The 72,089-nt window shown below is 40.2% G+C and overlaps 2 protein-coding genes across 2 annotated transcripts in view; both read left to right on the top strand.

The window, feature by feature from the left end:
• The window catches only part of LOC145634782 (ABC transporter G family member 11-like), a 4,330-nt gene extending 3,744 nt beyond the window's left edge, over nucleotides 1–586 (top strand). Inside the window, exon 10 of the mRNA XM_081686169.1 lies at nucleotides 1–586. This exon is cut by the window's left edge and continues 7 nt beyond it. Within this exon, the coding sequence (XP_081542295.1) occupies nucleotides 1–371 (371 nt within the window). The 3' untranslated portion in view covers nucleotides 372–586.
• A 47,206-nt stretch (nucleotides 587–47,792) lies between these two features.
• On the top strand, nucleotides 47,793–48,293 carry LOC145636843 (uncharacterized). Its single transcript, XM_081688385.1, has one exon. It carries the CDS (start codon nucleotides 47,793–47,795, stop codon nucleotides 48,291–48,293), a length of 501 nt encoding a protein of 166 aa, XP_081544511.1.
• Nucleotides 48,294–72,089: the final 23,796 nt, after the last annotated feature.

Here is a 72,089-nt window from a genome sequence, read left to right as displayed (position 1 = left end):
ACCAAAATGATCTGAAGGGGGTGGTATTCGACAACCGGACACCGGATCTTCCAAAGATTTCTGGGGAGTACGTTCTCGAATACGTATTTCAGATTGATACAACACGTTCAAAATGGTTGGACCTTAGCGTGATCTTCAGCATGATCATAGTTTATCGAATAATCTTCTTCATCGTGATCAAAATCAACGAGGATGTCACCCCGTGGATCGGAGGCTACATAGCTAGGAGAAGAATTCAACACAAGAACCGTAACCAGAATTTTACCACGGTTGCACCAGATCGCCTTTCGCAATCCCCTTCTCTTAGAGCTTATGTCGCTCGTCGTTCTGGTTCTGCGAATGCTACTACTAATATCCTTAGAAGGGTGTGATGACCATAAAATATGCTCAACAATATGAATATTCATAAATATTATATATATATATATATATATATATATATATATATATATATATATATATATATATATATATGCTGAAGTTGTGAATGTATGATTTAATTATTTATCTGTAGCATTAGTCCTCTTTCCAACTTCAATATTGAGGCAATTTTTTTATAATATGGTAATTTGATTATTGAATCTAATTATATTGTGAGTGTTATGAAATATATATTTGTGGATGCCCATTATACCTTTGTATCATTTTAGAAATTTCTAGATTTTAGGGTTTATTATACTCCAAGCAAACCATATCACTTGTACAGTTGTACTATATATATATATATATATATATATATATATATATATATATATATATATATATATATATATATATATACCTCCATTATATGAATACAAGTAGATTACACAGATTAATTTTCTCTCCATCTCTCATATTTTCACCCTATTTAACAACACGTTATCAGCACCAGTCTTTATCCAGTTGAGCACAAAATATGATTATTCACTATAAAACCCGTGAGAGTCCTGCACGCACGTTTGATTATAGTCATATCTCAAAGATAAACAAAGGTACACCGTACACATATACTCCAATGCTTAGTTATTAAATAATTTTCCGTAGATATAAGTTGGAATGAATGAAAGTTGGAATGTATGTGCTATATTTTCAAGACAACTGGTGAGATTTTTGATGCACTATGATTTAATCTGCCAAACTTATATTGATTACTTAACTTAATAGAGTCAATATTATTTAACTTGTATTCTTTTCATAAGTATATTATTTTTTGTGAATTGAATGGATTATTATCCACTAAACCCTTGCGTCATAGGATTACTTTTTGATCATTCATGGTTATATAGTATTATTTCTTTATTTACTTCTACAATTCCATAAATTTGATTATATATATTCATGACCATATACCCCGTATCATCATGCATGTATTTGTTTTTCACTGTACTTACATGTGAATATATATGTGATTACTATCTACTTTGTTTATTTGATGGCATATATATATCTTTTATCGATAACCCTTAATTATCTTTTGTGATTGGATTATATTACAAATTAAATCTTTAATTTACACGCACTTAACTCACTGCCTTATTGTTTTATCAAAGATTTATATAGTTGTATCAATTACACAATAGTTTTAGGTTTAGTTTATAAATGAATTAAAAAAGTAGTAGTAGTAGTCAGGCTCTTCTTGAAATAAATTACATTTCTGGTTATAAGTTTTAGAATCCATAATTGACCTAGTTGTATCATTAAGGAGTATGCGGTTTCTCCGTTTCAATTAATTATATATGTTTTGTTTTATCACTATAAAACTTTAGCGATAGATAACTTTATAAATTATCATGAATTTTTGTTTGGTATTAATGTCGAGTTTCAGAGTCAAAGGTTCACTTTACTTGCCATGTTTTGTTATGCTAAGTTAAGCAAATGGATATTGATAATACTACGTATATATTCATTAGGTGTGGTTTCATGTTTTGTTGACTTAGTTGTGGTTTGCAAACAACATAGATGCTTTGAAACATGTGTGTATGTATAGTACATATAATATTATTAACCACTATATTAATATAATTAGGAATATAGTGTATATTCGTGATTGTTAAATTGTTAGAATATACGCATTATATTTACTGTATATATCTCCACTCTTTATGTACCTATCATAGTCCAGGAATTAGCTAGGCTTTAGCTTAGTCAATAGTTATCCCACGTATTAAGGGATTTAGTTAGGAGATTATCTACCTAGCTAACTCTTAATTAGCTTGTATATATTATGTTTAATGATAATGCAAACCTCATAGAATCAGTTTCCTTTATAAATCCTACTGTATTATTATTTCCTTTTTATATTCCAAATCTTAACCTATATGTTAGGTGTTTGTCATATTGGTAGCATAATTTGATAAATTGAAGTAAAACTTACTACATATATATTTATTATATGTGCTATCTTGATGGTTAAAGTAATATACTCTGTATAGTTAGTTTTATGGTTATATAAATTATTGAACTTATAGAAAAGTTGATTGTGGCAATGTTGCCAATGCATATCTAATCATAGATGCTTCCATTTATATGTAATATATTGTATCCTTGTTTAATTTACTAGACTTCAATACCACTTTCTTTTGTGTTTTTGTTGATCTCCTTGAAGGAACACTATACAATATTATGAGATGGTTGATCAAATCTAATTATTAATTTAATCTATTGAAAAGAGGGTGAATTTGCATGCTAATTATATTCATATACACTCTTTAATTTCTATAATATATTTACCTTGTGAATAATTCATTTTTCCGTCCTCCTACCGAAATCAGAATTCTTAATTATAAAGTTTGCACCTATATATAATGGTGATTTTGCTTTGTATTGTTATGTGGAATGAATTTGAAGAATGGAATATACTACCAGCTTTTGATAAATATATAAAATAATGAACTATGGTTTTCAAAAGTAATATTTGTAACTAAGATGTACTCATCCCCCGAAGTGAATGAGATATTGATGTATGATGGAAAAGGATAACAAGAATGTTTGTTGACTTTATTGATCATGATTTATGCAAAAGTTCATAAGAAATGTAAACCTGAGTATATAATATTCCTTTGAGTAAGAAATAATTGTATGAATTTAAGAAATTGAGCATGACATACTTTTCATAATTTTCAATATAAAGATTCATATAATTGGGCAAGAGGAAAAGAATGACTTTGCTTTGTTTGATACATGCATTGCTAAAAGAATTTATCTCTTAAAAAGAGAATGGATTTAAAGATTGTTGGACTACTTTTATACCCCCATATGCAAGGATTAGGGGGAGATTGTGTTTATTACATTGTTTTTATGTAATCCTTACACATGAATAATTAAATATGTTAATGGTCAGTTTGGTACATACACTAGTCTAAATATTAATGATTTATTTAATAGAGGTGGCCACTTGATAATCAAATATTTAGAATGATACCATCTTGAAGATGGATATGAATAAATGTCATTACCTATATACCAGCTATAAATGTACATATTAAGTTGATGCCCTAAAAGGACAAGATCAGTTGCTATTGAAACTAGCACACCTGAAGTGCGGTAATCCAAAGGGTTACAACGATAAGAATCCCTGGAAGAGGAAACGAGCAATAACAGACAATGACAAATTTGAGAAAGTGACACATTTTGATGCATCTCCCGAAGAGATCATTTCTAGTACATTAAAATGTGTATGGTTATATAAAGTACTTCAGAAGAGTATAAAATGTTGTCCAACAAGATTAGCATGTATCAAGATTACAATCAAGGCTCTAATGGAGTATGAGTATTAGTTAATTGTCTTGCCAATTGTAGAAAGAAATACATTGGTGTATGATAAGTGTCATTTATGTTGCTATTTTTAGGAGTTTTCTAGTTAGTTTTTCATAGTTTTTCTATCTTTTTACTTGGTTTTAATAACGTTTTACTACATTTGTCATGTTTGTGTGTGAAATGTCGTTATTGCTCAATTTTGGCTTTTCTTGCATATTTTGGTGGCTTATGACATTAGATTAAACTTTATTGGTTTACTCTTATATTTAGGAACACTTGGATAAGTTCATTGCTCAAGATTGAAGAAATATAAAACATAAAAGAACAAGTAATGAAGAAATGTGCACTTGATTTGCAAAGATCATACTTCAAACGCCTATATCTTTTGATCTACAAAACATTTTGGGGTGATTCTTATTGGATATGAAAGCTTATCTCGAGAGCTTTCCAACGACAGGTCATATGCCCAATTCTGATGTAAAACGTGGGAGATATGCTCATTTGAAGCTGAGAAGTTTGCCCAGTCTAAGAGGAGCGGGCGCGCACCTGTGAGGAGCGCCCGCTCCAAAATTTCTGGAACGATTCTGCCATATTTTGCTGCAACTAGGAGCTCCCGTGCACGAAATTGGAGCGCCCGCTCCTCTGCGCGCTGCTCGACTTGTTGCGGAGCTTCCTAGGCAATTTAGTAAGGGCTATAAATAGATTTTTTGCTCATTTTAGAGGGAGGATTTCATTTCTTCAGTAGTTTTTAGATTAGTTTTAGGTTTTTAGAGAGAGAAACTCTCAAATTTAAGAGAGAGAAAGTGAGAAACACAATGGATTTCATGGATTTTGGATAATCAAAGGAGGAATTTGATGATTTGAAGATCTCCATCTTATATCAATGAGCATTCTTACTATCTTTTCTCTTTATGCTTTCTTTAATTGCTTAGTTAATCATGTTTGAGTAGGTTTCCTTCTACTAGGTGTTGAGTGAGGCTTTGTAATGGTTAATTGAGTTATTTGAGATAAATTTGATGATAATTGTGTGATTAAATTGATTGAATTGATGATGGCATGTTGTTTGTTTTAGATTGGATTGATCTCCCATGATAGCAAACTTGATTGCATATTAGTTCTAGTTTGACAAGGGATTGTAAATTAGAATTTATATATTTGATTGCATTTTGGGTAAATTTCTTCTATGCACCTAGTCAATGAGGGATCTAGGCTAGGAATTTGAGAGATTGCTCTTGAGTGTAATTATTCCCATTTTAATTCTTTCTTTGCATAATTTATTCTCAATTGGATCTCATTAACTTGTTAATTGTTCAAAGTGGATCTTTGCCCCTAGTAGACTTTATAATATCTTGGTCTTTATATGTGTATTAGTGTAGCTGTAGTGTCCAATATCCATAAACCGAATTCGGCGTAGCTTAAGCATTAGATCGAGAACAATCTAACATTACCGTTCCTTGTGGTTCGACTCCGAACTTACCACTAGACTTGTTTAGGGGTTAGTTTAGGATTATAATAAATTGTTTGGTCGCGAGGAGGTTAGTCAACGACCTAATTTCCCCGCGCTCAGTGTACTAATATCACATCATATTCATGGCCATGCATAAAGTATCTCTAATAAGGTGATCACCAATATTATAAAACTGACCATAATTTAGATACTAAAGGAAAAGTGATTGGATGTGATATTAATAATTAGGCCATCCGGGGTTTAATAAATTTCCGTTATGAAAATGAAGAAATAATGTGCTGATGCTTTCTCATGTTATATATATGAAATAAATCGAATGACAAGACATAACATAGAGATTGAGCTATATTTGGATTGTGATTTTTAATAATTTGTGTTAAAAGAGAAGTTCAAGAGATAATACATTGTTTATTATGAATAATTGATGACCAGAAGTTCATTAGAATAATTTATATGTTGACAAATATTAGGTGACCAGAACGAAGCTCACCATGTACAAGTTATATGTGGAAATTTTTAAGTAACTAGTATCATACTATCAATGTTTCTAGTGATTCTGAAGATCATCACCTAGTGAAATTACAAGAAAGTTTATATTTATATAACAATTCTCTTGATTGGGGCTATTGTATGTCAGCACATAAGGAATATAATAAGAAATTAGCAACTGCACAATTTATTACCCCCTATTAATATTGATCTCTAGAAGATAACAAAATTTCATTATTCTCTAGAAGAGATAGAACTTTGTTGAATATATATGATTATCCTACGAGATAAATTTGATGCGCATGAAATTATATTCTAAGTTGGTGAAGAATTGCCCCAATATTTGAGATAAGAATTGAAGTAAGTTGGCAAAATTATAAAACTATAATTAGTTGATCCCTCTAATGATACTTTATAAAGTTACATGCCAACTTTTGTATCCACATATTGTAGACACCCAAATGTGTCTCCCTAAAACCAAACCCGGTGATGAATACCTTTCGCGTCGAATCATAATCGAATGAAGTGAAAGTGTGAAAAGTCTAATGTTGCGGTTAGCTTTTATTAAAAATCTTTTCTTTCTGTTTTTGAAAACCTACTCTATTTTATGAAAATAGCCATTCTAGTTTAGTTTGGTCCATGACAAGGGTCCAATAACTGTGTAGTTGGATGGGGCTCGAAAAGAGCTTTCCAACAATATATTATGAGCCCAATTTTTAAGAATAATGAGGAAGTTATGGCCAAAATACTAAATTGGGCCCGATTTGGTTCTTATATGCAGCCCAATGATCTAGAGGAGGGCCTATTATTAATTATCATTCCTAAAGCTATTAGGATTGATTATAGTCTTCTAGAATCTTCTAGAGGGTTCTTTTAAATCCTAATGGGATTAGGATTGATAAATATGTTTTATGAGTTTTATTTGGAATAAAAGAAGTGTTTTATATGAAAATACGATTTTACCCCTTTGTACGATTTTACGAATTGATTTTATCAAGAAGTGGATTCTGTGTTTAAAACGCGTGAAAACCTTCTGCATCGCCAAACGACAGGTTCGTCACCTGGCGACAGGGAGGTATTTTATTCCTTTTCGAACACTGATTCTTTTCTATCGATTCCGGACTATTTTCATATAAATAGGGTCCCTGGACCTTCGTTTTTCAGTAACCAGAATTCTCTAATTCTTTCTCTCTCTAAGCTAAAGCTTATTCTCTCTCTCCCTCTTTCTAGCCTAGCCTTTTACAAACACAATTCCTCATACATTAGCACTAGACACACCTAGCCAAGTTTGAAGTTGCCTTCGCCCTAGAAGTGAAAGGTTTGATATTTCTGAGGGTTTGGTCCCAAATCTCTATTTCAATTATTTAATTTAATTGTTTGATTTTATATTTTCCTTGAAGTTACTAACGTGTGTATTTTGTTATTAGAAAGAGATACGAGGCATCCAAGTAAGTACTTTAATTGTTTTATTGATATTTTGATATAAAAATGATGTTTAGATTATTATTTTGATTCCTAGTATCATGTTAGGATGTTTTATTGCTTCCTAGTATCATGTTTAGGGTTAATTTATGTTTCTAATATCAAGTATGATTAGAAGAATGCTTCCTATTTTCTTTCCTAATATCGTGTTAGTATCATGTTAGGGCTAAAGTTTTGATCTTTAATGGTTAGTGACATGCTAGAGTTTGTTATTAATCTTGTTAATATCATGCCTAGGATCTTGCTATTAATATTATGCTTTAACATGACTATTTTGATTATTATTATGATGATGATTATTATATTGCTTGATATTATTATTTTTATTGCTTGATCACACCTTTTATGCATGTTTAAAGGGAATTTGTATTTGTAATCACGCTTAATAAGATAATTAATAATCTTGTTAAGGATTATATGATTATAATTCAAGTGATCGCCAATAACAGATTTATTTGTGCATTAATATTCAACCAACATAGATAAACAGGTTTAGGGTAAACTTAATGATTGCATGTTAGTAAAAAAGCGCACATGAATACGAGAAGAATAAAGTAGAGGCCTATTATTAAGGCAGGTTCTTTCTCGTTTAGATTGGATTTGTACCTTCATCCCCGAACTTCCAGTCTTGGTTCCAGACCTATTGGAGTTAACGATATCTTGGATCGTTAAGGGGTGTAACCTTCACCATGTGAACGGTTTACAAGTTCCTAAAACTTGTTGGCGACTCTTTTGCTCTAGCTTCCTTCCCTTTGGACGCCACCATGCTTAAGTGTAAGATCACAGTGGGGTTCAAGTTTGGAGTAATGCTTGAAATATTCCTTACACATATGTTGCACATCTATGATTTGATTTGTATATCGTTATGACACATCTAGAGGAATAAAGAGATATATTTTGATTATAGTGATAATGATATTATGTGCATACATTAAGATAGATCTTGCCAATTTTTCTTTAAATCACTGCACCTGAAGTGTAGTTGGTATGATCGGTTCAAATATAAATATGCGATATATGGCAAGATAGTGCACTTGATACTTTTAAAGTGTAATAATGGTATATAAATGCCAAGTGTGAGAAATACCCTTGATAGGTGGTATAGATATCTGAATTATCATAATAGATGGCCTATTATGGAAGAAATGTTATGATGGTACCGATAATGAGAAATGTATTCAGATATCATTATAAAATAGCATGCGAAATGTAAATTAAAGTAATTTTATGATACCGATACACAATGGAACTGATGAATAATATGCATATGCATGATAGAATGGACTATTGAATAAGGGATCTAAAACATATTTCCATAATGATGTCGACATAATGATAATCATCAAAAATTTATCATGGACCAAAAATCCAATGAAATATGGATTATTAAATCCACACTGTACATTGTCTTGCATTAATTTGAGTCTTATACCCATGTGCATGCGTGAGGCATAGGCTAATACGCTTGGGATACCTGAAGTGATGAAATTATTTAGGACGTCGTTTTAATAATAGCTTGTTATGATTCATGTAAGAAGAGTTCATGAAGAACTTATATACACCGTCTTTAAATACCCAGCCCTACATATTTTATATCTTGAATATTGGAATTATTATCAAACTCATGAAAAGTCAATATGATTACATCATCGATATCTCAACCTGAAGTTAGAGTATGTGAGATTCAACAACTCTATGTATTCATTGGCGAACTCTCATATAAAACATGAAATGTCTAATTAAAGAATAAAGTTGAGATACCATCGAGTGAGAATAATATTCTTATGGTCTAGAAGAGCCATGAGCAAAATATGTAATTAGTTTAATTTCTTAATTCATATGATATTGGAAAATGAAATATATATGATATCAAGTGTTTCCATGAAATCATCATTTTGTAGTATATATGACCTCTAGAAGAAGGCATACATCTAATTTTTTATGATAATTCAAAACAAAACTATCGAATGAAATAGTGGTAAATACTTGCATTATATCCACAAGTATGAAGAAATGAAGACGGCTCAATAAGTCTATTTTAAGATTTGAAGATTCAAGTTCAATTTAAAAGGATCAATCATCAAGAATGGTGTTCTGCTACATGGAAGAAGTTACCTAAACATATCGCATGGGATTTATTGCACTGGAAGATTTCACGCTAATACGTTATGCATTCATCAGGGGGAGCAAATACACGTTGCAGTCTTTTTCCCTTGATCATGGTTTTGTCCCACATTGGGTTTTCTTGGTAAGCCTTTTTAACGAGGCAGTATCCCAAGCGTATTACGAAGAATGTTGTACTCTTTTTCCTTAATTAGGTTTTTATCCCAGAGAGTTTTTCCTAATAAGGTTTTAACAAGGCACATTCTTAGATAATGAACATCCAAAGGGGAGTGTTATGAAATATATATTTATGGATGCCCATTATACCCTTGTATCATTCCAGAACTTTCTTGATTTTAGGTTTATTATTCTCTAAGCAAACCCTATCACTTGTACTGTATATATATATATATATATATATATATATATATATATATATATATATATATATATATATATATATATATATATATATATATATATATATATATGGAATACAAGTAGATTACACAGATTAATTCTCTCTCCATCTCTCATATTTTCACCCTATTTCACAACAGTGAGATTTTTTTTTTTTTTTTTTTTTTTTTTTTGAGGAAAAGTTCAAGGAGCCTTTTATTGATAATTTATCCATCAAGACATATGGGGAAACCTCACAAGGGCATTGGTTCTCCCATAATTGTTCAGTACCATTGGGTGTCAAACGGGCTAAACTATGAACAACTATGTTTCCACTAAGTTTGACATGGCTCCAAGAAACAGAAGAAAGAAAAGAGCAAGAAAATAAAATATCATCTAAAATAAAGTCTAAATCAGAGAAGAAAGTGATTCCTTTTTCAAGCTGCTTAATGAGGATTGCTATCAAATTCGAGTATGATATTTCCCATGTTGAAGCTGGTGGCAAGTCTGACAGCCCACGCTACTACCTTCCCTTCAGCTATGATCGGGGGCCAATTAATAAGATTTGCAGCGATGAGTAGCAGCAAATTTTACTACTCCTTCATGGTTTCTAGCGATGACACCAAGACCAATCCATCCATCCTCAGCAAGGGAGGCGTCACAATTGATTTTGACCATCCCTTCTGGAGGAGCTTTCCAAGATTTCGGGCTTTACAAGAAGGCTTCTTCGTAGACCCATAGATCCTCTTGGAATAAGCCATACAATCAGCTGCTAAGAGAAAAACCCGCTTAATGATAATGGGATGGTAGGTGTCCTTGCTATTAAAAATCATTTCATTTCTTCTACACCATATATGCCACATCAATATAGCACCCCTACACCTCTTTCTCTCCTCCAGTTTTAACCAAGAAACGATGAGATCTAAGAAAGACAAACCTGATGGCCATAGGGACATCTCCACACAGTCACAGTCCACCCATAGATTGCGAACAGTCGAGCAATGAAACTGAACATGGCTCATGGTTTTGGGGAAATCCATACACCATGGACACTCAACGCAATCAGTCATGTGTCTATAATGGAGATAAGCACGGGTGGGAAGAGTAACGGTACTCACTCTCCAAATAAAATGACGAACCTTCGGAGTAACATTCAAGTTCGATAACTCAACCCAGTCATTGTGAAAATTCTTAAGATTGCAAGACTTACCGAGCATACAGGCCGTCTTCACCGAGTACTTGCCATCCATAGAAAAAGCCCAAGAAATGGAATCCAAACCCCCTGTAGAGCTCAAGGGTAGGGCAAGAATGCTACGAACGTCCTCCTTATTGAAGATCTTTTCAATTCTCGAAACATCTCACTCTCTTGCATTATGGTCAATCAAGTCACTAACACGGGAGACTTCATCGGACACAGGGGAAGCGATGAATCTGCTAGTACCATTGTCCACCCAAGGGTCATCCTATATGTCAACGGAAGATCCATTCCCTATTCTTCATATTATCCCTTCTTTGAGCAAGCCTTTGGAGGGCCATATACTTCGCCAAGAGAAGTTGCCCCCTACTCCGAGATTAGTTTTAAGGAAGCTCTTCCCTTTATAGTATTTAGCACTCAACACCTTGTTTAAAAGGGAGTCTGGATTACTAATATGTCTCCAAGATTGCCGACCGAGAAGAGCATCGTTAAAAACTTTCAAGTCCCTAAAACCCATATCCCCTAAGCATTTTGGAGAGCATAGATCTTTCCAACTCTTCCAATGAACCCTCCGTTTCGCCTCATCTTGACCCCACCAAAATCTGGCCATCAAAGCATGAATATGATCAATCACCTCGGTAGGAATTTTATATACTCCCATAGTGTAGGTCGGCATAGCCTGAATCACCGATTTAAGAAGAATGTCTTTCCCAGCTCTTGACAAAAAAATTTCCTTCCACCCCGATAATTTTTTCCATATTCCATCCTTTAGAGCCGAAAAAATCAATTTCTTCGATTTACCGATGATGGTTGGTACTCTAAGATATCTCTCATGATTGTATACTCGGCGCATCACGAGAATTCCCAATAACTCCTCTTGGACGACTGCATTGACTCCTTTACTGAAAGCGACCTCCGATTTATCATAATTAATTTTCTGCCCGAAAGCTTGTTCATATATGTCAAGAATTTTGACAATTTTTAAACACTCCCTTGGATTGGCTCTAGCAAAAACATGATTGTCGTCTGCAAAGAGAAGGTGAGAAATCACTAGGCCCCCACAGCAAGCCTTAGCCCCATGAATAGAGCCATCGTGTAAAGGTTTCCGTGAAAGACCAAAGAAAGCATCTGCAACAAGAATAAATAAATACAGAGAGAGGGTCTCCCTGCCGGAGACCTCTAGTAGGTACCACCGATCCACAAACATTGCCATTGACAATAAAGGAATATTTTACCGAGGTCACACAGGCCATAACAATCTTCACCCATCTTTCCGCAAATCCCATCTTTAAAAGCAGCTTTTCAAGAAATTTCCCTTCTATCACTATTAAAAATTAAGGTTTTTGCGACCGCCTCTAACGGTCGCAGAAAATAGCAAAAACGGTCGCAATTTATAATTGCGACCGTCAACGATCGTAAAGGGGTGGTCGTTATTTACTTGGTCGCAAAAAAAAAATTATTACGACTGTTTGACGGTCGCAGATTTATTGCGACCGTTTTTATTAATTTCAACGACCGCAAGGAAAATGGTCGTAAATATAAACAATTGCGACCGGTAAAAACAGCGGTCGCAATTTTGGAAATTAGCGACCGCTTTTAGCCGTCGCTAAAATTTAAAAAAAAAAAAAAAAAAAAAAGAAAATTCACCCCATCCCTGCTCTTCACAACCACGCCCCCCACCACCACCCAAGCCAACTTCACCACTGCCTCTTCCCAGCCAACCACCTTTACCCACCAACCAAACACCTTTACCCACCAACCAAACACCTCGAAAACACCACCCAATCACCTCGACAATCCCAACCAGCCACCACGAAAATGAAACCCAAAAAAAACCCAAAAAAAATCAAATATGGTCGAATTCAACCAGCAAAAATCAACCCAAAACATAGATAAAATCAAACAAAAAAAAACCAAATTGAAATTAAACAAAATCAAACATAAACCCAAAAAGAACGAAATATTCAAACATAAAAATCAAACAAAATTAACCAAATTGAAATGAACGAAAATGGAACCCAAAAATAACAAAAACCAAACAAACCAACAAAAATTAACCCAAACACGAATAAAATCAAACCCAGAAAAAAGAATCCAAACAAAAATTCAACGGAAAAAAAAAAAACAGCAAAATTCGAAAGAATAACACATGGAAATTCGAATTAATAAAAGTAATAATCCACAAACGAAAATAAAACAATTATCAAACCAAAATCAACAAAAATCAAACCCGAAATGAAATTAATAATAATCAACCCAAAATTCAAAATGAAAATCAAACATACTTTGTAATATTAACAAAATCAAACAAAAAAATCGCCCAAAATTAAACCCATTAATTATACCAAAAAAAATAAACCCACAACAATTAAACCAACAAATTCGAACAAAAATGAAATAAAACCCTCATAAATCGAAAACAAACATAAATTAAACCCACCTTTGTCAATATTTTTTCCTCTAATGTTTCATATGGTTGAATTCGACCACAAAAACTCCGGGTCTGGAATTTTTATGTTCGAATTTGACCATTAACACCATAATTCGTTTGTTTCTCGTTGAATAAGGATTCTTTATTGCCTAGACGGAGGGAGGAGCAGAAGAAGAAGAGGAAATAGATCAGGGAAAAGAGGAAAGAGAATGGGAAAGGTCAGGGAAAGAAGAAGAGAAAAGAGGAGAGAGGCGTGAAAATGAGAGGAGAGAGAAAATGAAGAGAAAATGAGAGGAGAGAGGCGTGAAAATGAGGGGCGGCTGTTAGGGTTAGTAAATTAGGGTTGAGGTGAGATGGGTGAGTATTTATACCCGAATATTTTTTAATTAAAAAAAAGCTTTTTACGACCGTCTTGACGGTCGCAAATTATGACATTTACGACCGTCTCTTTGACGGTCGTAGATTATGAATTTTACGACCGTCTTTGACGGTCGCAGATTAGGACATTTACGACCGTCTCTTGGACGGTCGCAGATTATGACATTTACGACCTTCTTTGACGGTCGCAGATTATGACATTTACGATCGTCTCTTAAACGGTCGCAGATTATGACATTTACAACCGTCTTTGACGGTCGCAGATTATGACATTTACGACCGTCTCTTGGACGGTCTCAGATTATGCCATTTACGACCATCTTTGACGGTCGCAGATTAGGACATTTTCGACCGTCTCTTGGACGGTCGCAGATTATGACATTTACGTCCGTCTTTGACGGTCGCAAACGATTTATTTTAATTTAGAAATATTTTTAATTGTTAAAACATCCTAGCGACTGTCTTAAAAGCGGAAAACGGTCGCAAATTTGCGACCGTTGTCAAAGCAGTCGTAATATTGCGACCGACCGCATAAAAAACGGTCGCAAATGACGATCGTAGAAAAACGGTCGCAATTTAGCCGAATTTTAATAGTGTATTCTTTCATAGGCCTTACTCATATCAAGCTTCATAGAAATAGTATCCTTCATATTCTTACTCCTCTATTTCATCGTATGAAACAATTCTGGAGCAATTAGGGCATTGTCAATAATAAGCCATCCCGGAATGATATCACTCTGATTCTTCGAAATAATGACTGGGAGAATAGATTTGAGTCTCATAACAAAGGCTTTCAAAGCTATTTTTTTATAGTACATTGCATAGAGCTATAGGCCTAAATTCTGACATCATAGTAGGAGATTTGACCTTCGGGATAAGGACAATGTTAGTAAAATTAATAGGGCTAATAGACTCATTACCCTGTAAAACGTTACTAACGAATCTAGCTACATCATCTCCGACAATATGCCAAAATTTCTGAAAAAATATAGCATGCATATTGTCAGGTCCCGGGGCCTTGCAAGGGCGCATCTGATTCAGGGCATCAAAGATCTCATTTTTCGAGAAGGGCCGAAGGATCTCAGAATTGATGTCGGGGTGATAAGTTGCTTTGTCAAATAAAGAACTTTATCACAAGCTTTTATCGTAGAAGTACATGCTGTAAATAAATTTTAGTAGAAGCTTTGATATATCTTCTCCAATTCCTCCTCTTCCTCACGCTAAGTACCCTCCGAGTCAAATAGACCCATAATTCCATTCTTCTTCCTTCTCTGCGATGCTTTATGGTGGAAATATTTGGTATTCCGTTCCCCGTCTTTAATTTATGAGGCTCTAGATCGCAGATACCAGTAGGCTTCCTGTTTATCATGTAACTCCTCAAGCTTCTTCTCGATGTCCGCACACTTAGCAAGAGAAGTATCTGACACCTCTTCAGCTTGTGTCTCTTTGAGCTCATTCTCTAGCTTTTCCCCCTGTTTCTCTAGGCCTTGGAATTTTCATCTACTCCAGACTTGGAGTTCCCCTGCGACACTCTTGATCCGCTCTTCCACTTTCCCCCCTGTACCACGCCAAGCACACTGGGCAATATCCATACATTCATTCTCTAGGAGCCAACAAGTCTCAAAGAGAAACCTCTTCCTTTTCTTCTTTTTCTTCTTTCTATGAGCACCAACCTTGAGGAAAATAGGTGAGTGATCAGAATTAACTGTCGCCATATTCTGAACAACTAGGTCGAGGGAGATATTGGACACAAAACGATCCAATCTTTCTCTGATGAGAGTCTGCAAACCCTCTTTCCCATGTAAACCATTGACCAACAAAGTGCAGGTCGATAAGATCACAATCACAAAGAGTGTCACGGAACTCAGGTATGGCTCTCCTCTTATTATCAACCCCACCTACCTTCTCATCATACAACAATATTTCATTAAAATCCCCTCCAAACAAAATTGGTCCGTCAAAATTTTCACAAAGATTTCTAATTAAGGACCAAGTTTTGTTTTTGTTACCAACTTCCGGCCAACCATAAAGTCCAACAAAGCGCCATGAAACCCCAAGGCTCGTTTTGACATCTCGACAAATATGATTAAGCAAAAAGGAGGATAAAGAAAAATCTACACTATCATTCCAGTACAAGCATAAGCCACCAGATCTACCAATACTACTAACACCAAAAACATAGAAAAAACAAATCTATTTTTATCATTTTCAGCAATCTTTTTATTCACTTTAGTTTCAGAAAAAAAACACTAAATCAGGACATAGGGAATTGCACCACTTACGTAGTGCTCGAACTGCACGAGGGCTAGCTAGTCTCCTGTAGTTCCAACATAAGGTACTCATTGCTGAGGGCGGGGTTGAGACGAGTCAACCTCCGCCGGACTAGAGGAGTGATGAGTCTTCGCAAGGGTAGCTTTAAATTTCTTCCCAACCAAAGTCTCGTGCACATCCATCTCTTCATAATGATTAGTTTGCTTCCTTTTACCCAGGGGCGGATCTATTAAGGTGCACAGTGAGTCACGTGACTCACCAGCACACACAAAAAAAAAAAAAAAAAAAAAAATCAAAGAGACCGCCATTACAGATAAACGGTCTCTTTGTTGTTTCTAGTTGAGTTTAGACCACTGTCTGTTTTATAAATATCAAAGAGACCGCCTTTTAAAATATAAAATAGGCGATCTCTTGGTTGCTGCTATTGTCAGGTACTGATAATGAATATTTTTTTGCGCTACTTTATATTTCATTAAAGAGACCTGTTATGTTAAATAACTGGTCTCTTAAGTTATTCCACTTTTTTCTTTTCTTTTTTTAATAATTCTTGTTTTTATTTATACTATATTTGTGCAACTAATTTAATATTTTCCCACAAAAACTAATTAAGTAAAAAGAATCATAAAGTTAGTTTAATTTAATAGTTTTATAGTACTAGTATGTAATTTTTATGTCTTTTTTTTGGATTGAAATTATTTTGGTAAAATATAACTTTTTTTTAATATAATTTTTGGATTGAAACAAGTGATTAATTATTGATAGTGACTCATAAGTTCGAAAATCCTAGATCCGTCACTGCTTTTACCACTAAGAACATTTTGCTCCTCCGTTAATAAATCAATATCTCTATCAATGCGTCTCCAAGTCTTCTCAGAGTAACCACCAGCCCTTTTCTTTCTCTTGCTATTCTCTTCCTGAGCTGAAGAAGAAATTACAGAATTCACGGGTATAGCAATTAAATTATGCAGGTCTGTTCTTGGAATAACAAGGGCCTGCTCAGCATTGATCACCCCCTCATCCTTTTCAGCATTGGTAGAACCTTGAGGAGTCATGTCCCACTTTCTAAACCTGATACTTTGGAGCTTAAATTAACAGAGAAGGATAATTTACGGGCTGCACTAGGGGGTCTCTTACACAGCACCGAAGGGTCATTGTAGCCAGGGAGTTAGTGGCATGAGCTTTAATTTTTGACAACCAGGTCTTTTCTTTTTCACGATAAAAAACTGAAAATCGAGTAGCTTTCTTAGGAGAAGCACCAAGCCATGGGCCATATTCATAAACAACTCCATTTTTCACTTCGTCCTCATCAACAAATTGGCATTTGATATTAGTATGATCCATTCTACCACAATCGTAGCAAAAATTCGCAAGTCTTTCATATTGTAATAAGGTCCATTAACAATTTTAATCCCCCTACGAAAGGGTTTGTGAATGTCTATTAGGATTTTAACCCGTAGGTATTTGTCCCAACCGAGTGGATCAGCATCATCGAATTCAGACGTTCTTTTGTTAAAAGGAACGTCTCTAATTCTAAGCCAAAAAGGGGAATTAACAAATCTTACCTCCAAAGGTTGTTCATCGCTAATAATTTCAGTCAGCAATAGCAATTTTTAGTCAAAAAACCAAGGGCATCCCTCCATAACTTTCTTCTTATCATCCTCGGTAAAGAATTGGAAGATGAACAGGTTTGTTTCCACATTCGAAAAGCCACATTACCCCTAACCTTCCACACGTTCAGAAGCATTCTTTTCATCCCCTCGACATTGAACGGTCTCGTCATCAGAAGCTTTCCAACCAGAGTCAGGGAAATCTGGGCCTTTGTGTTCTCATTGACACTGGTTTCGCACTCATCGCCAATAACCTTATTCTCTTCTTCTGTCAATTGCAATTTCTCCAATTCTTCCAGCAGATTAGACTCCATGATCAAAGCAGAGATGAGAGGGGAAAAAACAGAGAATATTGATGGGGAAATAAAAAAAGAAACTCACTCGAAACAGAACTATACGAACAGCCCTAGTCGAGGGACGAGAGCAAACCATATGCAAGGGACTTTTTCTGATTATAAAGTATATATATTGTGAGAATATTATTGCAAAGGAGATCATATATAAATGTTGTTACTTTCTAAATTATAATCCCAAAATATATACATGTATATATAGTGCTGTCAAATTTCAAACCGAAACCGTTTAACTGCCCGAAACCGACCGACCCAAATGAGAACCGAACCGATTAAAAACCGATTTTTTTGAAACCGAAAACCGACCCGAACCGTATTTTAGTAAACCCGAAACCGAATCGACCCGAATAATGTTAAACCGTATAAGAACCGAACCCGTTAACAAACCGAACCAAATATAAACCGAACTGAAAGAAAACCGAACCGAAAAAGAACCGAACCGTATCTAACCCAAAACCGGTTCCAACCCGAAACCGTTTAAACTGGCAAAAAAACCGCTTACACCGAACCGTTAGCAAACTGCTACCCGTTGGGTAGCACCGAACCATTTAAAAACCGAACTGTTTGTAAACCGAACTAGTTATAAACCGAACAGTTTATGATTCAAACCGCTTCTAAATCGAACCGTTTACAAACTTTTTTATATAATTAAATAGATTTTTTTTTTGACGGGAATATAATTAAATGGATTAAATATTAGAAATCTTAGAATATTTTTTTTAAAATAGCAAGGCAAATCATTCATTAAGGATAATCAGTGTTCACAAACAAGAGCAAAACAAGCAGGCTCAGGCCCTGCCTCAAACTATTAGCAACACTACTGCCTCTAGTCATGTATATAAATGATTAAATAAGAAGCATATAATAACCTAATTGTAAACACAGTAATACATTAATACACTAACTCTTATAATCTATTTCGTAATAAACTAGTAAGATCAGTATGACTAAACTTGAAACAGAACATAATATGTATTTATAAAATCAATGAGAATTTGTTTATAATATGATGCCTAAATAGTAAATATAAAATGATTCGCGACTTTATATAAAACTTGTGAACGCAAAAGGTTAGCAAGTACTATCAAATTTCAAACCAAAACCATTTAACTGCCCGAATCCAAACAACTCGATAAACATTTTATTTTTTGAAACCGAAAACCGACCCGAACCGTAATTTAGTAAACTTGAAATGGAACCGATATGAATAACGTTAAAGTGGTTAAACCATCGAAAAATCGAACCAGTTATAAACTGAACCGAAAAAGAACCGAACCAGTTAAAAACTGAACCGAAAAAGAACCGAACCAGTTATAAACTGAACCAAAAAAGAACCGAACTGTTTTTAACCCGAAACCGTTTCCAACCGAAACTGTTTGAACCGGGATAAAAACCATTTGCACCGCACTGTTAACAAACCGCAACCCGTCTGCACCGAACCGTTTACTACCCGGACTGTTTACAACCCGAACCGAATTAAAACCGCTTAAGAATAAACCGAAACCGAATCGAACCGATAACTATTTAAACCGAACCAAAACCGACCCGTGAGACAATTAAACCGATTCCAAACCGACCCGATTGAATACCGAACCGATTTCGAACCGAACCGAAACCGAATTGTCAAACCGTTTTGACAGTGCTATGTATATACATACTATGACGTACTTAAATTCTAAAGGGGGTGCCCTAGTTGCTCTTCTTGATAAACAAGAAGTGTATCTTTAGTGGCAATTGTGTAATAAAAACGCTTTGGAAATTGTAAAAAAAGGGAATTATAATAAGAATAACTGTTGACCCTAATACACACTGAAGCAGCTGACGTGCACCAATGTAGACGGTGTTAAATGGTGAATTACGTCATCTGTCAAAGTTATCATTAAAACCATAGTTACAACCACCATCAACCATATACCACCATAAACCACCATCATCTTCGTCGTCCCCTATTTTTTTCAACCTCCTTAGCTTTTGCCGCCAAAAGTAAACGAAAAACCCTAATAAATATAGAGAAATTAGGGCTTGGTTAACCTTTTAGGGCAAGGTTTGACTTCCCTTCATCGAAAATGTTTGTGCATTCCAATTTCTCCATTGAATTTCATTGAAGGAGGTGAGAGAATGAAGATAAGATGGAGGAAGGAGAAAGGATAGAGGAAAAGAATGCCAAATTAAGACTTAGTGAGAGTTTTCATTGAAAATAGGCAGTCAAATGAAAAAGTCACTTATACCCGGCCCTCATATTCTTGCGAAAATGGACCAATTTACCCTCTTGAGAATCAAAAAGAGAAACTTGGAATTCCCCAATTCTAATTATGGGTTGAATTGTTCTAGCTAAATGATAATATCTCTCTCAAATTAACTTTAATCGAGTAGATTTTCGATTTTAAGAGTTGCTCACATATTCTATTATATGATCATGATTATATTAAAAAAAAAAAAGGTTAAAATGTGGCATATTAATTAGAAACGGAAAGAATAGTAATGACATTGAATCCCGATTAAGGTTCATTTAGGTTCAAGCCCATTTCAATTTTAGAATAGTGATTACATGTCTACATATCATTTTGGATGGTCTAACATTAATTGTTTTTGGTGTTGATTATAAGAATTGAAGAACTCATAACGGATGAACCTTTTTTTTTTTTTTTTTTTTTAGGGAAAGCAAGTTAGCCTTCATTAATTGGTGGACAGATTGTTCATTAGTGTTGGTAAAATACCTGTCGATTCCAATAACAAAATAGAGAAGATGAAAGGGAAAAATACTTGATTGAAGATCTCAACTCACAGTCGCGCCGTGGAACTATAATCCACTGCCTTAGAAGCGAAATACGCCACCACCGGTACAGGTTTCCTGATGACGCACGCCCCCCAAGTTTAACGCAACTCTCCCCGTAATTCGTGCACCCGAACCCGAAGAGTGGAATTGCTCAAGAACTGTTCAGATTTCAAAGGTAGGTTCTTGTTTTTTAGCTAGAAGTGAATGTTCTCATGAAAAGGCAAGACTCGTATTTATATGAGTCCCGGGAAAGGAAACACGCAAAGCAAACCGACCTAGGAAAAAAGGCGGGCCTGATCAGGCGAGCTGATCGGGCGCGAGATTAAGTTTCTCCAGACCTGATGTCGCGCCCGATCGGGCGAACACCGCCCGGTCGGGCGATCTAGAAACCCCATCCCGGGCGAGCCATCGGGCGAAGCCGCCCGATCGGGCTCGTCAAAAACTCGAGTCCGCCGCCCGGTCGGGCGAGGGCCGCCCAATCGGGCGCGAGAGTTCTCCTATTTTCCTTGCTCACCTCCGCCCGATCGGGCGAGGGCCGCCCGATCGGGCGCGAGCATCCGTTTGCATTACCTATTTCTAACAATCCCCCACTAATGCGAGCGGATCTTCAACATGAAATCTGAACAGTAAATGAAAGTCTTAGTACTTAAATGCTAGTATCCAAAGGTTTGAACTAACACATTAGTGCACAAGGTTTTCAACACTTCCCTAGTGAGTATCCTAAGATTTGAACTCCTAGGAGCGAGGAAGGGACCTTGAATACACATACCTTGACTTTAGAGCTTAAGAAACTATGCCAATCTTGGCCTACACCTTGGGCTCTCATGAGTACTTCATAAAAACTACACCACAATTTTCCCTTGAAGGAGGCCACCCATCGTACTCACGTAGGTGTTCTGTCTGTGTATAAAATACACATTCCCAGCACATCTAGGGTCTTTCCTTGCAGGCTTAAAACACATTCAAGCACCTTGCAAACCCAAGATTTTCTGTGCAATGGAATAAGAACATTAAGAACGAAAAGTTCAACCCTATCAACTCGACGGTGCATCTATTAATCCACTGCTCAATGAGCTCTTAGGCTAGATGCATTAAGGGATACTCCCAACCTCAGTCATTCGGCACCACTATCGTTCCCTACTCGAGCAGTAACCGGGCTAGTGATTCTAATTCATTTAAGGATCACTATCGTTCCCTACTCTCAAGCAACTGGGCTAGTAGTATTAAGAGCAAGCAATGATCAACCTTCCACCTTCGGTGTCATTATCGATCCTACTCTAAGAGCCACTGGGCTAATGGTCTTAAATCCACTTAAGAACCATTATCAATCCCTACTTAAAGAATAACTGGACAAATGACATTAAGAGCCACGCTCAACCTTACTGAATCCACTTGATCAACAAACCATTGAAAAAAGTTATAGATTCAAAAAACATAAATGGTGTAAATCCAACAATGAGTCAACCAAAACAAGGCTCTAGACCCATTCAGAACAAAAGTTTAACAAATTAAAACACTTCGGTGTGTCCATGTAAGCTGTCTCAATTGACTACCCAATCTGGGTTATGGACATATTAAGAGCACTTAAAGCTCCACCTGCAAACATCAAGCAACAAGTCTACCAAAGCATCTCATAACCATATAAATTAAGAGGGTTATTAAGCCAGATCACTTCAGGATGTAGACTCAATTTTTTAAACTTCGTCACTAGAATAATTTGAAATACCCCACAGGATCTTAAATATATTCTCTTAGACAATCAAGCACTTACCTGTGCATCATCCTAGTATAAGGACCTGCTTGATTCTTCTTTGCTTTCACGTACTCTAACATGAGTATCACCTCCACAAGATCTGTCTAACTTTTTCACTACATCTGTAGTTCCTGACAACATACATAGACACTTGTGAAAAATAATGTAGAGAACATGAGGATCAACTTACCCCCACAATGGACAAACTTCCAGAGATTAATTTTTGCAACAATCATCTTCTTGACACACGTCATCCAATCTAATGAACCTATGCTTCATAATGGATAGTGTACAACAATTTGTTTTGCAGCTCACTCGAAACAGAGCACCACCCTTCATCATGTAAAAATCATACACTAAAGAGGTTCAACTAATCATCGTTGTTTATTCAATCATTGTCTCTTATAATTTACTGGATAGGTACTTGAGAAACTTTCTCACTTTAACCTTCATCCCTGTACTAACTCAAACAATAATTGAGTAATTCTCTCTTGACAAACAGAATGAACAATATAGTTCACAACAAAACCACTACACGTCAAGAATAGTTTGTTCATCATTTAGATTGCAAAACATTAGCACATTTGAATCAAACATCAAGGCCAAATCATGAAAATTAACTCTGGCTTAGACATGATAAAAATAATTTACCAAACCACTTTCTCTACATCACATTAATGAGATTGATGCGTACCTTTATTAGTTCATCGGTATACTGCCTAGAACCATTCTGCTTATCACATTATCTTGTACTTGTTTCTTGGCTTAGAGACACATATACATCTTTATCTCAATTTACAACATGCATGTGAAGTTAACAACTTATGATCATTCTAGCAAATGAACTCTATCAATGCAAACCATAGTAACATCACACATGCATCAAGAAGTTCAAATCACATGCCAAGAAAAACTTAACATAACAAGTTGGAGTACTCAAATCTAACCCCCACTCACCATACATATCACAAAGGATATAACATCATGAGCAAAATTACCTCATCTTCTAAGTTGTCACCTGTGCATGCGTTTTAAAATATACACCCTTGATTTACAATCAATCATGCTAGGAAGCTTAAGCAACCTTACTGCAAATCAGACAAGCTTAGAACGAACCAGGTGAGTCATAAATCCTAACAACGTCGTATCTTACCTTTAGCCCATTTCCAATCAACCACCTTTCAAATCACCTTGAAAGATACTTACAACAGATGGATTTCTAATAGCAAGGCAAGATATACTCTTCTCAAACATATCAGACTCAAAGAGAGTGCACAACTTGCGTTAACATGCTTCTTTCCACAACTAGTCAATCAGGTTTATCCATATGGTTCAGGAATTTTCTATTCACCACTACATGAATATATAAACCACACAACAAACATCTACATACAACTTTCGATCAAGAAAGTAAAACCAAGATGATATAACACTAGTTTAAGCTTTAATCCAATACACCTTAGATGATGAACTCATCAACTTTATTGGCAGAATAAAGCTTAGGAAGCAAGAACAAATCCTATGAACGAGCAAAAATAATATGTCATGTCATAGGAAAACATATACTTGAGACACTTCAAGGATGTAACATATCAAGCTCGTACATGATAAACGTAGCAGATACTTAGCATACATATCACCCACAGTCCCACAAGCCTTCATGCTTTACGTGAAACATATCTAGAAGTCAATTCCTTATTATTGGAAACCCCCACATGTACATCTGATGAGTGACATTTATGTCACTCTTAGGGAGTAGTTTTAGAGTCATTTTCGTGTTTATTTTATCTTATTTTCCCTTTCTTTCTCTTGTTTTCTCTTTAATAAAGTTTCTTGTATATTTGGTAGTTTTGGAGCGTTTTAGTTTATTTTCTTTATTTTATTAGCTTTAGTTTATTTTCGTATTTTATTTTACTTTATTTGCTTGTATAGTTTTTGTTTTATTTTTATTAGTTTAGTTTTATGTCTCTTATTTTCTATTTTATTTTATTTATTTCTATTTTATTTATTTTATTTTATTTGTCGTGGTTTTGTTTTATTTCGTCCTTTGTTTATTTTCATTTCATTTTATTTTATTCTTTGTCCCATTTCTCCCCTCATGTTTGGTTTTTGGTTGTAGGTGTGTTCGGGTTGACGCTCGATTTCCATGTTCAAATCAAGTTCGAAGTCCGAGGTTCAAGGCACAAATTTTGAGCCAAGCAAACTGTGCTGTGCTGCCTTTAGATGCTGCCTCCTATTCTTCACCCCATCTCTTTCTTAACCTCCACCACACCAACCTTTCCCCTGATGCCTCCCTCAACCAACACCAACAAAAACACAACCTGACCACACCACAGCAGCGCCACCACACATCACAGCAGCTCCCTCGACCAGCCACACCCCTCACAGCTGCCGCAACCAATACACCACCCAACCACAGCCTGCAACCCCGCAACACCACCACACACAACAGCAGCTACCCCCTGCTCTCACCACCTCACACGACCACAACCAAACACCACACACAACCAGCCTGCAACCCCGCAAGCACCACAACACCCCTCATAGCTGCTGCCTCCCTCAATCACCTCCGTACCCACCACCAATCAGCAACAACAACCACCATAAACCATCAATTCCACTCACCCTCACAACACCAACACCACCAATCAGAACTCCCCTGCTGCCACCAATCAACCCCCACCAACCCGCAATTAACCGCAATTACCAACACCACCAACCAACCGCAACCCCGCAAACACCACTCACCACCAGTCCAACTTCCAACCACTAGCCAACAACCACCTGACCGCCACAGCAACCACAATCATCCACCAATTCACACAAGCATTTCGGCCCCGCAATTAAGCAATTAAGAACAAATTGAAAATCAATCAAGTTCGAGCATACCGTTTGTGGTTCGATCGAACTTCGAGACAGAGACTTTGTGGGTTTCATTAACCAAAGAGGAGTGGTCGAACATACCCATGGTTCGACCGAACCAACCCCGTAGTTCGGCCGCACCAACCCACGGTTCGATCGAACCATTTCACGAGCTATGCACATGGCTTTTAATGAAGATGAACGGCCTCGATTTGATGATGATAGTTGATGAACGGTGGTGATGGTGGTGCGTTTCAATGGAGTTCTTGAAGCAGCCAATTTCGAGGAAGAAGAGGGAAATCGGGGGGGTAGCTGATAGTTTTGGGGTTTTGGTTTTCTTTTTTCTTTTTCTTTTATTTTTTTTATTTCCTTTCCTTTTCCTTTTCTTATTTCTTTTCTCTTTTGTTTTCTTTTCATTTTATTGGATTTTCTTTTTATTTCCTTTTTCTTTCTTTACTTTATTTCCTTCTTTTATTTCTCCTTTATTTTTCCTAGTTTTATTAGCTTAGTATAAATACCCAATTTTTGGGGTAATTAAAAGAACAATTGAATAACTATCTATTCCTCTCTCTAGTTAGTTTTAGTTTTAGGTTAGGTTAGGATTAGTCTTCTTTGGTAGAGAGAGAAAGTGAGGTTTTCTTCATTAATGAACTTGGATTTTGAAGAAGGAGCTTGTTCAATCCTTTGTAGACCTTCATCTTCAATTAATGAGCAATTTCTTACTCTCTCTCCTCTATTTTTATTTGTTTATTTTGATTATTATTTTAGTTGTTGGTATTGCTTGTTGATCATGTTGATTATTGATTATTTGTTGATTAATCTTGTTATTATCATGATTAGTGAGTAATTTCCCCATTAAGGGGATGGTTGTGGTGTAGTTGGACCTTGAGCATGTTCTAGGGTTTAGAATTGATTTATTTGTGATTAAAGTCTTTATATGCTTGATATTCTTTAATCTTCTTGCAAGTGCACATTGTTGGTTGATTAAAGGTGAATCTTTGCTAACAAGAAACGGAAGTTGACTTAGTTAAGGTTCATTACTATCGATTGTTATTTAATAGTACCTCCTAGTATATGGTTCTAATGTGGAAACATAGAGGCTATGTTAGGAGAAGCCAATTGACCCCGGAAGGCGGCTAGATTGGATTCTTAATTTCGATATTCGAGCATGTTTAGTTCATAATTAATTCAATTTCTATGCCTTTGTTTATGTTCAAGTGAATGCTATACCTAAACCATTTCCCTTAATGTTTTATTTCTTGTTTTAGCATTTTTAGACTTTAGTTTATTTATCCCCTATTCCGGACTAGCTTAATTGTTGATAACATTTGGTGGTGTTTACCGTTCTCTGTGGTTCGACCCCTATGCTTGCCTTATACTCGTATTAGGTTTGTTTAGGTTGTATAAATTGTATTTGATCTAGGGATAGACATTTGACGACGCGTTTATTCCCTTGTCAAATTGGCGCCGTTGCCGGGGAACGGCTTCCATTACCGTCATGTTATCTTATTGAGACTAGTCCATTGTTTATATTTTCTTTTGATTTGTTTTTGTTCTCTTTGTTTTGTTTGAGAAAAAATGGCTTATATTTCTATTCCTCAATTTGATAATGAACCGTTTTGGGTGTATTTCAATAGACTTGAGGATTTCCTAGATGGTGTTAAAGGTTTAACCAAGGGTGATTATTGTGAAATCATCAATTTGGGATTAAATGAGAATTTTAGAGGAGTAGTTGATAATATGTTAAATGGTAAATTTCAAGACATGTCTTCGGATGAAGCTTGGGATTTCTATTCATGGTTAGCTAGGGATAATTATGATTGGGAGAGGGCCAATCATGAGACTTATGTTCGGGATTCTCATGCTTTTAATGTTGATGCTAATTGTCATGATTTGTCTAATATGAATTCCCATGATGTGCTTGATGTTCCCCATAGTGACCATGTAATGCATGATTTCAACTCCCCTCCCTCTATAACTCAATGTAATGAGGTACATTCTAATGATGATGAAGTGCATGCTCTTTCTCATTTTGCATCCGATTTTTGCATGAATTCTAAAGGTGTGCCCCATAGTCCCCTAGATGATTCCAATGAGCAAGCTTTTGACTCGTCTATCCATGATGATTTGGACTCATTTGAGATTATGGCCCAAATATTTCTTGAGTTTCAAACGGTAGCCCATAACCTTATGAGCGAGTTCATTGATAAGGCTTCATTAGAAAGAGATGAGTTTGAGAGAAATTTGCCCCCATTCACTCTTGATTTTGAGATAGTAGAAGGAAAGGATGTTTATTGTGTTGAAAAGGAGGATAAGGTTGATTACTTTGGAGTTTTTGAGCTTGAGGGAGATGTAGAACATGAGGGTTCTTCATTTGAGGATTCCATGATTGATTTTCATTCCCTCATTAGTGATGTGAGATCTTGTGATGAGGGATTAGCTACCCCTTTTTGCCTTTCTTATACACCTTTTTCCCAAAGGTTTAACCATATCTCCTACTATCTTATGTTCCTCCCTTCTTTTCTCAAAGAACCTCTTAGGGATCCTCTTCCTATGCAAGCTTCCGAAGCCCCTAACTCTTTCATTGTTGATGAGGAAAAGAGTTATAATGCCAACCAAAAAGATTTTTGTGAGGATTTTTCTTTTTCTTCTTATTTTCTTGTTTTTTCTTTTGATTCTTTTACTTTTTCTTTTCTCCCTTCTCTCAAGCATAAAGTCCCCTTGTACTTTATGCTTGCTTGTCATATGAGCATCGCGTATGCTCTATTTCTTGATATGTTTGCCGGTGCATATGACAAGCTATTGCGTTCTTTGTCGGGTTATTTACTAGATTGGTCATGCTTGGACGTTAAGCAAGCCTTTGCGGGAAGTAACCCGTGTTTTATTGCTTTCTTTTTCTTTCTTTTGTGTTTCTCATTCTTGTTTACTCTCTTGTCTATGTGTATAGGTACTCGATGCATATACTCATGTGCAAGGATTTTGGATTGAGCTCCTTGAGAAGAAGCACACCAATGATTGCTTGCATTTGGAAAAGCAACAAAGACGAGGAATTAGATGAAATTGTGGACAATGTGCTCAATTGCGGGTTTCAACACCCACCTCACATTTGGTTTACTCTTTCCTTCTTCCCTCATCTTGGATTCGCTTTCTTAATTGCATTTGGATTGAATGATTATGAATTGTTGTGTGAATGAGTTTTCTTCCTTCCCCTCCCACCCACCCTTTGTGCCTTTATTTTGAGCATTGAGGACAATGCTCCATTCTAGCTTGGGGGAGTAGCTATTCGCTAGCTTGGGGGGGTTATCTATATCTCCTGGTGGTTTCTTAATCCATAGTCTCATGATTGCTTGATTTATTTCTCTCATACTTGCCAAAGTCTATTTTTGAGATTGGTTTTCTATGTTTGGATGGCCATGAGCGCCTTATTGAGTTGACTTTTAGTATATGTAGTTTTGATTGATCATGCTTTCATATTGCACTATTGTATATGCATTCTTGAGTATTGTTGGTTTTGTGAATATTTGTGTGTATAGTGTCTTTCCATGGCATTCAAGGCAAGTTTCAAAATGTTTTGTTTTAAACTTGGACATAATTGGGCTTTAGCACCTAGAATACCCTCTTTGCTAGTTGTTAGAGGTTTCCGTGCACTTGAATGTCGAGGTTGGTTCACACATATAACATTGCCAAGGTAGTAGAACTTAAGGGCTATGAGACCTTAGCTCACTTGGTTTGTGGTAAGATGGTTGTCGCTCTCTAGCTAGTTGAAGCTTTAAAGGTGATTTTTGCTACTCCACTACCGTCATTTTTGTGAGAATGTGTCTATTTTGTTCTAGCCTTCTACATTTCTTGCATGTGTGGCGTTTGGATCCTTGGCATTGCTAGCTTATATCGAGAATTTGGCTTAACCTACCCAAGATCGAGACCGAACCAACCTAGGGGAAGACGAAGGCAATTAGGATTTTTGTTTTGTTTTATTATTTTCTTTTCTTTTATTTTTCTTTTGCATTTGCTCATTTAGTAACCCAATTTGAGCCATTTTCCCTTCTTTGGTATAACCACATTACAAACCAATGGACCTTTGCTTTATTTTCACCTTTATTAGTTTTTGTGAATTATTCTTGGGACTTGATTTGTATTTTTGGTCAATGAAAGTGAGAAAAAGAATGAAAAAGAAGTGAAAAACTCAAATTTTGGTACTTGTGATTATTTTTGTTATGTTGAATGGTTTGAGTAAATGAGAAGAAAATAAAGGAAATGAAAGAAAAAGCCGCTCAAAGTTAAAAGAGGCGAGAGCAAAGAATAAAAAGAAATGAAAAAAAGAAGAAAATATTGAGAAAATACAAAAATATTTGTTGTTTGGTTGAAAAAGAATAAGCTTGGGGGAGGAGTTGCTAGAATTTTTGATTTGAAAGTTGGTATTTTATTGAAATTGAATTGAGGAATGATCAACCTTGCTTCACTTCTAAGTTTACCACCAATTTCAAAATTTATTTCCATACCCTTTACCCTAGCCTAAACGTTTCAACACTTTTAAGACCTTTTGACCTTAGTAAGGTTTAGTTACTACCGATGGAGGGTAATCAAGCCAAGCCTATTGAGCGAGCTATCAATGCCAAGATGTCGGGTAGCCTAAATGTTTTTCATTGATTATTTCTTCCGATTCCTTCAAAGAATCTCGAGATATCACCTTAAAAGAGGATGCGGGAGTTTGGTCGGAGATAAGGAGGAGTGTAAGTCCCTCTAAGTTCTCTACCCTTTGCATGCATTATGTGTGCATCAACCTTAGCTATTCTTTTGCTTGGCTACCTTTAATGTCTAGAAAGGATTGTATTCTTGTGCATTTAGCCCATTGTTTGTGTTTGGTTTGAAATATCAAAACTCGAGTTTTCTTGATTTCACCTTTGCCTTGAATGTTATGTGTTGCCAAGAGTTGTGGGTTAAACCTCTTAGGAAACCCTCACGAGAGCTTACTCGTCCTCTTTGGCGACATAGGGGTTTAAAGGGCTTGATGCATACGCTAAATGCATCCGTGATTCCTACGACAGTGAGTTAGTGTACATTCTTTCTCTTTGTTTCTATTTTGTTTCTTTTGCCTTTAATAATTCCATCTTGTTCTCTTTTCCCTTAGCTTTGCTCGAGGACGAGCAAAGGTTTAGCTTGGGGGAATTTGATGAGTGACATTTATGTCACTCTTAGGGAGTAGTTTTAGAGTCATTTTCGTGTTTATTTTATCTTATTTTCCCTTTCTTTCTCTTGTTTTCTCTTTAATAAAGTTTCTTGTTTATTTGGTAGTTTTGGAGCGTTTTAGTTTATTTTCTTTATTTTATTAGCTTTAGTTTATTTTCGTATTTTATTTTACTTTATTTGCTTGTATAGTTTTTGTTTTATTTTTATTAGTTTAGTTTTATGTCTCTTATTTTCTATTTTATTTTATTTATTTCTATTTTATTTATTTTATTTTATTTGTCGTGGTTTTGTTTTATTTCGTCCTTTGTTTATTTTCATTTTATTTTATTTTATTCTTTGTCCCATTTCTCCCCTCATGGTTGGTTTTTGGTTGTAGGTGTGTTCGGGTTGACGCTCGATTTCCATGTTCAAATCAAGTTCGAAGTCCGAGGTTCGAGGCACAAATTTTGAGCCAAGCAAACTGTGCTGTGCTGCCTTTAGATGCTGCCTCCTATTCTTCACCCCATCTCTTTCTTAACCTCCACCACACCAACCTTTCCCCTGATGCCTCCCTCAACCAACACCAACAGCAACACAACCTGACCACACCACAGCAGCGCCACCACACATCACAGCAGCTCCCTCGACCAGCCACACCCCTCACAGCTGCCGCAACCAATACACCACCCAACCACAGCCTGCAACCCCGCAACACCACCACACACAACAGCAGCTACCCCCTGCTCTCACCACCTCACACGACCACAACCAAACACCACACACAACCAGCCTGCAACCCCGCAAGCACCACAACACCCCTCATAGCTGCTGCCTCCCTCAATCACCTCCGTACCCACCACCAATCAGCAACAACAACCACCATAAACCATCAATTCCACTCACCCTCACAACACCAACACCACCAATCAGAACTCCCCTGCTGCCACCAATCAACCCCCACCAACCCGCAATTAACCGCAATTACCAACACCACCAACCAACCGCAACCCCGCAAACACCACTCACCACCAGTCCAACTTCCAACCACTAGCCAACAACCACCTGACCGCCACAGCAACCACAATCATCCACCAATTCACACAAGCATTTCGGCCCCGCAATTAAGCAATTCAGAACAAATTGAAAATCAATCAAGTTCGAGCATACCGTTTGTGGTTCGATCGAACTTCGAGACAGAGACTTTGTGGGTTTCATTAACCGAAGAGGAGTGGTCGAACATACCCATGGTTCGACCGAACCAACCCCGTAGTTCGGCCGCACCAACCCACGGTTCGATCGAACCATTTCACGAGCTATGCACATGGCTTTTAATGAAGATGAACGGCCTCGATTTGATGATGATAGTTGATGAACGGTGGTGATGGTGGTGCGTTTCAATGGAGTTCTTGAAGCAGCCAATTTCGAGGAAGAAGAGGGAAATCGGGGGGGTAGCTGATAGTTTTGGGGTTTTGGTTTTCTTTTTTCTTTTTTCTTTTATTTTTTTTATTTCCTTTCCTTTTCCTTTTCTTATTTCTTTTCTCTTTTGTTTTCTTTTCATTTTATTGGATTTTCTTTTTATTTCCTTTTTCTTTCTTTATTTTATTTCCTTCTTTTATTTCTCCTTTATTTTTCCTAGTTTTATTAGCTTAGTATAAATACCCAATTTTTGGGGTAATTAAAAGAACAATTGAATAACTATCTATTCCTCTCTCTAGTTAGTTTTAGTTTTAGGTTAGGTTAGGATTAGTCTTCTTTGGTAGAGAGAGAAAGTGAGGTTTTCTTCATTAATGAACTTGGATTTTGAAGAAGGAGCTTGTTCAATCCTTTGTAGACCTTCATCTTCAATTAATGAGCAATTTCTTACTCTCTCTCCTCTATTTTTATTTGTTTATTTTGATTATTATTTTAGTTGTTGGTATTGCTTGTTGATCATGTTGATTATTGATTATTTGTTGATTAATCTTGTTATTATCATGATTAGTGAGTAATTTCCCCATTAAGGGGATGGTTGTGGTGTAGTTGGACCTTGAGCATGTTCTAGGGTTTAGAATTGATTTATTTGTGATTAAAGTCTTTATATGCTTGATATTCTTTAATCTTCTTGCAAGTGCACATTGTTGGTTGATTAAAGGTGAATCTTTGCTAACAAGAAACGGAAGTTGACTTAATTAAGGTTCATTACTATCGATTGTTATTTAATAGTACCTCCTAGTATATGGTTCTAATGTGGAAACATACAGGCTATGTTAGGAGAAGCCAATTGACCCCGGAAGGCGGCTAGATTGGATTCTTAATTTCGATATTCGAGCATGTTTAGTTCATAATTAATTCAATTTCTATGCCTTTGTTTATGTTCAAGTGAATGCTATACCTAAACCATTTCCCTTAATGTTTTATTTCTTGTTTTAGCATTTTTAGACTTTAGTTTATTTATCCCCTATTCCGGACTAGCTTAATTGTTGATAACATTTGGTGGTGTTTACCGTTCTCTGTGGTTCGACCCCTATGCTTGCCTTATACTCGTATTAGGTTTGTTTAGGTTGTATAAATTGTATTTGATTTAGGGATAGACATTTGACGACGCGTTTATTCCCTTGTCAACATCACAGATACCACATGAAAATAATCATGAATCAAGTAACAAATTAGGGAGTATAAACAAAATTCTTGGGTGAAATACTTACTAAACAAATAAACAACTGATACATATCTGCAACCCCCACAATATTAACATTCACAGAATATTAATAGTTTTTAAAGACATATAGAATGTTAATTCCCATCCTTACCTCATGTGGGGCACTTACACTTCAAACTTGCACGACCATTCTAGCTTTGTTGAGTCAAACCTTTTAATTCTGCTAATAAGCACGGAAATCAACCTGGTCTCATCTAGACCATCAACAATAAAAATAATTGCTACACCTCTAGCCAATTACATACATTTCAAGTTCGTGAAAAAAGCTGATTAAGATCTCAAGAATTAAAAGAAACAATAATTCTAAATCCCTTTTTAATCTAAAAAGGGGACACTTACAAGCTTATCACATACTCCGTGCTCAATAAAACATTTGTCCATGATTAGGAGACATAACAATAAAAACACTATCATAGATAGAACACATGTCATCCCTAATCTACTAGGACAAAATTTTAAAGTCCATGAGCATAAATAAGAATTTGATAGTAGCCACTTCTCAAATCAATTTTAGAGAACACTTTAGAACCATGCAAATCATCAAGCAAATCATTCAACCTTGGAATAGGAAACCGGTACTTGATAGTGATTTTATTAATTGATCTACTATCAACACACATTCTCCATACTCCATTCTTCTTAGGCACAATCAAAGTAGGACAAGCACATGGACTAAGAGACTTACGAATAAGACCCTTGGACAGTAATTCTTCCACTTGCATCCTAATCTCTTAAGATTTCTTTTGGAGTGGTTCTATAGGCTGGTTTATTTGGGAGCATTGATCCGGGAACAAGATCAATTTTGTGTTGTATGTCACGTTTTGGGGGTAGGCCATGGGGAATGTCTTCGGGGAAAACATGGGAAAAGGTTTTGAGAAGAGGGGTGATGAGTGGGTGTGGTTCTTGTTGTGTCGGTTGGGAAGGGGTATCAAGTTGGCTCAAAATGAATTGTTTGTGAGCTTTATACTCATGCAATTCTGATTTTATGAGAGTGGTAAGGGAAGTGGGGGGTGTGGATGTTGGGTGGCCGTTTTTGAGGTTTAGAGGGGTAAGGAGTATTTTCTATCCATCCTTAGTGAAGGAATATGTGTTCTTATACCCATCATGCATCACTCGCCTATCAAATAGCCAAGGTCTACCAAGTAAAATATGACATGCATCCATAGGTATAACATCACACCATAATTCTTCCTCATAAGTTTTACCAATGCTAAATGATAACAAGACTTGTTGTGTTACTTGAATCCCTTTACCATGATTTAGCCATTGAATCACATAAGGTTTAGGGTGAGGGGCGGTTTTTATTTTCAGCTTGTCTATCATTACTTGTGAGGCTACATTGGTACAACTACCTCCATCAATAATCAAGGTACATACCTTACCACCAATGGTGCAACGAGTGTGAAAGATTGCCTCACGTTGCAAGCTCCCTTCTTTGCCAATCATATTGCTTAGTGTACGTCGAACCACCAAGAATTCTCCTTCATCCGGTCCTAGGCACGCATACTCATCATTCTCCTCAAGATTGTTGTCCTCTTCAACTTCCAATTTGTCCTCCTCTTCATGCTCAATCAAAGTAACAATCTTTTTATTTGGACAATCACTAGCCAAATATCCAAGGCCTTGACACCTAAAACATCTTCTTGGGGCTGGTTTTGGGTTGGATTTTTGGGTGTTTTGTGAAGGTGGTTTAGAAGTAGACTGATTGGATGTGGGTTTGAAAGGTGGGAAATTGGATGTTTGCTTTTTTTGGGGAAATGAGGTTTGAGATGCAAAACTGATGAATCACTTTTGCCTCTTGCCTTTTGTTGCTGCTCAATCTTATGTGCTAAGATAATGAGCTCTTCAAGGGTGGTGTAAGGGTGTAGCTCGGCCACATTGGCTATTTTTGGGTCAAGTCCTCCCAAAAAGCGCACCAATGTTTGAGGTTCATCTTCCTCTACTCCACATTTCATGACAAATCCTTCAATTTCCCTAGCATATTCTTCTACTGATTTTGTACCTTGTTTGAGGTTGTGGAACTTGGAAAAGTTTTCTTGCACATAGTATGTGGGAAGAAACTTTTGTTTCAGCATCTTTTTCATCTTGGTCCACGATCTCACTTTCTCTTTGTCTTGCCTTTCCCTCTTGGCGCACACACTAGCCTACCAAGTTGAGGCATATTTTCTTAACTTAAAGGCTACAATCTTCACCTTTTTTTCTTCCGGTGTTTGCTTGTAATCAAACACTCTCTCCACCGTTCTAAGCCATTCTACAAACTCATCAGCATCGAGTTTGCCATCATACTCCGGGATGTCAGCCTTAATGTCATTGTTAGGCCGTGACCTTTCTCTTTCATGAAAAGATCTATCATTGTGATTGAAATTAGATTCACTCAATTCTTCATCACTATGATTGGGTGAGCCATCTTTTTGATGGCGCAACTTAGTAGAAAGATCTTTTAACTGATCTTGCAAATATTGCATTTGTTGCTCCATATCTACTTTCTCTTGTTCAACCTTATTGACATATTCTTGCCAATTAGGGGGTGGGACGCTGGACATGGTTTGTGTTTGGGGTATGTGTTTAGGTATTTGTTTTGCTAGTTCCCCCTCCTTCTAGCGCCAAATGTTGTATATTTGGAGTAACACTCGAAATACACAAGGGATAAACCAAGAGATAGTTAAGGCTAAAGAACCAAAGGCTTCTTAGATAAAGTCACACCACTAAGAAACGTTTTGGATTCCTAAGATCACAAGCCAACTAGTAGCCTAAACTAGCTAACTAAGCAAAGGAAACGAACTTCCAAGTCCAAGAATTTCAGGTTTTTGTTTCTAATCCAAGAAACAAATGTAAGACAAGTTTTTTTGTTTGATTAATCTGATTTTTTCATTCACATTTGCTTGCTATTTATAGTAAACAAGCATCCTTAAGTACAAGCTAACTTAAGTGGCTGTTCAGCTCACTTGTTTTACGCCTAAGCTAAGTACAAATCAGCTTTTTGTTGTCTAGATACATTAATAAAAGAAGCCTTATTTGACTAGATACATCAAAGAGAAAATGGTGGTTTGTAACCTCCAAATTATGGCTGAAAATAAAATCAGAAATGAGAGCATAACTCCCCCTTGATTCACGCCCAACAAAGCAGTAATTTGGAGATGTATTTTCTCCAATATTCACGCCCAAATTCAAACAACATGAAGTGTAACTCCTCCTTGTTTCAAGCCTTGAAATTAGCTTGAATGTATGTGGACAAGGATGTACTTGGACGCCCTTTAGATGCTCCAATGCTGACTGAATTAAACGGCCACTTGAAGGCTGAATTTAAGGCTTGTAATTCCTCTTTGAAACTGATTGTAACTCCCAAGTCAAAGCTTTGAAATTCCTTGTAAAAGAATTTTGGATTCCATGCTTCTTCACAAGCTTAAATGGCTGCCTTCTTGATGTATCTTGCACTTGTACTTTTGTGTGAATGTGACATTATATTTTCGAACTAAAATCAGCTAAAAAGAACTAAGAAAAATATAACTAATTTGCGAACTTAAAATATGACTAAAGTTTACAATTTATTCAAAGCATAAAATGAACTAGAATAAACTAGTTAATAAGAACAACAAGAAATTCAAGGGATTGAATATCTTGCTGCACATGGATAGAATGCATAGCACCAATGCATGATGCTACATCTTGAACCAAAGAAACGTCCATAACTAAGTTGTTAGGCTTGGCTACAACATAACCGGTGCCAAAAGGAGGGATTATATTTTTTTTGGGTATTTTTGGCAACGGTTAACCGGTGCCAAATTTAAGTTTTCCCACCGGTTTGAACCGGTGGCTTTTTAATGCGATTATTGGCACCCCCCAAATCGGCACCGGTTCAAAACCGGTGGCATTGAGGGGTTTTGAATTGGTGCCAATTTTGTTTATTATACTAGTGGATAACTGTCCTTTGGACATGCCTTGTTGAGGTCTGTGTAATCAACACACATACGTCAGGTACCATTTGGCTTCTTTATAAGCACAACATTCGCAACCTAGTCGTGGAAGTTACATGGCCGAATGAACCATCCCAAATATGAGCTAGGAGCTTACCCTTTAAATACCAATTAGAATTTTTTGCGTAATTCCAGTGAGAAAATAAATGTCCAAAAGTTGCGGAAAATCATTCAAATTTAGTCAAAGGTACCCAAAATACTCTCCAGGAGCTTTCAAATGCGTGTAGGGCACACAACTAAGCACCGCGTCACGTGGAAAATTTCCGCGAAATAGGATGTCAGATCCCGTCTGACGGTGGGGAATCACGTGACGCGGGAATTTTTTTTGTGAAATATTCAACGTGCCTCGATAAAAACGTCGTGCCACGCGAATAAGTCGTTACGCGATAACAGGATAAGAAGCACGGGAACAAAGCCGCGTAACAGCTATTTTTTTCGGCTTTAAATTTGAGCTGCTGCTTTCCAATTTTTTTACTTTGTCTTTGCCATTTTCATTTTCTCAATTTCCTTCTGCTCTTTCTTATTAATTTTTTTATTTTTATTTTTGCCGATAACCATGCCACGGAGTTTTGTATCGGCGCACGTCCGACTTTAGCGTGTCGCGGCGTCTAAAACCATGACGCGGTGGTTGTGTTTCGCCTTTTTGTATTGGTTTCGCCGCCGCTGCTGTTCGAGTGCTCACCACAGCTGCTACTGCCTTTTTTCTTCGCCATTTTGAGTGGAATTGCACCGTGACACACACTAAACTACCGTGACGCGGCGGCTGGTTGCCGTGCCGCGGTGTTAGGACTGCTACTTGCTGTGGTTTTTTGAGCTTTTGGAGCTCAATTCTCCACCAAATTCACTTTAATTTTTTGCTATTTTCCTCATTTTCGAATTCTTACAAGGATCCATGTAAGTTTTCTTTGCATTTTGTCTCAAATTTTGTTGTAAAATGCCATCTTTGCTTGAAACCCTAAAAAAAAAACAAATTAGGGGTTTTTTTTATTTTTATTTTGAGCTTCTATGTCAAAATTCTTGCCATGAATTAGTTTGTATATAAATGTATGTTTGTTTGTGAGCAATTTGAGACCAAGTTTGTGTGATTTGGTGAAGAAACAAGCAAATCACCATTTTTTGGTACTACTTGTGTGAGATGGTGTTCTTATTGTCCATTTTATTTCTTTGCACTTAAAATGGTGATATATTGGTTTTAAATCTTGTAAAATATGCCATGATGTGCCGATCTATTATTTTTGTGCAATTTCAAAACACGCTCTATTTTTGTGTATGTACTATAGAGAACATAGTATCATGCAATTAGGAGAACTGTAGCATTAGCTTGTCATGGAGAAACTAAGTACTAGAAATAATTTCATTATTTTGCTAATTTTTAGCCTTGAGTTAAAAATTTTGCGTATAATAGAAAATGCAACTTGAGGTAGCCGTTAAGCCGTTTTTGAATAAATAACTAAATAAATTAGGAAATTATGCTAAGTATTTAGATTTTTATTTTTGTTTGAATGTAATAGCATGCCTTGACAACTGGATCACGATCTTTCTACTCGTGGCCGGCGTCAGGCTTTTCAAGAGGACACTCCCATAGTTCCCGAGGGCATGGACGACGATGCCTTAGACACTGAGCCTCACCCTTCTACGCGTAGGGGTAGGTGGATTCCACCTCCGTAGACACCAAACGAGTTGGTTTTTCTGTCGTGAGAACCATATTTCTCACCGTCCACTTACCGGCATAGTCGATGGCACTCTTCGCTATAATGGATCAGGAGCTGGAGATTTGATTCCCCGGCTATACAGGATTATCATGAGGGATCCTATCACTAACGCCTTGTGGGAGTCTGCTGGTTTAGGAGATTTTTATTCAGCGGTCGTAGGATTTCGCAGCCCCCTGGGTTGTGGTTCGACATTTGTTCGTGCGTTGTTGGAGTATTTTTGGGATACTACCAACACTTTTCACTTTTCTTGGGGGGAGATGACAATGAACCCTCGGGATTTTAGCATGATCACTGGCTTGCGCTTCACCGAGCGGGCCAGACAGCAGATTCTTGACCTCACTTGGGGGGCGGCTGAGGTAGCAGATTTGTTAGGTCTGGTCGTTAATCGTATTAGGACTCGGCCGGTGCCTCGAGGTGGTCCCAAGAGTGGGCGATCAGAGTTGGCTTCTGTTCTTGCCCATGGCTTTGACATGGCTGAGACGACACCTGAGCAGCGAGTTCGGATCTTTATCTTGATTCTCATATCCAAGACTCTTTCTCATGATAGGAGTTCACGTGCGCTTATTTGCTACCTTCCTTCTCTTGTCAGGATCGGTAAGATAGGATCCTATAGTTGGGCTAGCATTGGATATGGAGAGTAGTAGAGGTGACGATCTTTCTTCTTCTAGTCTTGTTTTAACTAGTTTAACTCATGTGCTTAGAGATTACTTTTCATTGCAGCTTTAGTTCTATGAGTACTTTTCGGGATTGGCCCCTCGACATCGTCGCGGAGCGGTCCATGATTTCCCTGTTGGAGCCAGCTGGCGTGACCAAGGCGAGTCACGAGTGGAGTCTGTATCTGCGTTGCGCGGGCTGCTGCGTCGAGGCACCTCTTCTGTTTGCGTAAGAATTGATTTTGCAGCATGTTATTCTCTACTTTGATGTTATTTTTCGGCATTCATTGCAACTTTTTATGGTTTTCAGGTTGTCGTTGAGATCTAGTATCGGCCTTGGGCTGGGATGACTGATCTTCTCGAGGCCTTGGAGCTTTTGGCATGCCGTACTGTTTTCGTTGGTACTGCACGCTTTTTTGGGTATCTTGGGGAGCGCGTTGTTCATCAGCACAGCGCTGATCGCTTTGTGGTGCCTTTGCCTCCGCCGGAGTCGATGCTGGACTCACGTTTGCTTAGGGCGTTGTTGAACGGGGGGGAGCACTATACATTTCCTTGGAAGGAGCTTGTGCGTAAGGAGGGCGATTATTCACAGGACTTGCTTCCTTCTTTGGCTCCTCCGCCCCGTCTTCCCGAGGTATGATTTCCTTTGAGAATTTTGTCGCTAGTCTCTGTTTAAACAGTCGAATAACCTGATTATTCGATCATGTTTCCAGATAATTGCTCATCGTACGGGGAAGGTTGAGGTCCCGTCTCAATCTGTCTGTTACCCAAGACCGATCGGTATTACAGAGGATCATATTGCTGACGCACTAGAGGGTTTTAGACAGGCTCATGAGTCTCTGCCTGATGTTTTGAGCCGGTAAGCTTTATAATACGTTATTCATCCTTTTTAATACTGCTTATTACTGATTTTTCTTTGTTCTCAGCCTACGCACTCGAACATGATGAGATTTATGAAGTTGGTTGACGCTTTGAAGTACTGTATCATCAAGTTTGACATGGTGCGAGTTGCCGGGGGGTTCTAACGATGTTCTCGAGGTATATTCACTTGCTTTCCCAGATTTACCATTTGTTCTATCTTGTACTATGACAACTTTTCATTTTGTGTCTTTCAGGAACGACGGAGGTCTCGCTCGCGCTCGAGGATTAGAGAATCAGACGAGGGGGAGCCTAGTCGCCGCAGACGGTCTCGTGAGGTTCGTTGGCATTCTCAGTCTCAGACTTCAACTTCTTAGCAATTTTAGGGGCTTCAGACTCAGCGGAAGCCTCAGCCTTCTCAGCCGTTTTAGGAGGCTTAGTGGCAGCAACCTCAATCTTCTCAGCCATTCCAACACTTTCAGGGTCAGTGGCAGCGACCTTCCTCTTCCCAGCCATTCCAGCCTTCATAGCCTGAGTTTAGGCCAGTCATTACTCTTATGGACCAGGGTTTATACTCAGTTCCATTGTCTTGGGCACTACCTCCACCGATGTAGGGCTTATTTTCAATTTCATTGTCTGGGACGATGCCTCCACCGATGCTTCCTACCTCTTAGAGTCAGCCTACGCCATTTACCAATTGGACAGGTCCTGCTTTAAGTTTGTCTTCTACTGGAACTATAGGGACTTGTAGGGATACTACTCCTCGTACCCGAATGATGGAGGGACTCTTTGGTTCGCCGTTCCCGTATTCGCAGGCTCGAGATGACACTGATCCTAGGTCTTCTGGTATTGAAGAGTTTTGACTGAGGGTTTTTATTATGTACTTTTATTGATGACACTATTATGTATCATTACTCACTTTGTATATTTTATTCACACTTTATGCATTTATTAGTGTGCGTATTAGTGTGCGCTTGAGACTCATTGTGTGTGATTGTGTATTTATTAATGACGCAAAAAAAATGGTAAGTAGAGGGTACCGACCTTCCCCAAAAGAAAAAGAAAATGAAAATAAAGATAAAATGGGACAAATTTTGCAATTTCCCCAAAAGAACAATAAAATAAAATAAAGATGGGATAAAGTTTACAACTTCCCCAAAATAAAAAGAAAATAAAAATAAAAATGGGATAAGTTTTACAACTTCCCCAAGAATAAAAATAAAAAGAAAAATGGGACAAGTTTTACAACCTCCCCAAAAGAAAAATAAAATAAAATAAAAATAATGATAAAATAAAATAAAAAATAAAATAAAGGGAGAATTTTATTGGGAATAAAACTCTTGAAAAACAAGATCGGAAGATAGACGGTGAAGGAAAAACGAAAAATATCCGGATAAAAATAGGTAAAGGATAAAATATGAAAACGCGTGGGCACCGCGACACAGCAGTACATACCGTGTCACGGCAAAATATGCCGTGTCATGGCACATAATCCCGTGACATGGTGGAATTTCCCGTGTCACGGTGCGCGTTTTCTGTAGCGGCGTACTTTGCACGTATAAAAAGATAGATTTTAAGTGTTTCCGAGCGTTTTGGCTATAAAATAGGACCAGTTTATTTGTGATATGCATAATTACGAAACATAAATAATTAGAATTTCATATTTCAATAATAATGTCTCAAAAATTTGATAATTGCGTGACTGGTCCTATTCTTTGACCAATGTAGACAAAAGAGAGCTGGAATCATTTCATGTAAGAGGCTTATTTGCCTTAAGGTATTTAGGAATTAAACATGATTTTCTTAGGGCCACTTTAGATTATTGGAGTCTATAAACTCATTGTTTCAAATTTGATTATGATAAAATCTGTCCCCTGCTGGAGGAATTCGGTGCCATCTTTGGTTTTCCTGCTAGAAATCTCATTGCAATGCCTACCCTACGTGATTTTTATTACCAAGACTTTGAGCGTCATCTGAATATGACAGATCCAGATTTAAATAAAATTGTGTTTGGTAATGAAGTAGATCTAGAAAAGCTTGCAAATTTGTATGTCAATCGTCCCGTCTCTGAGTCTTATCATGTATACCATAGAAGGGCTTATATTTTTTGCATGTTTAGAAAACTTTTATTTACAAACGGTAGGGTAGGACATGCTTGTTTAGTGTCTGTGCTTGAACATGTTGAATCCGGAAGATCTCCTATGCCTACTTGCCTTGGGGAAACTTTACGTGGCCTTAACGAAGCAAAAGATGACCGGAAAGCCATCACTAAGGGCTCTCTAGTACTGTTACAGGTAAAAACGCGCCCTGATTAACCCCCGTGACACATTGCAGGCACCATATCACGGTACATGTTTGCCGCGACACGGTGCATTCTGCTGTGTCACGGTGCTTTCAACATTTTTTTTTTTTTGCATATTTGGTTGATGGAGCGTTTAGAACTCTTTGAAGCCCCCGACGATAATGAAAAATATGGTCCCAACAATCTAGTCCGTAGGAAGAAGAATTATTCTCCAAACATGTCGTATGATGTTTGGAAGGTCTTCTTTGCAAAGAGAGAATTTTCTGTTTGGTGGGTGGTGCCTTGGTGGAGGCTTACTAGGATGGTTGGCATGAATGATACTCCGTATTGTCGCATTCCTAGTATTTCAAAGTTAACTTTTTATTATCCTTCCCGATTGATGCGACAATATGGACTTGAACAAGTAGTTTCACGTTATAACGATACTCCTCGAGAAGTATCATTGCATGAAAGTAATGTTCACAAGTACGTGACTTATTGGATTGGAAGGCCTTTGTGAACCGTTTCTACGAGTAACCAAGCTCCTCCTCCCTTGTCTAGTGCATACAAGGCATGGTTGAATCTTCGAAATAGAAAGGATCGAGTTGGATCACACAACTTTGATGTGAAGGGACGTCTTGGAAGTAAAAAGGCGCCTCCTAAAGATCGTCTGGGTTCGAGAACACAAGGAATTGAGTTTAAGACTCCTATAATGCCTAAAAAGAAGAATTATGTGAAAGGAAAGGGTAAAGACAAGATGGTGTATAGAGAGAAACAACCTAAGGATTATAAGAAAGGTGAAAGAGGTGAAAGTTGAACTAGAGGTGTGACGGTTTGGGCTACAAAAGACACATTAATGGTGAAGGCTGACCTAGTTGAAAAAGAGAAGGAGGTTCCTAAAGTAAAGAAGGATTAGATCGATATGATTTAAATTTTAATTTTTAAATAAGGTGCATGATGCCAATAATTGTAGTCACATTAATTTCAATAATAATAGCATATTTATTTTCGTCTTAAATAAAAATTACAATGACTTATTATTATTATTATTATTATTATTATTATTATTATTATTATTATTATTATTATTATTATTATTATTATTATTATTATTATTATTTTTATTATTTTTATTTATTTTTTAATTATTCGAGTCAAGAAGTTGGACGCAATGGAAGAATACTAACAATCGTCGAACACATATTAGTAAAACAGTAAAAATAACAGAATTTGCAAAATTCTGTCATGCCGTGCCACAGAAAAATCTTCCGTGTTTTGGGTGTTTTTATCCCTTGTGAGAGTTATAGCTCACATACTGGTTGCGCACGGCTTATACCTACAAAACAACGGAGACTCCGAGTGGTTGGAGCTCCGCCTCCGACGATCAAGTTAGAACTTGAAGATAAATGGGAGAAAGTGCGGAGAAAAAAGGTTAGTGTATAGGATAGCTCCCGCTGAGCTATCGCCCATCCCCCAGGGTGCGCACTCACTACCAAGAAAGCAATCAAAGGCGGGCTCACTAGCCCGGCAGAGTCAGCCCGTAGGGCTGACCAGGCTGAACTCTCCACGAAGGAGATGGTACGCCTAAAAATAGAGGATAAAGTACAACGAAAGGGGGGTAAGACAATCAAGTCATTATACTTTCTACATCTTTCTAAGTACACTTTCTCTCTCTAAACACTCTCTAACTTAAGCTTCGGAGGGGGGTTCCTCGAGCCACCCCCGAGGGCAGTTTACGTGTGCTGGCTTGTGAAGGTAGTTAACGGGACCCAGTTCACCCAACAGAACCCTTGGATCCGCACCTGGAACAATTGGCGCTAGAAGGAGGGGAAGGATCATCTAACCTGAGGTTCACCATCTGAGCTAGGGACTAGTTAACTTACCTCCATGGCCGGAGAAGAAGCTATACAGACACCCATGTCCAAAACTAATGAGACCAGCCAAACACCACAAAAAACACCCCCAGTAACCATTGATCCAAAAGGATCCACCGGAAACCCCAAATCGACCATCTCGCAGAAATCCAACCCCACCGGATCGACATCAGCTGCTGCTAAAGCGACGGTGAAACCAGTAGATCTGGTGGGATCCCATTCCGTTTTCAAATACGGAATGCTGTTAACAGGGCGCGAACAATGAGCTCATTGTTTCAGCACCTGTAACCCAGAAACCGCAGCCCGTAAATATGCCAGCCATTCTGCAGAACCTCTCTAAGTGTAGTAAGGAGCAGCTGGCTGCAATGACCGTGGTCCTCACCAATATGGGTAAGGGGGAAAGTCCGTCACCGGCAGCGGCAGCTGGGAGTCTGTAGCGAAAAAGCCGGCGTCCACGGCCCTCACTCCTGAGCAGAAAGAGCTCATTCAACTGAGGAAGAAGGTATTAGAGCTGGAAGCTCGTAACCCGAATTGAGAATGGAGCGTGGAGGAAATAGCCCCTGCTCGAATCAGCCCGGAGAAGCGGGTCCCTCGCAGCAGGTCACCAGCCTCGGAGCGGGAACCTAGCCCGGAGAGAGACAAGCGAGCGCGAATCCAGGTTGTTCCAGATGATTCCCCATTTTTCTAGGAGATTCTGGAGGAACCAATGGAGAAAATGAAGATGCCAAGCTGCAAATACAACGGAACCACAACACCCAAAAGCCACATATGAGCTTTTGAGAACCACATGGTACTTTACACTATGACAGACTCAGTCTGGTGTAAGGCTTTCCCCCCGACCCTGGAGGGGTTGGGAGCGGAGTGGTATGGAGCCATTCCCAATTGTTCCGTATACTCGTACATTCAGTTGAAGAGAATGTTCATGGAGCTTTTCATAACCCTGGTAGACCGAACCAAGATGACAACCGAGTTGATGTCGTTGGTTCAAGGGAAAGACGAGCCCCTGAGGGAGTTCATCACCAAATTCAACAAGGAGGCAACAACCATCCCAAATATGAGCTAGGAGGTAGCGCTACTAGCAATGCAGAGTGGCTTACTACCGGGATCACCGTTCAGAGCATATATGGGGCGTAAGAGCGTCAAAACACTTGCTGAAGCGCTGAGCAAAGCGGACGAGTTCATCAAAGCAGACGAGACTGACAAAGTAATGTTGGGTAGGAAAGCACCTGGTGACTCAGTTAAGCGGGCAGAGGTCACCCGGACAGAGAACACGCCCAGGGAGGACCAGCCGAGTAAGGCTGAGCAAAACTGTAGAGAAGCGGGCAGAGCAGTAGGACTGAGTAGGTTAGACCCAAAGAGAGGGCCAAGGCCTGGGAGGTTTGACCAATATACCCCGTTAACCCATTCCAGGTCTCATATATTTAGCGTGAACAAAGCTGATGACAAGTGGCAGAGAACCCCGAGGATGGTTAATAGAAACCGTGATACCAGCAAATGGTGTGACTTCCATAGGGACCATGGTCACACCACTGAAGAATGCACACATTTGAAGGACAACATAGAAGACTTGGTCAGGAGAGGGTACTTGAATCAGTTTAAGCAGCGCGATGACCTTCCCAGAAGGAGGGATGAGGATAGAGCGGGCCGCCCTGAACGCAGAGGAGGTCATAGGGGCCAAGCCGTAGACAGAGACATAGATGGCAAGCCAGAAGATAGGGTGTATGTGATCAGCGGGGGCCCAGTACATGGGGGAACAGTCAACAGAGCGCGGGCTGACCTGCGGGCGATGATACATCAAATAAATGACAATGATAAGCGTAGATGGCCACTTCTTCCCCCGCAGCCGCAGGCCACGTTTGACGAGTATGACCAGAAGGGCATAATTTAACCCCATGATGACCCGCTAGTGGTGACAATGAGAATTGCAAACTGGGAGGTGCATAGAATACTGATAGACGGGGGCAGCTCAGCCAACATCATATACATCAGTGCGTTCAACGAGCTGAAATTGGACAGAAAAGACCTGAAGAGGGTGAGCTACGAAGCCACCGGGTTTAATGGATCAGGGCTTACCCCAGAAGGTATAATCGAACTCTCAGTCCGAGTAGGGGAAATCAAGAAGGCGTGATGTCCAGGCAGAGTTCCTCATGATAAACTCCCCTTCACCCTACAATGTGATCATGGGAAGACCGCTCATCCATAAGATAGGCGGGGTGGTATCCATCTATCACCTTGCCATGGCCTACACAACTAATGAGGGATGGTCAGCAAAGCTCAGGGGAAGTTAGAAGACAGCCCAGCAATGTTACATAACCGCTCTAAAGCAGCCCGCAAAAACCAGACAGCAGCCTGGTTCAGAGAGAAGGCCCGCTGAATAACCTAAGAGGAAGTCGAGGAAAAGGAAGCGTGAAGAATATCACAGGGAAAAGGATAAGCAGAAGTTAGCAATGGAGAACTTTGAGCCTGCGAAAGAGGAAATGGCCAGGCCACTTCCCAGTGGGGAGCATGTCACATTCGAGCTCACAGAAGGTGACCCCTCAAGCACGGTGAAAATTGGGAAAGACATTGATCCCAGAGTAGGGGTACACCTCATAGAGCTCCTGAGGAAGAACAAAGACGTTTTCGCATTTTCCGCAGATGAGATGCCCGGAATTGACCCGGCAGTTATGGTACACAGGCTTAATGTGAAGGAGGACATTAAGCCAGTTAGGCAGAAAAAGCGAAGCTTCTCTACGGAGAAAAACCAAGCAATCCAGAAGGAGGTGGAGAAGCTCCTGGAAGCAGGATTCATTGAACCTTGTGACTACCCAGAGTGGTTAGCCAACGTGGTCATGGTAAAGAAAGCAAATGGCCAGTGGAGAATGCGTGTTGATTTCACGGATCTTAATAAGGCCTGCCCGAAGGACTATAACCCGCTGCCACAGATAGATCAGCTGGTAGACTCAACCAGCGGGCACGCCCTGCTAAGCTTCATGGACGCCTTTTTAGGGTACCTTCAGATCAGCCTGCATGAGCCAGACAGGCTGAAAATTGCATTCATCACTGAAAGGGGAGTGTATAATTACATAGCTATGCCCTTTGGGCTGAAGAATGCTGGGGCAACTTTTCAGAAGGCAATGGATAGAGTATTCCTTCACCAGAAGGGTAGAAATGTTGAAGTATACGTTGACGACTCAATTATTAAGAGCGTCACGTAGGCTAGACATATCATGGATCTGGAGGAAACATTTTCCACCCTGAACAAATATAAAATCAAACTCAACTCGAAGAAATGTGTCTTTGGGGTGAGCTCGGGAATGTTCTTGGGTTTTCTGATCAGCAAAAGAGGGATAGATGCCAATCCAGAAAAGGTCGAAGCAGTCAGCCTAAGTGCATCAAGGATATCATGCGGTTGACAGGCAGAATGGCCGCACTGACCAGGTTCATAAGCAAGTCAGCTGATAAGGCCCTGCCGTTCTATCAGCTATTGAAAGGGAACAGAGAATTTAAGTGGGGGGCTAAAGAGAATGAAGCCTTTGAGGGCATTAAGGAGCATCTGACAAAGCTCCTAACAATGATCAGCCCGGAGCTGAGGGAAAAGCTGCAGCTGTACATCAATGCGTCAATACAGACAATCGCAGCCGTTTTGCTGGTAGAAAGACAAAAGCAACAAAGGCCAATATACTTCGTGAGCCAGGTGCTGACCGAGGCGCGCAAAGCAAAGGTACCCATTGGTAGAGAAGCTAGCCTTCGCATTGGTCACAACATCAAGGAAGCTAAAGCCATATTTTGACGCGCATGTAATAGAAGTCCTCACAAACCACCCGTTGGAGAAAGCATTACAAAAAATGGATGCATCGGGCAGACTCTTAAAATGGGCAATTGAGCTTTCTGAGTACGAATTCGAGGTCAAACCTAGAGCAGCCATCAAGGCACAAGCTTTAGTAGACTTCATAGTGGAAGCTTCCTACGAGGAGAAAGAAGATGATATTGGGGTCTGGAAGGTGGAAGTGGATGGGTCCTCGGCCCAAACGGGGAGTGGAGCAGGAGTCATAATGACATCTCCAGAATGGAACGTATTCGAGTATGCCATAAAGTTCAAGTTCAAAGCATCGAATAACAAAGCTGAGTACGAAGCGACGCTGGCAGGCATGCGTATGAGCCTCGCAGCCGGAGCCCGTAAAGTACACCTGCAAACTGATTCTCAGCTCGTCGCCAGCCAACTGCAGGGGGCGTATGAGATAAGGGAAGCCACCATGCTGAAGTACGTAACCAAGGTAAAGGAACTGGCAGCCCAGCTAGTCCACTTCTAGATAGAATTGGTCCCCAGAGTAGGAAACTCTCAGGCCGACGCCTTGTCCAAGTTAGCCAACTCCACTTTACAAAGCTTAACAAGGATGGTGATGGTTGAAGTACTAGAAGAAAGCAGCATTGCCGAAAAAGAGCAGGTAAACTGCGTTGAAAGGCAGAGAGCCTGGTTCTCAGACATCTTGGCATAAAAAGTCCACGGCTCACTGCCCGATGATGAAGTACAGGCTAAGAAGGTTAAGAAGGACGCCAACTGGTATGTAGTGATGAACGGGGAACTCAACAAAAAGGGTTTCTCAAAACCACTGCTGAGGTGTATTCTAGAGTAGGAGCAGGAGGACATTATGGAAGAAGCCCACTCCGGAATATGCGCCAACCACATTGGTGGAAAAGCATTGGGAGTAGAGGTCTTCAGAAGGGGGGCATATTGGCCAACTCTTGCACAAGACGCACTAGCATAAGTAAAAAAAATGCGACAACTGTCAAAAGTATTCACCAGTCATAAATAAGCCAGCAAACGATCTAACTCCAATTCTCAGCCCGATCCTGTTTGCTCATTGGGGAATGGACATATTGGGACCTTTCACCACTGGGTCAGCGGGCAGGAAGTATCTCTTTGTGGCGATAGATTACTTTAAAAAGTGGATAGAAGCCGAACCCACTAAGTACATAAAGGCAGCCCAAGTCAGGACATTCATATGGAAAAGCATCATCACAAGATTCGGGGTGCGACAGTGTATAGTCTTTGATCACGGGTGTCAATTTGACTGTGACACCATAAAGGACTACTTGGGGGACATTGGCACAAAGTATGCAAATGCCTCAATCTGCCAGTCGCAGAGCAATGGTCAAGCAGAAGCAGCAAACAAGCTGATCCTGACAGCTCTAAAGAAGAAATTGGAGGAGTACAAAGGCCTGTGGGAAGACCTAGTCCCAGAGGTTTTGTGGGAAAACAGGACCACTGAGAAGGAGTCAACCAGTAAGAGCCCCTTCACCCTGGCCTACGGGGCTGAAGCAGTTGTCCCAGTGGAAGTAAAAATCCCCAGCCTGAGGATACATCACTATGAGCAGCAAGGAAATGAAAAGCGTATGCTGGAAGAGCTAGACTTCCTGCCAGAAGTAAGGCTGAAAGTAGCTCTCAAGTTGGCAGCCTAGAAGAGCAGGATTTCAAAAGCTTTCAACAAGAGGGTCAAGCATAGGGAGCTCCTGCCCGGAGACTTGGTCCTTAGAAGGACGGTAGCAGTGGGAAGAGGAAATCAACATGGAAAGCTATCAGCAAACTGGGAAGGCCCTTTCATCATTCATGAGCAAGTTAGACCAGGAGCGTTCCTCCTTGCAGATCAAGAAGGTCAGGTCTTAAGAAACAGTTTTAATGCGGATGTGTTAAAGAAGTATTTTGTTTAAACAGTCTGAAAAAACAAACATAGTTGTTTCAAGTCTGATAAACTTTGTTTCAGTCCATGTTATGTTAATTAAGGCATTTGAGCCAATTTTATTAAATGAAATACAAGCCTCTACGTGAGGAGTATGCTGCATAAATTTGTTTAATATGTTATGCCCAAGCATCATATGCTAACATGCAAAAGTCAAATAAAGACAATAACAAAGTGTTAGAGGCAAGAAGCACTCTAGCGCAAAGTAGCAAAGCAAACGCATCCCTCCCTAAAAATTCACCTCACCTGCTCACAGCAAAACAGGGAACCACCTCGGGGACGCGTGAGGGGGAAGCCTGACACGTTCAGCTTGAGTAGGAGAGAAAAGGGGAAAAGAAAAAGATGAGCTATGTGGGCAACACTAAGGCTCTCTTAGTCCCACTTAGCTCATCTCTTTGAGGGGGAGAGGAAAGGAGAAGACAACCAGACAATAAGCCCTTACGAAAAGAAGTAGGCACAAAAAGACAAAGTTGCAGCATAAACAAGCTGAACGACATAAATAAGTCACAGCAAAACAAGCTGAATGACAACTCACAAAATGACAAAGTCGCAGCATAAACAAGCTGAACGACAAAAATAAGTCACAGCAAAACAAGCTGAATGACAACTCACAAATAGACAAAGTCGTAGCACAAACAAGCTGAACGACATAAATAAGTCACAGCAAAACAAGCTGAATGACAACTCACAAAATGACAAAGTCGCAGCATAAACAAGCTGAACGACATAAATAAGTCACAGCAAAACAAGCTGAATGACAACTCACAAAATGACAAATCGCAGCATAAGTAAGTTGATCGACACAAATAAGTCTCAACAGGGAGGCCCAACCTACGAGGCCCCACCAAATGCAATAAAAATGCTGCAACACTAAAAGATCTGGATACTGCTAAGAAAAGCATAGTTCCAGGCAAATGTGCAAACAATAAAGTAAACAGCAGGCGAAGCAGTAGAAGAAGATCATAAAAAGCATACATTATAAGCTGAACCCCTGCCCCCCAGGGCAGAGTAAACATTCAGCAAGACAGTCGCGGGACAAATGAAGCCGAGCCCTCGTCCACCAGGACAAGGAAACACTCAGCAGGTAAAGTTAGGAGAACACAAATTCAAGTTAAGCTGGGCAGACCCAGCAACAAAAGACAAAGTATTCAGGAATTACACAGAGAAACATAATCATTGGCAGCTATACACCCCAAAGATAGTAACAAAAACTACCTAGTTACAACATATCCGGGTGAGGGAAACTCAGAGGAACCACTGGAGTAGGAGGGTGACAGCCGCCATAACCATTATTGATAACCAGTCAAGGACTCCACTCCGATAGCTGCAGCAACGTCAAGGCAGAGAGGCACCTCCAAGTTCAGCACAGCCTGGTTGGGAATCTTTCAGCCAGCAGCACAAGGATGATCAGCAGGGAGGTCAAACAAGCCAGCCTCACCTGCAGCTTCAACCTTAGCCCAAAAAGCGCTGAAGCGAGCCTGCTGCTCCTCACCTTCACCATATAAGCTGCTAACGCACCGAGCCGCAGCCTCCCATCCACCATCATGGCGATAAGCCAATAACTTAGCAAAAGCAGGAGAGAGCGCAAAAGATCTGAGAGCCTCTTTCCTAGCCGCTTCCAGCTCAACAGTATGCGCAGCTCGCAGATCTGCCATTTCCGCCTCCAACGTCTTCACCCTAGCCTGAGAGGTCCCCAACTGTTCCTCGCAGCTCTTCAACTTGGTCTGAGTGAGCTGAAATTCTCTTAACTGGAGCTGTAGGGCCTCCGCCCTCTCCCTCAGCGGAGTCACCTCACTGGCCATGACATCCCTCTCAGCCTGAGCTCACTAGACCTCCAAATTCTTTTGAGAGAGAATTATGCCCTGATTCTAATACTCCTTCTCCACTGACAGCAGAGCGTTGGACAAATCTCCCACAGACATAACCAACTGCAAGAAAAGCAGAGGAAGCAAAGGGTGAGCCAAAGCGAGAGTTAATAAAAGAAGTTAACAAAATAAAATAAAAGTAAAATAAAGTAGTAGCAACACAATAAGCTAAGAAGAAAAGAAAGGCTGAAACGAGAAAAACAAAGACCGAAAAGCAGAAACTAACCTTCTGCAGGTCATGGCAGGCCGTAGCAGCTGGGAGGCTGACTGAGCTACGCGTAGAATCCGCAGGAAGACGAACCCTCTTAGTCAAACGGTACCCTAAGGTACCACCCTTCTGAGGGTCATCCATAAACAAAGATTCGCCAGCCCTCACATTCATTAAGGGCCGAAAGGGAGCGTTCTCAGCTCCAGCAGGATAGAGTATGGGGCGGAGATGAACATCAATAGGAACCTCAGCAAACTCAATAGCCCCAGTGGGGCGAAAAGTCCCTCCAACAGAAAGTGAGGTCACAGACAAAGGATTCTCAAAGGTATCGCTCAAGAACTGGTGAACACTGCAGTTAAGTTCACTGGAGTTCTGAGTGTCTTCCCCACCAGCATTCCCACTAGGAATCCTAGTGTTGACAAATGCGGAGGCAAGAGGGTCTGGACCAGGAGAAGTGCGAGCCTTTTTCGCCTCTAGCTCATCTCCGGCAGGGGCAGAAGACACCGGATCGTGCTCCAAGTCAATCACTGGACGATCTTGTTGTTGAGAACCCCCTGCTCGGGAGAGCCCACCCCGTGAAGCGCTTTGGAGCCGCCCTATTAGCCCGTAGGGACGCGGCGGATATCTAGGAAGCTCCATGATAGACTCATGAGGGAGCTGAAAATCAGCGGCTGCAACAGAAGGAACACTAGTGTCCTTCGCTGCGGTAGTATCATCAACAGAAGAAGGAAAGAGCAGAACATGCTCAGCAGAAGAAACGGGTCTTTCACCCGCATCAGTAGTCTCAATCCCCTCAGAGGGAAACTGGAGAACACTGTCAGCGTAATCGTCGGCAATAGCCTTTGGTTAATCAGAAGCTTGGTCACGTTGCCTTTTGGCAGAAGAGGTCTGAGGTGCCACCTGGCCGGAAGTCGGGATAGACTACTTGTCAGGAGAAGCAGCAGGCGCCGCTAACGCCTCAGAATCTGAAGCCTTCTTTCGAAGAGTAGGGCGAGTCTCACGCCTACTCCCAACAGTAGAGGACGAAGGCTCAGGCTCAGCACGGCTGGACCCAGCGTGCTCAACAGTAGCTGTTGTGCCAACAACAGCCCACAGTTCAGCGGGAGCCAGGCGCACCTCACCCTTCAGAGAGCCCGCAAACACCTCCAGCGTATCAAAAAGCTAAGGAGGATTCTCAAGAGTGGCGGTCAAAGGGTCTTTCCAATTATCAGCCAGCCCGAGCATACGCTTGTCCAACTTGTCATAGCCTAAAAAACAAAACAACAGAAAAGTTAAATAAGATGAGGAAGAAAAAGGAAAGGCAGAAGGCCTAAAAACTTACCAGACTCATGCGTACAACACAAACGCATGGCAGAGAGCTGTTCATTGCCCACAATGTAGATGGAGTTGGGCAGCCAGACCTTGGGAAACTTGGAGTCACCAGTCCTCGCTCCCTGTAAGGCCTCAAAAGCTTCTGTCTCACAGGCAGGCTCAAAGGGAGAAACTGTGACCCTGGCCATGTTGGTACGAATCTCTCTGAAGTTGCACAGGGCAGCAAAGTTGGAAGGCACCCTTGTTTAGGGTATTTTTACCCTAGACACGTGGACCAATGAGAGGTCGCCACGTGTCGAGCTCAGGATGGCCCATGTGGCTCAACATCCTCTTGACACGTGGACCAATGAGAGGATGCCACGTGTCGAGCTCAGGATAGCCCATGTGGCTCAACATCCTCTTGACACTTGGCATCTTCAGATATGTTTCTGAAATGGCGACTTTCAAAGGCCCAAACTCCTAGGAGCACCGTAAAACGGCGCAGCCTACTAAAATCTAGGTCAAGTGACCTAGGTAGGGGCACATTTTCCAACGACCCTATAAATAGGGAGATATTTCCCCATTTTGGGGGACAATTGAATCATTGATTACACCCTTATTCTCTTACATCAGAGAAAGACCTGAGCTTGGAATCCGAGCAGATACCCACCTAAATTTCCGTTCTCTTTATTCCGTTTCAAGTTACTAACTTGATCGTCGAAGGCGGAGCTCCAACCACCCGGAGTCTCCGTTATTTTGCAGGTACAACTCAGCCGGATCAGACTTCGTGACGTAACTCTCCCAAGGGACAAAAACACCCAAAACATTTGGCGCCTTCTGTGGGGAGAGTACCTCGAAGATGGTTCAAGACCCAGAAGTTTTTACAGACCATGAGGAGGATGAAGACCCTCAGGTCGAAGCCTTTACAGCCGAAGACGGCTCTCTCGGAACCAAACGCATCCGGCCCAGAGACACTCTGGAGCGGGGTGCCTCCCAGGCGGGTCCAAGTCAACCCTTTGGGCAGCCGGAAGGGGAAACCCAAATGGCCGCTGGATCAGCCCCTGTCACTCGAGACGAACTCATGAGATTCATGACAAGTTTCAAGGGTGAAATTAAAGAGGTGATAACCAAAAGCCGGGCTGGCCCAAGTAAAGGTCAGTCGGCGAAGAAGACTCCTCCAGAGAAGGGGAAGTCAGTCAGAAACCGGCAGCCTACTCTCCATCCAAAGGAGAAGGCAGCCGGGACCATTGATTGGTCAAAAATTCTCCTTCCTGGGAAGAACACCAATAACACTCGCCAGACCCAGCAGCCGGTGAGAAGTAAAAAATCAACTCTTGATGCCCGGGAGATCATCAACCGGAAGAGAAACCAATCGCTGTCTGAGTCGGCTTCAACGTCAAACTTTCCAGACAGCTTCAACAACATTTCTGCAGGGAGTGCACCCTCCTTGCATGGGAGTCAGACAGGCGGTAATACCGTCCATTCTGGCCCTCATATGATTGGAGCTGTCCTGTATGTGCCTACTCAGGCTTACGGGTAGTATCCCCCTCACTTCATGCAGCCGGCCTTCTTTGGGGGTCAGGCGGCATATCCAAATGTCCAGCCACTGGACTGGCAGCTTCGTCTGCTGCGCCTGGGTGAACAGCCTTCTGCGTTCACTCGGGATATAACCGAGGCGGCTCAGCCGGCCAAGGTTAAGAACGTGTTGGTTGGTACCTATGATGGTACCACCAATCCGGAAGACCACCTCATGGCTTACACCAACTTCATGTATCTGCAGGGGTTGGATGATGCCACTTGGTGTCGATGCTTCCCGGCTACATTGAAGGGCATTGCCCAACAATGGTTTGACAATCTACCAGCCGGGTCCATCGATAGCTTCAGGAAGCTTGCCTTCCTGTTTGCTTCCAACTTCTCAATGAACATCCCTGCTAAGAAAACAAGCCTTGATTTGAGCACTGTTAAGCACGGAGAGAGAGAAGGGCTGCGCTCATATGTCAGGCGGTTCAATCTAATCAGAATTCAGATTCAGGGGCTGTCTGATGAGGTAGCTTTTACAGACTTTTTCAAAGGTCTGAGAGACGGGTCGACCTTTAAGTTTGACCTAGTCAGAAAAGGGGCTTTCACCCTGCAGGCGTCCCTGAGGGAGGCGAAAAGCTACATTTAAGCTACCGACCTCTGCTCGCCTGGTAGCCTGTCGGACTCTAAGAAGTCTGACAAGTAGAAAGACAACCGGCCTGCTCAGCCGGCTAAAAAGAAAGAGGAGAGCAAGAAGAGAAAAGAGGTCTGGGCGGTTAGTGACTCTGACCAGCCGTCCTAGAAGAAGAAGAAAGAATTTAAACCGTACGTCCCAAAGTACGAGTTTAACAAGGACTGCAACTCCATCCTCATGGAGATAAAGGACCGGCTGTCCCTAGAGAAGCCGAATCCAATGAAAAGTTCCATTCAATCTAGGAACAAAAATAAATTTTGTCAATACCATGAGGAAGTTGGCCATGACACCTACGACTGCTTCAGCCTTCAACGGACGTTGGACCGTCTGGCTGACAAGGGGATGCTGAAGTCCTATATTTCTAAGTCCCCAGTCGGGGCAAAAAAGAAAAGCAAGGGTCAGTCCTCCAAGACTACCCCCAGCCTGCTAGTAGTTCGGATACCGACAAGCAGTCGGTCTACACTATAGCAGGCGGGTTCTCATGTGGTGGCCCTACCATCCGGGGCACCAAGAGCCATCTTCGAAAGATGGACAAAGATGATGATGAGCAGGCGTATGCCAGCTCCTCCTTCCCAGACGTCTTGATCACTGAGAAGTATAGGGGCAGCGTCCGCCGCCCGCATGATGACCCGGTGGTCATTGAATGTAAGGTTGCCAACCAGCTGGTTGGACGGATCCTTATTGACACCGGCAGTTCATCAGACATCATCAGCCTCCGGTGCTTGCAGAAGCTGAAATACAATATCAGCAGCATGCATCCGGTCACCCACCCCTTGGTTGGTTTTGGGGGTGGGATGGTCTACCCAGCCGGAAGAATTGACTTACCCATCCGGCTGGGAGAGAAGGGCCAAGGACGACATATTGTCGTCAGGTTCTTGGTCGTCGAGGAGTTGACCGCCTATAACATTATTCTTGGCAGGCCAACCCTCAACGTAGCCAAGGCAGTAATCATCCCATCTCTCATGCTCATCAAGTATGAGAGGGATGACGGCACTGTTGGTTCCCTGAATGGGGATCAGAAGACGGCTCGAGAGTGCAACCTCTCAGCCGTCAGGGACACTGTAACCCCAGGCGTCCAGGAACCAATAGACCTTGACAATGTCAAGGATGCCGATCCTTCACCTGCCCCACCAGCAGCCGGTAAGAAAAGAAAAGCACCTCTGCTGGTGGAGGTGAAGAAAGAGAAAAAATAGCAATCACTGACCGGTGAGCGGTCAGATGAGCTCCGTCCCCAACCGGCTGGTGAAAGCATTGATTTCGTTCTGGATGACAACCGTCTGGAACGTACTTTGAAGGTTGGGACGGTTGCTCATGCTACCTTGGGTGCAAGCTTGCACCTTTTGCTAAAGGAATTCATAGACATCTTTGCCTTTGAAGTGGAGGAGATGCCAGGCGTCAGCCCGGATCTCGCTGTCCACAAACTCGCCGTGGATCCTAAAAAGAAGCCCATCCGGCAAAAGAAAAGAAATCACGGCGAGGAAAGAAGTCAGGTGGCAGCTGCCGAAGTAAAAAAGCTGTTGGATGCTGGGTTCATTCGGCCTGTAGGCGTCGCTCGAAGTGCGCCTACGTTAAAGCATGTGGTGAATATGCTTGGCACTCATAGGAAGTGGGAATTGACACATACGATTAGGGACAAATAAAGTAGGGAGCCGCCAACAAGTTTTTAAGGAACTTGTAAACCGTTCACGGATCATAAAAAGGCAACCACGATAAGGGACAACGATAGGCAACAACGATTGACCCGTGAAGGTTACACCCCATTCATAATCCATGAGATTACTAACTCCATATGGTTCGGAACCACGAAAGGAGGATCGGGGATGATGGTACGAAGTGAGTCATGGAGTCACATTCGCCCGTATTGGCCTCTACTCGATTCTTATATTGAAAAGCATTCTTGTGATCTCAAAGGCATACAATAAAATATTCAATTTGCTCCAAACTATTATTAGGCTAAATTGGTTGAATATTAATGCAACATATAATTCTAAAATATTTGTGATCACTTGGTTAAATAACAAGATTAAAAAGGAACCTAAACCGGTTGTCCAAATTATCTTATTAGGCGTGATTTTCAATTACATATTCCCTTTAAACATGCAATATAGTGATCATAAATATAATAAAATAAACATTAATATTGGAAGCAATTCAACAATAATAGAGTTAGTCAAATCAAATATAAAATAACCTAATCATGATACTAGCAATAAGAAAATAAAATAAGAGTAATTAAATAAATTAATAATTACTCACACTTTGCACGTTCCTTTAAATTGCTACATCATGAATAAACTGTTAGTAACTTCAATAAAAATAATAAAGCAAATGAAAATTAAATTAAATAAAAAGTAGAATTGATTTGGTCCAAACCCTCAGTTATTTGTACCTTTCACGCCTTAGTTTAAGGACGGAACCTCGGGTTAACTATAGACTCCTTGGAGTGCTTAGGGGAATTATTATGGAAGAATAAGGAGGCTAGAAATTAGGTTAAAGAGGGAGAAGAGGATGATTTTTTGTGCAAGGTGAGAGAGAATGATTATTGCTGCCCCGAACTGCAGAAAGGAGGGGGGTATTTATAGGGAAAATGAGCAGAGGGAACACACGGAACCCTAAAAAGATAAAAACCCTAAAAAAGGCTACCGCGACACGGTCAGACTGTACCGTGACACGGTCAGACTCTACCGTGTCACGGGGGAAATTAGCGTGACGCGGGAAATATTTGACTTACGGGAGTAAAAACGCGTGAAGGGATTACGCGGAAAAAACACGGAGTTGTCCCGTGTCACAACACTGGCACCGTGACACGGGAATTCCTACCGTGACACGACAGTAATTCCCGTGTCGCGGCACAGTTTCCCGTGACGCGGGAAAGTTTTAAGCACCGTGACACGGCAGCAACCCACCGTGACACGGCAGAAAATGCCGTGACGCGGCAAAGTCCACCGTGTCACGGCATATGGCGCCGGGTCACGGTACTTATGCCAAGTCACGGGGCACTAAAAAACATGAAAATGCCCTCCAAATTACCGTGTCATGGGAATTTCTCCCGTGCCACGTCAGATCTTACCGCGTCGCGGCATTTTAGCTGCTGCGCGGTAATTCCAGTTTTTTACCCGTTTTTAAAATTATCATAACTTTTGATCCGTAACTCGGAATAAAGCATATAATATATCATTAGAAAGCTTATCAAGTCTACTTTTCAATCCAATTAAAATCAGGTCAAATTAATTTGTAAATTTTAATATATGGCTGTTTTAGTAGAAGGGTGTCGGTTTTGGGCCGAGTTTAATGTTTTGCTCATATATTTTTCGTTATAGCTCGGAATTGGGCTTATGATATATGGTTGGAAAGCTTATTTAAAGGCCTATCCAACAAAATAATAATTGGATCAAAATTTTATATCCATAAAATCATTTTCTCTCAGTTTTGCGATGTGGACACGAAAAGTGGAAAATAGGTTATGGTTTAGGGAAATGAGCTAGAAATTGGATTGGTTCATGAAATATATTGGATAGAACATGGATTTAAGCACTCCAAAGATTAAATACTCAACTCGACCAATAATGGCGGTGAAAGGTGTTCATCAACGGGTTTGGTTTTGGGGAGACATTTTTAGGTGTCTACAGAAGCCCCCACTTTGACTGAGTTTGTAGAAACGCCAGTTTCGAAAACGATAGTCAAAGTAGTTGATAGGGACGGAGAATGATTTAAGACGTTCTGCGATCCTAAATCATTCTGTATACGCCGATACCTGCAAAAAATGTTAATTCCACAGATAAAAGAGTAAAGGGATAGAACGCTTATCTGACACCAGTGTATCGGTGGCAAATGAGCTTGGTAGCTTCCTATGCTTGAAGGAATACACCGAATGATGTTTGTTGAAATGCTTTCCATGCTTGAGGAAAGCCGACAGATGAGTTTGGTAGCTTTCTAAGCCTGAAGAAACCTACCGGATGACACTTTCCATGCTTGAGGAAAGTCGACGTATGAATTTGGTGTCATTCTATGCTTGAAGAATTCCACCGATAATGCCTTCCATGCTTGAGGAAAGCCGACTTCTTGGCGGTTTTCTATACTTGAAGAAAAATCCACCGATAACGCTTTCCATGCTTGAGGAAAGCCGACTTGGCGGTTTTCTATACTTGAAGAAAAATCCACCGATAACGCTTTCCATGCTTGAGGAAAGCCGACTTGGCAGTTTTCTATGCTTGAAGAAATCCACCGGATAATACTTTCCATGCTTGAGGAAAGTCGACAGATGATGAGATTGCAAGTCTCTGTGTATCGAGAACCTTGCGTTATGAAATGATGGTGGTCCGCTTGTCCCCGGACGTGGGATGTAGAGGGTCCGCTTGTCCCAGGACGTGGGATGTAGATGGTCCGCTTGTCCCCGGACGTGGGCTGTAGATGGTCCGCTTGTCCCCGGACGTGGGCTGTAGATAAGACCTGCAAAAATAAATTTCCCAATGGACTCGTACATACTGTGATTGACTTGACCACTAACTTTACCAAGTTTGACTTGATGTGACATGACATGTGTATGACTTGTGAGTGTGTGTGTGTGTGTGTATATGTGTGTGTGCAGACACAAGCAAACGAAGATGCAAAAGCAAAAATTTTCCGTCAATTTTTGTCATGAGTGGAGGGTACCGACTTTCTCCCGAAAAAGAAAGATGTGAAAACTGAACTTTTATTTTCGAACTTCCTTCGATGAAAACTTGGAAAAAGTTTTTTGAACTTCCCCAAAATAAAATAATGAAAAGGGAGAGAAGTTTTGAACTTCCTCCTTGAGCAAGACGAAATAAATCGTATGGATTGAATTGCTTGTTCTGAAAATAATGTATGCATGATGCATGTTCTTAGGCCAGGAGGCTAAGGACAATTACATCATGTGACACGATAGATGAATGAACTTAAGTCATGGAGCTAAGCATTATATATGGTGTAAAGAAGCGATTTTGAACGTCACTTAGGTCTGGAAGCTAAGCACGTATAGTGATTATTGCATAATGAACGTTGCTTAGGTCAAGGAGCTAAGCACGATATGCTTTGTATGATTAAAAATCACTGATATATAAATGTTTCTTAGCACATTATGCGAAACAATGAACATTGCTCAGGTTAGGAAGCTAAGCAAGCATACAATGTTTCTTCTACTGAATGTTGTCTTTAAATATGATGAAACATGCATAGTGTTAAAACAAGATTTCATGATAAAGGGCTCTTAAAGGGAATGATGATTTGGATATGAATGTGTGATTGAAGTGTGTGAATGTGATACTAAGGCTGGCTGCAAGGGTTATGGTGATGGAAAGAGATGTGAGAAGAGTCAAAGATGATGGCTCTTTAGGCTGGGTAAGCTAATGTGATTTGGGTTCAAGCCCCCAAGTCTAGCTCTAAATGCTTGGATATGAATATGAATGTGGCCGCACCTCGATGTGAGGTTGCCTACGTATCCGTTAGGAATCAGGCCGAACGTAGCTCTAACCGAACTTTGCGCAAGTGTATGTACACCTCAAAGAGGTCTTTCAAGGGTTGTAATGTGGTTAAGTTGATGGTTTAAGGAAGAAAGGGGTAAAAGGCTCAAGACCCGAGAGAATCCCCAAGATGTGTAATTTTGAATTTGAAAATTTTGAATTTTGCAAGTTTATTTTCAACTTTTTTTTTTCTTTTTATTTTTTTTTTTGTTTTGGATTTCTTTTTTTTTTCTTTTTTCTTTTTTGAATCAATGTAGACAATCTCAGATCATGCGGTCCATCACTCACTTAGCATTCATGTTTCTTAGGCACGGTACCAAGCACTCGATGAGAGACGCAATTTGAGACGTGTTCATATCAAAGACATCGGAACACTTGCCTTTAGACATTGTTTTATTGTTGCTTTGCTGCTTTTTTTTTTTTTTTACTTGCTTTTTGAATGTTATACAATTACACATCTTCCAATCCCAGAGTTAAGTGAATGTGGGTTGAAAAAATGAAGGACAAACGTTAGACGAGGCTCAAAATGGTTGATGAAGAAATGGAATGTGATTGAACGCTTAATAGGGAATGACATGGTTGCAAAGGTGCCTCAAGTCATTGGTGTACCTTGGGTTTAGTTCGGTAATTGATTTTTTTTTTTTTTTTTTTTTTTTTTTTTTTTTTTTTTTTTTTTTGAGAATGAATGAATGAAAAATTCTATGATCGTGATGTAAAGGAAAATTGCTCATTTTATTAATGGAAAAGGTGAACGAAACACATGAAACATATAAAAAAATTAAAAGTGGAAAACCTATGCTAGACATGAATGAGGGAATGGAGAAGAATGATAAAGAAAGAAATCATGAAATTTTGCACAAAGAATCTGCGTGCCTTGTATTTATTACTTCTTGCCGCCAGGAAGTTTGTTTGCATCCATCAAGTCTTGAATGACGTCCTTCAAATTCCAACATTGCTCTGTAGTGTGGCCCCTTCCTTGATGGTACTTGCAATAGGCATTGGGATTCCATTTGGCGCTCCTTTCTTCAGGTTTTGGCTCTGGAAATGGTCCAATAGGCGTGATCAAGCCTTGACCGTAAAGGCGATCAAAGGCCGCATCATAAGTCATTCCTAAATGAGTGTAAGTTCTTTTCTTCTTGGGCAATGGAGTATCAAGAGCTAACACTTCATTGATATCAACTTGGCTTATATTGTTGGTAGTATTTTCGTGCTTAGAAGACGAAGAAGAAGGATGGTCGTTCTTCTTGTTTTTCCAAGTGTTATTATTGTTACTACCAGCAGTCTTTATTAGCTCATCCTCGATATTGATGCCGATGTCGTATACAGCTTCGAAAGTGTTCAGTGGAAGAAATTTGAGATGTTCCCTATATTTATGAGTCAGATTTTGAATAAAGAGGCGAACCATCTCTTTTTCTTTGGGAGGATCTACCAAGAGTGAAGCTGTTTCCCTCCACCTGTTCAGGTAAGCGGTGAAGCCTTCATTCTCTTTCTGTTTGAGAATGGAGAGTTCACGTTCAGAAGTTTTAGTTTGAATGTTACACTTGTAACGATTCATGAAACTGTCGGTGACATCTTGCCAAGTCGCAGTATGCTTGGCATCTAAGGAATAAAACCATTGTTGGCAAGCATGTTCTAAGGAGAGAGGGAACACCGTAGGGAAGAGTGTTACGTCCAATCCCTTAAGAGCCATGGTTGCAGAGAACGCCTTCAAATGGAATATTGGATTGTCAGTAGGCTTGAACTTTGGAATATCAGCAGTGGAGAACTTTTCAGGGAGTCTGTCCTTCACATCCAAAGGAGTGGGAGGCCGTTCCACATAAGTGAAATCCTCAGAGATCTTACTCATTTGTTCCTTCAGTTTATCAAGGGTGGAAACAGTGACCTTGTTTTGTTCCATGGTAGTGACCCTAGTGGTAAGGGTTTGCATCATGGAAGACAGTGCCTCAATGGATTTGTTGATGTTCTCAATGTCTTCTTTAGTGGCCATTGAAAGGTGATGAGTAACGGAGATGACAAAATTCTCTTTAAACGCCTATTAGATCTGAGAGATTGTTGCGGTAATGGCTCGAACCGTATTGATCTATTCCTGTTCCTTGACCAAGTACTGTGAAATAAAATAATTCACTTAATTGTTTGACTCATTGCTCAAGATAGGAAAGGGAGGAAAAAATAGACCTTTGAAAATAGGTGAGAAAACTCCACTCATTTTTTATTATGACGAAAAAAAGGTGCATGAACCTAATATACGATCATAAACAACCTGGTGCACGACTCGAGTCGGAACATAAAGAAAGTGTGTGGACTATACTTGACTCGTGAGTGACTAAGTGATGTTATAAGACTCGTGGTATGATCGTATGGCTAGACATGTGAACAATAACCAAAATGACTGACGCGAGGACCAAATTAACACGGAAGACTAAACTGACGCTTTTTTTTTTTCTATTTTTTCATAGGGGGTGACGTGGCATGGGACACTTCTCCCGTCAGACGGGATAAATTCCCGTGTCACGGTCATTTTTTTATTTTTTTTTATTTTTTTTATTTTTTTAAAAGGTGACGTGGCACGGGACACTTCTCCCGTCAGACGGGATAAATTCCCGTGTCACGGTCAATTTTCTTTTTTTTTTTTTTTTTTTTTTGAAACGGTCAAATAATTTTGAAACGTTGCTTGTTTGTTTTTAAAGGGAGGATACCATCCGACTTAAAAAAAGACATAAAAACAAGACTTTCCCTAAAATACGGTCAAAAAAGTGGTGCACAACTTAAAGCAAAAAAGTGTGTAAACACGACATGTGAGTTATTAAGTGAGGTTATGGACGCGTGTTTTGACCGTATAGCTAGACACATCCCAAAACTGGACACAGCATTCGCACAAAAATCGAGAACAAGACTGACAGGATACTTTCCTGGGCACCGTGTCACGGTGCAAACTGTCGAGACACGGTGCAGTCTACCGTCAGAAGGTAGACTTTCCCGTGTCACGGCACTGTTCACCGTGACACGGCAGACACATGCCGTGACACGGTGCGCAGTTCCAGGTCAGTTTTTTAATTTTTTTTTTTATATTTTAATCAATTTTAAGTCCGTACTAATTACTATGTGAGAATAAAAACCCTCGGTCATGGGTCAAACAAAAAGAGCAAACACATTAGGGTTAGCACCGAACAAACACATAGCATTTAGGCACGATGATGCAAAAAAAGTTCGCAACCTAAAGTCAAGATCTATGTTCAACTATTGGTCAAGCTTTGGGTGTCAAAAGGGTACCATGGTTAAGAGTTTGGACGCGTTAGCAAGGCAGCCTCCCTTGAGGGTGTATGCCAACGGGCGGCTCCGCGAGTTCGTGATGAAATCGAACTCGACTCCATGGTTTGGGTGAATTTAATGACTCGGATGAACCCTTATTGCCATAAGCGTTTTTGGGTTGATAGAGCTTAAATTCCCCGGGGCTAAGACGCATGTAGAACACATACGTTTTTTCAGAAAAATCGAAGGAAGTCGACTGTGGGAAAAGAAAATAGGTCACCGGACTGATTTTAGGACTACCGTGACACGGCAGACTCTGCCGTGACACGGCAGTCAGAAAATCTGACTGGTGCCCTGTTTTCCTTCGCGCGCAACCAAGTTATCCAATTTTTCCTACGAGACAGACCTGAATGCGACGTTAAAACGTCTATGCAGATGCAAAAATGCCAAATTAATCACAGGAATATTTTTTTCAAGAATCTTTCAAGTCTCATCCACTCATCTTAATTAAATACCGATCACTCAAATCGATAAATAATTAAGAATCCTCCCTAGTGGAGTCGCCAAATTGTAGGCGTCGCTCGAAGTGCGCCTACGTTAAAGCATGTGGTTTATATGCTTGGCACTCATAGGAAGTGGGAATTGACACATACGATTAGGGACAAATAAAGTAGGGAGCCGCCAACAAGTTTTTAAGGAACTTGTAAACCGTTCACGGATCATAAAAAGGCAACCACGATAAGGGACAACGATAGGCAACAACGATTGACCCGTGAAGGTTACACCCCATTCATAATCCATGAGATTACTAACTCCATATGGTTCGGAACCACGAAAGGAGGATCGGGGATGATGGTACGAAGTGAGTCATGGAGTCACATTCGCCCGTATTGGCCTCTACTTGATTCTTATATTGAAAAGCATTCCTGTGATCTCAAAGGCATACAATAAAATATTCAATTTGCTCCAAACTATTATTAGGCTAAATTGATTGAATATTAATGCAACATATAATTCTAAAATATTTGTGATCACTTGATTAAATAACAAGATTAAAAAGGAACCTAAATCGGTTGTCCAAATTATCTTATTAGGCGTGATTTTCAATTACATATTCCCTTTAAACATGCAATATAGTGATCATAAATATAATAAAATAAACATTAATATTGGAAGCAATTCAACAATAATAGAGTTAGTCAAATCAAATATAAAATAACCTAATCATGATACTAGCAATAAGAAAATAAAATAAGAGTAATTAAATTAATTAATAATTACTCACATTTCGCACGTTCCTTTAAATTGCTACATCATGAATAAACTGTTAGTAACTTCAATAAAAATAATAAAGCAAATGAAAATTAAATTAAAAAAAAAGTAGAATTGATCTGGTCCAAACCCTCAGTTATTTGTACCTTTCACGCCTTGGTCTAAGGACGAAACCTCGGGTTAAGTATAGACTCCTTGGAGTGCTTAGGGGAATTATTATGGAAGAATAAGGAGGCTAGAAATTAGGTTAAAGAGGGAGAAGAGGATGATTTTTTGTGCAAGTTGAGAGAGAATGATTATTGCTGCCCCGAACTGCAGAAAGGAGGGGGGTATTTATAGGGAAAATGAGCAGAGGGAACACACGGAACCCTAAAAAGATAAAAACCCTAAAAAAGGCTACCGCGACACGGTCAGACTGTACTGTGACACGGTCAGACTGTACCGTGACACGGTCAGACTCTACCGTGTCACGGGGGAAATTAGCGTGACGCGGGAAATATTTGACCTACGGGAGTAAAAACGCGTGAAGGGATTACGCGGAAAAAACACGGAGTTGTCCCGTGTCACAGCACTGGCACCGTGACACGGGAATTCCTACCGTGACACGGCAGTAATTCCCGTGTCGCGGGAAAGTTTTAAGCACCGTGACACGGCAGCAACCCACCGTGACACGGCAGAAAACGCCGTGACGCGGCAAAGTCCACCGTGTCACGGCATATGGCGCCGGGTCACGGTACTTATGCCAAGTCACGGGGCACTAAAAAACATGAAAATGCCCTCCAAATTACCGTGTCACGGGAATTTCTCCCGTGCCACGTCAGATCTTACCGCGTCGCGGCATTTTAGCTGCTGCGCGGTAATTCCAGTTTTTTACCCAATTTTAAAATCATCATAACTTTTGATCCGTAACTTGGAATAAACCATATAATATATCATTGGAAAGCTTCTCAAGTCTACTTTTCAACCCAATTAGAATCAGGTCAAAATAATTTGTAAATTTTAATATATGGCTGTTTCAGTAGAAGGGTGTCGGTTTTGGGCCGAGTTTAATGTTTTGCTCATATCTTTTTCGTTATAGCTCAGAATTGGGCTTATGATATATGTTTGGAAAGCTTATTTAAAGGCCTATCCAACAAAATAATAATTGGATCAAAATTTTTATATCATTAAAATCAGTTTCTCTCAGTTTTGCGATGTGGACACGAAAAGTGGAAAATAGGTTATGGTTTAGGGAAATGAGCTAGAAATTGGATTGGTTCATGAAATATATTGGATAGAACATGGATTTAAGCACTCCAAAGATTAAATACTCAACTCGACCAATAATGGCGGTGAAAGGTGTTCATCAACGGGTTTGGTTTTGGGGAGACATTTTTAGGTGTCTACAGATGCTGGGTTCATTCGGCCATGTAATTTCCCCGACTGGGTTGCGAATTTTGTGCTTGTAAAGAAACCGAATGGTACCTGGCGGATGTGTGTTGATTACACAGATCTCAACAAGGCATGTCCCAAGGACAGTTATCCTCTTTCGAAGATCGACAGTCTGGTTGATTCAACAACCGGGAATGCCTTGATGAGTTTTATGGATGCCTACTCCGGCTTCCATCAGATACCCCTGTGGAAGAAAGATCAAGAAAAGACGGCCTTCGTCACTGATCAGGGGCTATTCTGTTACATGGTGATGCTGTTTGGCTTGAAAAATGCGCCGGCTACGTTCCAACGGATGATTAATACTGTCTTTGTTAATCAAATTGGGAGGAATGTAGAGGCATACATTGATGACATGATAGTCAAATCCAAACAGCAGGCGAATCACCTTGCTGATCTCCGAGAAACCTTCACCACACTTAGGCGGCATAAGGTCATGTTAAATCCTAAGAAATGCGTCTTTGGTGTTGAGTCTGGGCAGTTTCTCGGATTCCTGATTGATCAAAGGGGGATAGAGGCTAACCCTGAGAAGATACAGGCGGTGATTGACATGAAGTCACCCCGGTTGCCTGGCTGCTCTGGGGAGATTCCTCAGCCGGTCAGGTGACAAATGTCTTTATTTCTTCCAAGCAATCAGGAAGAAGACCATATTCGAATGGGGAGATGAGGCTCAGGCGGCCTTTCAACGGCTGAAAGAACACCTCCACTCTTTGCCAAGACTTGTTAGTCCATTGCCTAGGGAGGTGTTATACATGTACTTAGCCGTCTTAGATCATGCTCTCAGTGCCGTTCTCCTTGCAGAGACAGACGGTGTTCAGCTTCCAGTCTATTTCATTAGCCATATCTTAAAAAATGTTGAGCTCCGGTAACCCATGGTAGAAAAATTTGGCCTTGCTCTGTATATGGCTTTCAAGAAATTGAAGCCATACTTCCTGGCTCATCTGGTGGTAATCTACACCGACCAGCCCCTCAAGCGGCCAATGTCTACTTTGGAGTAATCCGGAAGAATTTTGAAATGGGCTATTGAAATGCAAAGTCTTGAAATCACTTTTGAACCTAGAAAAGCAGTGAAAGGTCAGGCGTTTGCCGACTTCATTGTTGAAATGACCCGACCGGTGCAACCGGATAATCTTGACCAGATTTGGAAAGTGTATGTAGACGGAAGCTCAACAAAGAACGGCTGTGGTGCAGGAATTATATACGAGTCCCTAGAGGGGGACAAATTTGAATATGCACTGCGGTTTAAGTTTCAAGCCTTAAATAATGAGGCGGAATATGAAGCCCTGCTAGCCGGAATCCCCATGTGTAAGGCAGCAGGGGCAACGAAGATTAACGCCTATTCTGATTCACAGTTGGTCGTTAGCCAGTATGAGGGAGCATATGAGGCAACTCATCCGGCTATGATCAAATATCTTCAAGCAGTCAAGGAAGAGACTGGGGCACTTGAGGAATTCCGTCTGAATCAAGTGCCCAGGTTAGATAACAACCAGGCGGATGCATTGTCCAAATTGGCTTCATCCGCCTCCTGTGATACGCCTCGGTCGGTCTTTAGGGAAGTTCTTGAAAAGAGAAGCATACATGAAGATCCCATTGGAACCTTAGACCGAAGCTCCACCTGGATGGATGCCATCCGGGCTTATCTTTCAAACGACACGCTTCCTGATTCACCACAGGAAGCAGCCGTCTTGAAGAAGCGAGCTGCAAGGTTCGAGTTAAAAAATGGAGAACTCTTCAAGGCAGGATTTCTTAAGCCCCTGTTGAAGTGTGTCACCCCAGAAAAGGGGAAGGAAGTTCTCGAAGACTTGCACTCGGGATTCTGCGCCTCCCACATAGGCGGCAGGTCCCTAGCCGTTAGAGCCAGACGACATTACTTTTGGCCCACTCTTGAAGCAGACGCCAAGGAGTTAGTGAAAAAATGTGACAAGTGCCACAAGTTTGGTAAACTTATTCATCGTCCGGCTACTGATCTGACGGCAATCCATAGCCCAATCCCATTTGCCAAATGGGGCATGGATATCTTGGGTCCTTATACGCCTGCTCCAGGCGGAAAGCGCTACATTTTGGTGGCTGTGGATTATTTCACCAAATGGGTAGAAGCTGAGCCGGTTAAAAACATCAAGACAAAGGATGTCATCTCCTTCATCTGGAAGAACATCATCACCCGGTTTGGGGTACCTATGTCTATGGTGTTTGACAATGGCCCTCAGAAGAATTAATTCATGTCCTATGGCCCATCCGGACTACTATTAAAGGGGCAACCGGAGAAACCCCATTTCTTATTGTATACGGTGCTGAAGCCATCTTGCCTATTGAGCATTACGAGCCAACTCTAAGAGTTATGCTCTATTAGGAGGCCATGCGGCTGGCATTGGACTCCCTCCCGGAGCGTAGGGGCAATGCTGCCTTGCGCCATGAGATATACCGTCTGAGGATGACCAGAGCCTATAACAAGAGAGTGCACAAGCGTCCTTTGAAAGTGGATGACTTCGTGTTGCGGAAAATGGAGGCAACCGGTAGGGCCAATGAGGCTGGGAAGCTAACCCCTAATTGGGAAGGCCCCTACCGGATCTATGAAGAAGTAAGGGATGGCACCTACCGCCTGGAAACCCCAGACGGCAGGCGTCTTCCTAGAACTTGGAATGTAGACAATCTAAAAAAGTACAACTTTTGAGATTGTAAACTTTTTGTAAACAGTGAGTCAATTAATGAAGATTCAGACTTTGTTTGCAAAAACAAGTTATTGTTTAATTATCCATCTGGGTAATACCCAGGCGGATTCTTCTTTACCTAACTAAGTTTGACAATTAGTAAAGGTTACATTTGTTGGACCGCCTGGGTAATACTCGGATCCCTTGTTTATTTAAGTTTGATACCTTGTTTATTCAACTGCCTGATTATCTGCCTGGGTAATACCCAGACTGACCCGCTTGTTTAAAAAACTAAGTTTGATAGTAAATTCAATACTGATTAAAAACTAAGCACAAAAACGTTTAGTGGCTATACAACCGGTCTCAAACAAGACCAGAGGCTAAAATAGCCGGATGGTTGCTCATTTTATAAAATCGCCTGTCCCAACATGGACAAAGGCGTCCGGTGACACCCCTCCGGGTGCAATCGTCGCAGAGAACAGACTATTTGTCGGTTCTACGTACCAATGCAGACGGCGAAAATTGAACGACCAAATTGGCCAACTCATAGCCGTCTGGCAAAAATAACCTATGAAGAACGAATAAGTTTCCAGATACCGGATGCCCATAGGCATCAGTCGGTCATTGGTAGAATTTTTTACTTGGGTTATTTATTCCAAAGTTGCACTCACTTCCCCTATTGGGGCAAAGGATTGTGTAATGGCTATGCGTTAACCCCAGACGGAATATAACCGCCTGGGTAAGAAGCTCAAAGCAGCCGCTTTTATGGCCGGCTGTGCACTTGGTTTTGAGCAATCACTATTGTGATTGATTGGCCTAAAAACACTCCATACTTCTCCAAGTATCAAGTGTTTTCAAGCCAATCAATCAGCTTGGCACTAAACCAACCACACAGCCGCCAAGGGGCAAGAGCTCCCGGATTGCAAATTGCCGCATGCTTTTTTAAGTTAGGCAAAATACTAAAGAATTGCAAACAGATGAAAAATTCAAATTGAAAAAACTCAAAACAGACATATATAAAATCCGACTGAGTCGGAATACTTCATTTATATTTGAAATGGCACAAAGGCCAGAATATTTGTTAACCGGACACATCCGGTGAAAAAAGAAAGTGGAAATGTTAATCCAACCCCATGGTTGGTAAAAAGATACAACAAAACACGACATGCAAGCCGGTAAATAACATTGATTGGCATACTACCGCAGAAAGGTGGGAGGCCCGCCTAAGGCTGAGGCGGAGTCTTCTCCAGCTGAGTCTGGCTGGCTTGGCCCTCGTGATGATCATCCGCCGGCTCCTCATCATCAGAGACTTCATATCCCTGCTCAGCAGCCCAGTCTTTGAAGCGAGGCGGTGGAGCATCACCTAGTTGCTGGGCATCATACACCTCAGTGGCGTAATCATACCTCAGCTTATAGACCTCAAAGTCTATTTTTGGGTAAAGGAGGCCCCAGGTGATCTTCAGCCGGGCCAAGTTGTCCTGTTCATTCTCCTCAGTCAGTCGGGTCTTCTCCTGGGCCAGCTCATCCGACTGCTTGTTGCGCAGGGTCATGAGCTCGAGCTTCAGGCGGTCATTGTCAATCCGGAGTTGGGCATTCTCCTTGTCAACATCTTCTAATGCCTTGAGATCAGATTTGGCATCTTTCAGCTGCTTGTCAAGGTCATCAGCCCGGTTGATAGCTTCATCGTTTGCAGCCGTCAAACTCCGGATCAGCTCCTCCTGTTTCAACTCTACTGTTTTAATCTTTAAATTACACATATAATCAGAATGTTCAGCAAAGTTGAGGTTTTCTAGGGCCCTTCGTTTGGCGTCATTTACCTCTTCTTGCTTCCGCTTGAAGGGACCCCGGAGATTGTCCACTCTCACCATAGCCTGATTAAATAATAGCCGGTTTATGAGTTACTTAGTCAAATTAAAGATTAAAGACATCAAGATAGAGGAATCATGTACCTCAGCCAGAGAACCCATTATCCGGTCGAAGTCCACGACTTGCAGATCAGGTATGGAGGCCTTCTCAGACCGGGTGAGGGTCCTCACCATCCGCTTTGCGAAGCTTGCAAGATCCGGCTGGTCAGGAGTCAGATCTGCATCAAAAGTAGTGCTTTGTGAGATAGAAGCAGCGTAGCTGGCATTCATCCGTTGCCGGCTGCTGACTGACCCTTTTAAAGAATCAACCTTGGTCTGTATTCTCATAAAA

The sequence above is a fragment of the Chenopodium album genome, chromosome 6, assembly GCF_948465745.1.
Source record: "Chenopodium album chromosome 6, dcCheAlbu1.1, whole genome shotgun sequence".
Taxonomy (NCBI): Eukaryota; Viridiplantae; Streptophyta; class Magnoliopsida; order Caryophyllales; family Amaranthaceae; genus Chenopodium; species Chenopodium album.
The sequence above is the reverse complement of the archived record's forward strand: the minus strand, read 5'-3'. Positions and strand labels throughout refer to the sequence as shown.

What these genes read in the sequence shown, in the direction of transcription:
- LOC145636843 (XM_081688385.1), top strand. Translation starts at nt 47,793, where the DNA reads ATGTGTCTTTGGGGTGAGCTCGGGAATGTTCTTGGGTTTTCTGATCAG.